Raw genomic sequence first — 72,089 nt, 5'->3', positions numbered from 1 at the left:
AAGACAAACGCTCTTAATAAGCCTTGTGTCATTCACATCGTGCAAGTGCGAGAACGAGAAGTGCAAGGGAGAGGGGAGGGAAAAATAGGGCAGCAATGCTCGGAGTAAGTGCAGCCAGGGCAGCGTGGCTCTGGGTATTGCAAGGCGAACAAAGGACTTGTTCACACTTGTGTCTGTCTTTACTGTTGCCACTATGGGTTCCTTACACTAAGAACTAAAATAGAAACAATTCAACAGACCATTGAAGCAAGCCACACAACTATAAACACATTTGCAACTATGCAACCAGCAACCACCAGCACACCACCAACCACAGAAACACTCGACCGAATTGAACACATAGAGGAGGTTTTCTCCACACCAATGAATGGCACCAAACCCATTGGATCCCCAAGCAACCAATGCCCCCCAGGCATATACAAAGAAATCCTCAATCACAGTACCCCAGCATCCTACATCCGGCTACTGATGAACCTATCCTAAACACAGGTATAGTACCAACATCTTTCAAATCAGTTTACATCAAGGCACTCTTAAAAATCCAAACTGGAAGCGTAGAAGACCCCACCAACTACAGACCTATATCTAATCTACCCTACCAAACAAAGCTACTGGATAACCACGTATACAATATCATACTCAAGCACTTAGAAACAAATGCACTTGCTCGACCATTCGCAAGTCGGCTTCAGACCCATGAGAGGAACCGAATCAGCACTTCTATCCATTTGGGACAACCTAAAAATAAATGCAGACAACAGCACATGATCTGACCTCATACTACTGGACATATCAGCCATGTTTGACACAGTCAGACACCCAACACTAATGGAGGGACTGGGGGAATGAAGTGTAAAAGACTGGTTTGCAATGGCTAACATCTTTCCTCACTAGCAGTACTGAAAGAACTTACTTACCACAATTTACCTCTAACACAAAAAACATCTCCTGTGGTGTACCACAAGGTTCTAGCCTCTACCCACTCCTTTTCAAAATCTACATGTCTACCTTAATGAAAATCATTCGAAACCACAGACTGACCGCCTACAACTACGCAGATGATACCCAACTCATCGTCAAGTCATATACAGCTGGATGACTGTTTTGCTTTTCTGACACATGTAAAGTCCTCAGAATTGCTCAAACTATTACACAGACAAAAAGTTCTTGGACTCAGGACGGCAATAACGTACACTTACACCAATAATTAGGAAATCATTGGCTCTTTACAGGTCCTTTATTCATATTTCATAAACATGCATAAAACTATGAAATAATTGCAACTAGTTATACATAGATACATGGACAAGGACAAACACAACAAGTATACATCACCGTTAGGGCAGTCATAGAAGAAAGCTTCATCTCAGCCACGGCTTCACCACCCAGTCCCAAGGTAGGTAGGCAGAGAGATATTTCGTTAACTAATGGGGTCTGGAGCGGAGAGTCCTCCTTCTCAGCGAGACTTCATCACCGGGGGCTCCAATTCTCTGTCTCCTCATTGGGATATCTCTCTTCTTAAGGGAGACAAATGCCCGCACCTCATAGGTTACTGACTGGCCCGGGCCAGAGGGCAGACAGCAAGTATTGGAGGCAAGAGTGGAAAAATCCAGACAGTGGAAAATCCCAGTTTATCTCTAGCGCTCTCATTCCCAACACCCCTTATCAATGCACCTGCGCATCTCATCTCTGACTCCGCTTTCGGCTCATCCTTGAGCAAACAATGTGAAAACTATCCAACACAGTGAACTCATCTACTTCCAACTAAAATATTGCAACTGTTGTAGACATCATGTCTGCCTTCTAACTGGGCTCGCAGCAACATAGACTTTCATTGCGGTTTGGGAATGAATGTCCAAAATGGGCACGCACCGGCGCCATGTTGTTTAGCTCATTTTCGCACACGCACTACAATGACATCCAACAACCTCAAGGTAAACAGGACCAAAACAGAAATAATGATCGCACCCCAAGAGGAAAATGGAATAGACACACAACTGAACTGGCCACCTAGCATGGGAATTCAACTGGAAGCAGCAGCCATGATAAAAAACCTGTGAATACTCAAGGACAACGGAGTGTCACTAGAACCACACGTCAGTGCTATGGCAAACAAATGCTTCTACCTCCTGCGACTACTTAGAGGGAACCCCTTCCCTACCTCTCCCTCCCACACAGAACCCTCACAATCATCTTCCTAGTGTTATCAAGAATAGACTATGTGAACTGCCTCTACCTTGGAAATCTAGAACGGCTCACTAAAAAAGGCCTGAGAAGCCTACACTGGCACCCAGGAGAGAAAATGCATTAACTTCAAAGTACTATGCATCACCCTCAAATCACGGCACGGACAAGGAGCCAAATTCCTTCATGCCAAGATCAACTGCTACCAACCAGAAAGAAACCTAATTCCTCCATGCCAAGGTGAACCGCTACCAACCAGGAAGAAACTTAAGGTCAAGCTATGACCTCCAAATCAAAACAAAACAATACAAAAAATGGGAATTCGGAGGAACGGCATTCTCACGTCTAATTGCCAATCTATGGAACTCAATTTCGAAGGAGATAAGAACGACAGAAGAAAACCTCCCTTTCAGAAAACATCTGAAAACCTAGCTATTCATCACAGTATTAGCATAAAACGGGTGCTGGCAACAATATCACTGGGGTTCTGAGGTAATCCAATGATAGTACGGATTCTGGAACCAACAATAAAACAAACACACTGTACCAACCATTAACTTTCCCTGTTCCACTATCCTCAACAGCATACCCCACATGTAGCCCCCACACATACCTAATACGATCTAACGGGTCAGTCTCACCTCACACAAACAAACAACCCACACATCCACCATAAAAAATGAACTGCTACAAACAAACATCCAAGTCACTAGATGTTGCCCTTCCGGACACAATAACCCCAGTGCACACAATCCAAACACACCTAGAAAGCCGACTCGCACAGAAGCCAGTTTCTCCTGGTTCTACAAGCACCAACAGAAAAGCACATCCTCTTTTCTATTCCGCTCCTTCCCCACTAACCTACCAAACCCACTTTCTTACAGAACCACATGAGTGGCTGGAGACCATGCTAATGGTAATAGTTTGCGGTATAAGTCAACTTAACATAACATGGAGTAGGCAAACCAGTGACTAGCATGAGAAAAGAAGAAGCTCATTGATGCAGCTGAATTTCTACTCATACATTTTATAAGTAGATACAAGATTGCAGTCACTAGTTTACAACAGGGGGTGTCTCAATGAATGCAAGTTAGTGATTACTAAAATATTCTACGAAGTGCATTTCACAAGTGCAGAAACAGTCTGGCAGTCTACAGCTCGAAGGCGAGAGTGTGCAGGTTGACTAAGATGATTATCATCAGATGGAGGTAAGAACTGTTCAGTGTAAAACAATTGATATTTGACTACTGCAGTTATGCCGGGGAAGATTGCAAGCAAGACAAACGCTTGTATTCTTAGGAAAAAGAAGCCTTATGTTGCATTCTGAGGGACCTCTGCAAGCACCACTGTCCCTACTGGAAAAGCAAAGGGCAGCGGTCCCCAACCTGGGGAGTCTTTCCTCCTGAGAGCGCAGCCTGCAAATTACAGGATGATTGATTGCAAGGCCACAGGTTCAGGCGTAAAGGCAGTAATGCATCAGGCACGAGTTGCAGGAGAGGAAGAGAACAGGAAAACACGGAACAAATATCCTATTGAGAACTCTGTGAGCAAGACCTTAGACCTCGCCCTTGTATTTCTGGTACCTGATTTCGAACAGAAAATGGCTGATACCCCTATCTGTATTCTTAACAGGTGTTGAAAGTCCATAGATCAGAGTTGCCCACCCGACGCAGATGCAGCAGGCAAAAAAGTCCACAGAAGGAAATGCAGGGACCTGACCCGGGCTGAACGAGGATGAAACTGAGGGAGTCTAATTCTAGGAATAAAGGGAAAACAATCCAAGGAACTGTAGACCAAAGTCGTTCAGCAAAAATCCATAAACAATCCAAAGGCAGAAACAGGGGCGAATTTCAGCTAGAACACTGTACCAAAGTATACAGCAGAGAAGAGTATCCAAGAGGCAATCCAGAAGCAGAAGCGAAGTCCAAATCCAGGCAAAACACAGTACCAAAGTACACAGCAGATAAGGGTATCCAAGATCAATCCAGAAGCAAAAACAGTTAAAAATATTTACCAAAACACAGCAAGCCTCCTGGGAGAGCCAAGCCAATCATATGATATGATATGATATGGCATTTATAACGCACCTGTACACAAGTGTTTCAAAGCATGATGAGGCAAGAGAGGGGGAACAGAGGAAAACAGAGACAACGATCTTACTAGGTCAGGTGACATTGAGATTGCGCAAATGCAGGGGAGGGGGAAAGGGGAAGTGTGGGTAGGAGGAGGGGGCAGTACAATACATAGGATCAACAGTAAAAAATAAATAGAATAAATAAAAACAGTAGGTTAAAAGTGTGGCCAGCTAGTGTCAAGTGCAGGGGTAAGTGCAGACATCAGGTTTCAAGCACTGTTGGGGACTGTAGGGATACATAAATAGTCAAATAATGCAGGGGTTGCCCAGGAGGCAGTACAGGTGTGCAGCTGGCAGGGGAGGGGACCTGGGCCCGAGATCAGAGGGTAGCCAGGTGACCAGTGTAGTTTGAGTCAGGAGTTCAGCAGGGCAGAGGAGGAGAGAAAGCAGAAGCAAAGAGGAAGGTCTTGAGGTGCTTCTGGAACCAGAGATGGTTCTCCTCAAGTTTCATGGTGGTAGACAGCCTGTTCCAGAGGGAGGCCCCAGCCAAAGAAAGAGATCTACTACCAACTTGTTGCTTGGAGAAGCGACTGACCCAGAGGAAGTTGGAGGCGGATGAGCGAAGAGCTCGAGAAGGAAGATATTTAGGAAGAGAGAGTTGGAGGTATTGAGGCCCCAGGACCCAGAAGGCCTTGTGGACAACGCAGAGGGTTTTTAACTTAATCCTCGCAGCCACTGGGAGCCAGTGCAGAGATTTCAGTCCTGTAGAGATACGATCCCTGGGCTTGAGGCCAAGGACAAGTCTCCCAGTCCTGTTCTGGATGAGTTGCAGAGGGCGGAGAATAGAAGCAGGCAGATTCAGAAAGAGGCTGTTGCAGTAGTCCAGCCTAGAGCGAACCAGAGCTCTGGAGATAATGAGCTTCTGAGGGAAGTAGAGGAAATGAAGAATACCTTTGAGCAGTTGCAGCTGGCAGTGTGACTTCTTAGAGACGTCAGAGATGTGAGGAGAGAAGGAGAGAGTGGAGTCGAAGATGACCCCGAGGTTTTTAGCCTCAGAGGTGGGAGAAGGAAAAGGGCCAAGAGAGGCCAGCCAGAGAGCGACAGAAAAGGAGGGAGCAAGTGTGTTGATGAGGAGAATTTCAGTCTTACTGGCATTAAGGCAGAGATCATCGGTGGTACACCACTCCTGAATAGCGGACAGAAAGTCAGAGATGAGAGAAGGAGAAGAGGTGGCAGAAGGGAGCCTGAAAATGAGCTGAGTGTCGTCCACATAGCACTGACAGTTGCGGCAGAGAGCGGCAATGCAGTGGGCAAGAAGTGCCAGGTATTGGTTGAACAGCCAGGGAGAGAGGTTAGACCCCTGGGGAACACAACACGTAGAGACAGAAATACAGGAGAGGACAGACCCAAGATGGACCTGGGAGGGTGGATCAGTGAGGAAAGAGGTCAGCCAAGCCGGGGCCTGAAGAAGCCAAAGTCAAGAAACACAGCAAACAATCCAAAGGAACAAACACCACTCAGAGCAAGAAATAGCACAGTTGAGGAGAGCGGGTTAATCATTGTGAGCTCCTTTTATGCAAATCCTTTTGGTTTGCATGATGCGGGTTGAGTACATCCTTGCCACGTGTCATGTCGCAGCTGCTGCTGGGGGCTGTAGTGCGCCTGATGCAGGGAACAATGCAGGAGCCGCTTGTTGGCTCTGCATGGATTGTAGCTGCACACCGGCGCCGCAGAGGGAGAAGGCACGACAAGCTGCCGGCACCGAATCCGAGCTGGACAGTGCGCAAAGCACCATGTGAGGTGCCATCACTGCGTCGGGTGCAATACCAGTGAAGCCCGCCGCTGGTAGGGCAAACTTTGACACCTTACTGCAAATGTGGGAGTTCTGAAAGGGCCAGTCGCGAGGCTGTGAAATGTAATTCTGATCTAAACCCCTCAAAAGAAGTAGGGGTTGTGCTGCAGGCTGACGGTGCTGTTAAAAACAGAGGCAAAATAATGGCCTTCTTTCAAACAGGATAGATCGAAAGAAGTTGAATCATCACCTAGTGAACAGCAGGTAGAAATTGTGATTAGTGAGAAACCTCTAATTGGAAATGATGAGCGTAATAATGCCAATATTTCAGAGATTGATAACAGTGCGTTATTGGAACTATGTTACTCGTTGAAGAATAGAATGGCTCTGTTCCCACTGCAGGTAATGCAATTCCAGCCCATCTAACAGGAATGAGGAACAGTTTTTCCCTGCCCAGGCTCCTGTACTGAGGCTTTCTGCGACTCCCAGGCTATATGCGGAAAGTGATGAGGAAGAAAGTATGTGTGCGATTCACATGACACTAGCACAACCTCACGAATGGTCCCTCTGCAGTTTGCAATTAAAATCTTACTTAAGTTATGTAGCAGAATGGAAAAGGGTGTAAAAAGCTATGGAGAATCTGTTTGAATGGAGAAATCTCTTGTTAATTGTAATAGATAGGATGTGTGCCATGGGAACAACTCAAACAGAGATGGTCGTAATGGCTCAATGGTGACTATATTTTCGAATATCACTCAAGTGCCTGGAAATAATCTGGTGGATGGAAGACAGAGAGAGCCTAAGTTGGGTAAAACACAGGAGATTTATTTGACATGAAAACAATGCAGACAGCAAAGGGGACTGAAGTCTCAGGATTCAAAGGTAAATTCAAGGGAGAATATGTGTGACCTGGAAGATTCGCCAAAACCGGCTACAGTTGCTAATGTTAAAAAAGCCAACAAAAAATCCAGGAACAAAGAAAATCATCAGGAAAAAAAGCTCACTAAAACTACTGGAACATTAACTAGCTGGTTCCTGAAGGACAAAGGCAGACGATGCTCGGCTGGACAAAGATGTTGATGCAGCCGATGAGCAACTTGAAGTTGATTTGGAAACCAGTAGTTTGTTATATGAAAATAAATGCTGTACACCTGACCAAATGAAAGTTTGCCTTGTTAACGATACTGAGGGAGTCAACCGAAGGTTAACAAATGTGAAACAGGGAGAAAAGGTCTGCCCTAGTCTTGATCCCAAGGTCTTCACAATAATGGCTATTTTCTTGGAACATTGCAAAAAAAGGATAAAAAATTCTGATTTACTACATCTACTGCAGCATATTCCAGCATTCCGAGTATTGAATACGGATGACTTTAAGTTCGTTGAGCCGTAAGAAAATGGCATGGAGCTCAGAACATTGCTATAAGGCCGATACCACATTGATGATACGTTCATATCTGGAAAACTTCTTCAAATTGGGATATGATCTGGATGTCAAATACAATCTAGACAAAATGTCCATGAATACTGATAAAATGAAATCTCAGGGGAACTCAAAACTAACTGTATGTGACCGGGGGAGGATTAGCATGCAGTGAAGAGCAGTGGCGTAATGATGTTGAAGGGTGTGAATGGCTTAATAGATTTTTACAGGTGAAAGCAACAAAGCAACCATGAATTTGTAAGGTTGTCTCATGGAACTCTCGAGGATATAAACATTTATTGAGTAAAGAAGGCTCTTGAGGGATTCTGCGCGACAGTGATATACTTCTTTTACAAGAAACCTGGCTTACTTCGGACCTTTGAATTAAAGGTCATCAGAATTTTCAGTTACCTGCTAGCAAAGGAACGGTTGGCCGCCCCTCGGGTGGACTGCTAGTAGGAGTTAAAAATGGCCTTGTGGCTTCAGAATAGCATGCACCTGTTAGTGAAAAAAATGTATTGGCTGTTGAAATAAAGATTCAAAATGCAGAAATGTATACAAGGTTTTTGGTCATCAACATTTATGACCCACCCTGTGGTTTGCTTACAGAGGGGATTTTTGACAGCATTGTCAGAATTTTGTCAGAGTGGTACTGTGGGAAACAGGGGGACATTGTGTTATTAGGAGGAAATCTAAACGCAGGATGTAGGGACAAAGCTGACCGCCAAGGTTGGGGTTGTGTGAAAAGTAAGCGTAAGTTAACCCATAAGGTATCGAATAGACAGAGCACTTTGCAGAATTTTATGAATGATCGGGAGTTGACTATGCTAAATGGCTGGACAATTGAAGACATCCCAGGAAACAGTACATGGAGAATCCCGAAGTGTAGGTCTACTCATGACCATCTCTATGAGAGTGATGAACTTATGCCTCTTGTAAACAAATTGTCTATTATTGATCATAAGTATACCGATCACTTGATCTTTTCCTTGGCCCTGAATTTTGGACATCATGATCAGGACTACTTTCCAACTGGTGAGGCTGATGTAAATCAGTGGGGTAACCATATTAAGTGTTCTAAAAAGAATATCAATAAGATGAGCATATATATTACACAAATAGAATCCACCCATTTAGTTTGGCTTCGAGCAATGTCACCAAATGCATTTGAAGGTTGGCTTAGATCTTTGACTGTAAACTTTATAGTCTGTAAAGACTCATATGCAGTGACTGATGCCAATAGAAAAAGAAAAAGAAATGTGATAAAGAAGTTAGGGGTGCTAATCATTGAATGTGCAAAGAGATAAGAGAGATTAAACATAAAGATGTTCCATCACTTGAAACATTTGAGTATTAGACAAATAAGGCTATACATATCGCAATTGTATCAAGTGGTGGAAAAGATCATGCAATAATGACCATTGGCAGAAAATGTGGACTGCATTAAAGAGCGGCAAGTCTAGATCTCTGTGGCAGATGCTGGGGACAGCAAAGACACTAATCCAATTAGTGAGACTGGCTGGTCTAAATATATTATTGAGACTGAGTGCCAAGGGTAGTAACCATGAGGTTGATATGTTTGAGACTGAAGGCTGGTCGGTTCTATGTGATTTCATCAAGAAGATTTGTCTGAATCCAAATCCATCTATTTTTCTTTTTCTTTTAAGCCATTTGGTTGCAAATATATGCGAGGGGAGACCCCCCACAGCCCAACCTAGCATTCCCTACCATAATTATTACCCTTAACCACCCCCCATATATACTTTCGGCCATATTCGGACAAAGAAATGTGATGATTTGGCTTCGACCAAATCTCCTGTGATGAAAACTTCCTATCCCGTTGCAGAAATGGGTGGAGAGGGACAATGTCCTGGATACTTTTCAGACAGGATGTAGAGCTGGTTCCTCTGCCACCCATAATATTAGACTTGTGGACATACTGATATCTACGGCATTGTATAGAGGAAATCCAGCCATATATAATAGATTTCAACTCTCGTGCAGCCTTTCACTCAGTAAACAGAAGCATACTAAGGAAGAAACTGGAAAGATGAAAGTGCCCTGATGATTTGATCTGTAGGATAAGGCTCTTGCATGAGGGTACTCAGGTGCGGGCAAGGTTGAGAAGTGCTGGGGCGAACACGATCTTGGTCCCTACTAGCAAGGGCATAAAACAGGGCTGTGTACTCTCCCCACTTCAGTTTCAGATCTATTTGGCAGATTTCCCTATTAGATTGCACTGTGCACAAAATTGCCTGCCTAAATTTGGTGATAGCCATGTAATCTATTTGTTTTATGTTGATAATTTGCCTCTATTTGATCACACATTTGCAGGAAATTGTGAACACTGTAAAGGAGTTGTGTTTGTATGCTAAAGAGAATGAATTAGTGCTAAATATGGAAACAACTAAGATTATGCTGCTGTCTAGTAAATCGTTGAATTGGCCAGATCTGATGGTGCCTGCTGGACGGGTTGAGTAGGTGAAGCACTATCCATATTTGGAATTGAGCTCCTTGCGACTACCAGTTATGCTGACCCATTACGACCCAGGCGTTAACCATGGCGCTATTAGCGCCATGGTTGACGCCGGTATTTTACCGATTGCGCCATGGTGGATGGCGGAATTACCACCCCATTCCAAGGTTGGTGGGGCGGTAATTCCCCATTCACCATTGGCCTTTCCCCATTCCCATTTGGGAATGGGGAAGGCAGTAATTACAGTACCGCAAATTGCGTTACCGTAATGACCTCGAAAGTCCCTTTGTGGGTTCCTTCCTTAACGGCTGGTAAAACCAGCCGTTAGGGTGGGGACCCGCAAAGGGACCTCGTAATTTAGGCGGTAAGGGGTTAACGGCGCCGCCACCTTTTACGGCGCCGTTGACCCCTTACCGCCTGGGTCGTAATGAGGCCCATAATGTTTGCTAAAAGCAGGCAGGAAAGCGGAACAAGTCAGTATGCTCATAGATAGATTTGCCAGGCAAACAGCAGGATATAGTCCCAAAGAGATCATTATACTATGCAAACAGTGCTTCTTTGCTGCAATTTTGTATGGGGTGGAGGCGCTGATTATGAAGGATCATGTTGGCTCAATGGATTTCAGGGTGTTTTTGATGGAACATCTTTTTTTTTTAATTTGCTTTTATTTGCTTTTATTGGTTTTATCATATACAGCAAAAGAAAAGAAACAAGAAAGAACAATAAAGAAACATCAAGATACATATAAAATAATGCACCGGTTGACACAATTAGTTACAGAAGAACAAAAAAAAAAAAAAAGCTCAATGTCAGCTAACAGTGTCATACAGTTATCTCAGTACTCAATGAAGGTGCATTTCCTGATACTCAAAAAGAAAAAGAAAAAACAACTCCCCTTTCTCCCCTCCCCCACTTACTTAACTTGGCACCAGTTCGTTTTTCGCAATTAGAGCGCCAAAACGTTGATAAGGCAATGTTTCTGGCTCCAGTGTCTGACCTCACAGTGCTCGCTTGTATCAAGAGGTTTTCCCTCTTTTTTTTTTTTCCAGTCACTGCTACCTGAGCATTGGATTTCCATTAGGTCTCCTCAGGTTCGTCTGATAGGGACTCATTATCTGGCGTTAGGTGTCGACTTTTAATGTCCATCCATAGGGTTTCACATTGGGCTGCCCTTCCGTGCAGAGCGGCCGTTATGGTTTCCATCAGATAGATGTTGGTGGCTAGGGCAATCCATTCGCTCTTCCGAGGGACTGTACCGGATTTCCATTTGATCGCCAGGAGAGCCCTGGCGGCCAGGAGTAGGTAGGGGGTCAGGCCTTTCACTCTGTTCCACTCGTCCGCGTCTCGCTTTAAGGCAAAGAGCACCAGATAGGGGTCAGCGTCTCTCTGAATACCATCAATTTCCTTAATCCACCCCAGTTCTTCGTTCCAGAATACCTTGATGCGCGGGCAACCCCACCACATATGCCAGTAATTGGCCGTTTGACCACATTTCCTCCAGCATGTCGGGCTCATTGACTGAGACATTTTGGATAGTCTGAGGGGGTCGTATTGCCACCTATGCAGGAGTTTGATGGCATGCAATTTGTACTGACATGATAGTGATGTTCTAGAGGCGGCCCTGCACATTAGGTTCCATTGCTCGGGGTCTATTTCTTCCCCAAAGTCCTTTTCCCACCTAGACCTCAGAGGCTCCGTGGAGCCGTCTCCCGCTGCTATTAGTTCCTGGTACATTATTGATATGAGATCTTTCCTCTCCACTCTAGAGTCCAATATTTTCTCGAATGGGGTCAATTCTCTGCTCAGTTTGTCCTTCCATTCTGCCTTCGTCAGGACCCATTTCAGTTGGATGTACTGAAATGTGGATAGTGTGCCTATGCCCAATGCTTCCGTCAGTTCCGGAAGAGTGATATACGAGTCCTTCCTCTGGAGCTGGCCCACTCTCTCTAAGCCAGCCTCGTACCAGGATTGGTATCTGCCAACCTCTGGTATGCGATCGTTCATGCCAGGAGACCATAGATGGCTGAGCGGGGATGGCCAGGTGGTGATCCCACGCATCTCCCGATTCGCACGCCATACACTCCAGATCGTGCTCAGTATAGGGTGGCCCTTGATTTTCCGTAGTACCCTTTTGTGCGAGGTCCATAGCCATTCTGATACTGTGGCCGGTGCAAAGTAATGGTTGTCCATTTGGACCCATTGAAGGTCATTGTGTTCTCTGAGGTGGGGAATCATGACTCGTAATTGGGAGGCAATGTAATATGATCTCAAGTCCGGGAGCCCAACCCCTCCTCTGTCCTTGGGGAGTATCAACGTGGTGTATGCAATTCTAGGTTTCTTACCATGCCATATAAATCTCATCAAGATCTTTCTAGCTTCACTGAAGAACGCTTTGGGTATTTCGATTGGCAGCATTTGGAATGGGTACAGGAAGCGTGGGAGGCATGTCATCTTAACCGCGTTGATGCGGCCAAGCCAAGAGATTGTAAGTTTACCCCATTTCATAAGGTCCGCAGTAAACCGCTGGAGGAGTGGAGGGAAATTAGCTTCGAATAAGTCATTCAGGTTCCTAGTAATCTGTATGCCCAAGTATTGTAGTGTGAGGTGTTCCAGTTTAAGGCCTAGTGGAAGAAACTTAGGATCATTTTCTGTCCTAGTTCCCTGAAGGGGGAATAGAATGGAGTTTGCCTTGTTTACTCTAAAGCCAGACAATTGGCCATACTCGTCCATTAGTCTAAGGACTTGGGGAATTGACTCTGCGGGATTGGTCATGTGTAAGAGAATGTCATCCGCATATAGCGCTATTTTATATTCCACCGGGCCTAGTCGGATCCCTTCTATCGCAGGGTTGGTTCTTATCCTTTGTGCTAGGGGTTCTAATGAAAAGGCGAAGAGGATCCTGGAGTTTGGACATCCCTGTCTAGTCCCTCGTTGTAATTCAAACCAACGGGAATATTCACCATTTACGGCTATCGATGCTTTAGGAGATGTATATATTGCCTGTATGCCCCTCCTAGTTTTGGGGCCTATTCCAACCTTCTGCAGAATGGCTCCCAGAAATTCCCACTCGACTCTATCAAAGGCCTTTTCGGCATCAATTGATAGCAGGACGGGGTCCCCAGGGAGGTCGCGGGCCACATGAATGAGGTGCAATGTTTTGCGCATGGAGTCAGCTCCCTGTCTCCCGCGTATGAACCCAACTTGATCTGAATGGACCAGGCGGGGCACTAGCGTTTCTAATCTAGCCGCCAATACCCTGGAGTAAATGTTGGCGTTAAGGTTGAGGAGGGAAATAGGGCAATAAGATCTGCAGCTTTTGGGGTCCCTACCCTCTTTGGGAATCATCGTTATCAAGGCTTTTTTAAAGGAGTCCGGGGCATGCCCTGTTTCTGATATTTCATTAAATAGAACCGAGAGGAAGGGGGCTAGTTGTTTGGCAAACGTCTTAAAGAAACCGGCGGTATAGCCGTCTTCACCCGGGGATTTACCTAGTGTTAGCCTTTTGATCGCTTCGTGCACTTCCTGTTTATTAATCGGGGAATCCAGAAACTCAGTTTCTGCGTTCGTTATCGTGGGCATAGGGATTGAAGATAGGTAGGCTGATGGGTCAGGTTGGCTGGGAATTATCTCAGAGGTATAGAGTTTCTCATAAAATTTGGCAAAGGATTCTGGGATATTGGGGGGGAATGGGGAGAGGGGACAGGATCCTCGATGATTTCCTTCACTCTACGATCAGCTCTTTGTTCCCTAAGTCTAGCAGCCAATAAGGTGTCGGCCTTATCGCCTTTCTCATAAATTTTCTGTTTTAAAAATTGCAATTTATGCACCACTTGATCGTGTTCCAAGAGCCGCAATTCTTCCCTTTTCAGCTGCACAGTTTTCACTTTATCGGGGTCAACTCTATGTTCTTTTTTCATCTCCACTTCTAATAGACCTATATCAGCCCTCAACTTTTGCTCTATAATTTCCCGTTCCCTTTTCTTTGCGGCCCCCTCCCGTATTAGGGTCCCTCGCCATGTGGCCTTCCCTGCCTCCCAGATAACTTGTCTGGAAACCTCCCCATCGTCATTAATTTTAAAGTACTCTTCGATTTCGGTCTCCATAGTCGTCTTGAAAACCGGGTCTTTCCAGAGGGTTTCATTGCACCGCCATTTCCCTCCCATGGTAGGTTGATCCGCCCAAGAAACGTCAGCCTGAACCATGTCGTGGTCCGACCAAGTTATTGGAATAATATCTGAGTGTTGTGTGGTTCGTGTGAGGTCGTTCGACATGTATATATAGTCATTGCCCGTAAATGTGTGGTGGGGATTTGAATAGAAGGTGTATCCAGCTACACTGGGGTGCATTATTCTCCATATGTCACTCTTGTTGTACAGATCCGTTATCTCGACAGGGTCGGTACGTCCCTCTTTAATCTGATTCCTTGTGTCTGGATTCCCCGGTTTCCAGTCAATACCTGGGTCAGCCCATTGGTTGAAGTCACCCCCCAGGATTACGTGCCCCGTTGCCTCCATCATTATTTTTGGGATTACTCTCTGGAGGAATGCAGTCTGACCAATGTTTGGAGCATATACAGTGGCAATAGTCACTTTTACTCTGGCTATTTTCCCCGTGATCAGGAGGGCCCGACCTGCCACATCAGACCATGTCTTTTCTACCTCAAATTGGATGCCCCTCTTGAGCAGGATGCCAACCCCACCTTTTTTCAGCGGGCCTGAGCCCCAGAGTTCCAGACCCCCCCACTTCCCGATGATGCTTCTTTCTTCCCCTTTGGCGAACTTGGTCTCTTGCACAAGCATTATGTCAATGTTGGATCTGGGGAATTCCCTTGCTACTAATGACCTCTTAGTTGGAGAGTTCAGCCCTTTTACATTAATGGACGCCACTCTGAGTGAGTCTTTCTTTTTTGGGTTATCAAGAGACGCCATCTTCGAATGTCTCTGAGGTGTCTTTCAAGACTGTCGGCCAGACAATTGCTCGCTTCTCAAGGCCCATATCAACGTTGGTGTTGCAAATGAATTCAAATGGTGCTTTCATTATTCCCACATCTCTTTCCCTCAGAAGTTGCTGAGGCTCAAGGAAGCCCAGGAACTGAGGGTGCTGCATCAGCAGCTTTTGGCGGCGTCTGAAACAGACTTGGTGACAGTGTTCCGTCCATTGTCGGACCATCAATGGGGACCGTTACCTCACGGTCCCAGTCAAATTTTCCATCGCAACATAAGGGTGAGCCCCCGTCCCACTCCCCCCCTCACTTCATGTAATACAACAGTGGTAACAACAATAATCATACAAAGATATAACAATATAACTTTACGTGCATTCCCGGGGTCGTCTCACTCGGGTTCCTACCCCCTCTTACTTCAGAGGGGTGTTCTACTTCCTTCGTCCCCCGAGCACTTGACGTCCAAGCACTCGGTCTCCATAAGACCAGCATCCTGTGCTTCAACCATGGGTACTAATGCTTCTGGTCATGGCATTCAGGAGGAACTTCCTCATTTTTCGTTATCGGGTGTGTTATTTTCTGGATCCTTTTACTCTTTTGCGCCTAGGTCCCTGTTGTTCCCATTGCATTCCGTCTCGTCCGTTATCCCCATTTTCGTTGTCTTTCGGGCCTGTACTCAGAAGGTCGGCGATGCATTCTTTTATGTCATCCTCTGATCTAATGACTATTTTCCTACTTCCAAGTTCAAAGGTTAGTGAGAACGGGTAGCCCCATCTGTTTCGTGTGCCCTTTTCCTTGAGTCATTTTATCAGGGGGCTGCAAAGGCGTCTAAGCGCTAATGTAAGCGCAGATAGGTCCTGGAAGATCGTGATTTGAGCCCCTCTCATCGTGAGTGGGCCTCCGGATCTGGCCTTCTCAAGAATCCTAGTCGTGTCCTGGTATCTATAAAATTTGGCCAGGACCGAACAGGGACCACCGGGGGGACCATCAGCTCGGTGTATTCTTCCAGTTTTGGGCTCATCGATTTCTTCATCGGCCGATAGAATTTTTATAATATCGTGGATCGTGTCCTTGAGGTCCTTTTCGGTTTCCCCTTCACGTTCCGGGATTCCAAAAAAGCAAAGGTTATTCCTTCTTTCCCTATTTTCTAAATCGTCCATTTTAAGGCTCATCTCCTCTTCCTTTTTCTCAATGTTCCGTATCCTCATGTCCATTTGTATCTCAAGTGTATCGATCGATGTCTGATTGTTTTCGACACCCTCCAATCTCTCTTCGAAGCTGTCCATTCTCTGGGTGATCCTATTGATTTTGCCACCAAGGTTGGAGCCCATGCTTTTGATTTCACTTAGTAGTGCCGCAATGTCCCCCTAGTGGCCACGGCTCCCGCCTCCGAGGCCTCCAGCGACATGGTGGAGATGTGTCGAGGAGTCGGAGAGGATGGGGTGTATGCGAACCTGGAAAGTCTATGTCGCACGTTCATAAGATGGGCCCACAGTCAGAGGAGGCACACGCCCCTGGATCAGGGGCCTTACCCTCTGCGGGGTTGTGTGGGGTCATAAGAACAGGACAAATTCGAGTGCTTCGCTTGTGATGTCGGGGTGGTCTTCAGTGAGGATTCCGAAGAGCCGAGGGGCATCAAGGCGTGAGCGCCGAGGATGTGCCGGCCTACCCCGGGTTGGGTTCTGCATATCACAAGGCCGCGTAAGGGCGCTCCGAGCGCATATTCGATGCAGGGCCTAATAGTGTCTGGATTCGGGGGTCTAAGGCACGATGGTAGTGTAGTGCGTAGATTTTCGGGCTTACCGATCGGGGATTGGGTCCGGGGTGAGAGGAGGCACACGCCCCTGAGTCGGGGGCCATACCCTCTCCAGTGTGGCACAGGCGAGTAAGTTCCAGGGGCGCTCATACACTGATACAAGGCTGTCATTCTAGGTGGCAAGGCAGGGTGCTAACAACAATCTCGGATCCTCACACTGTAGCCTGATGTTAGGGTTAGGGCCACAGTCTATGGCTAGCAAAAACGGGTGTTTCCACTCAGGATTCTGACGGCACGGTGTTCCTGAAGAACGAGTGCGTAAAAGTGGCTGGACTCTCCTTAATTATTACGTTCCGTACCCGAGGGGCACATCCATCCACATTCAGCGGGGGCTGAGAGATTCGCCTTCCAAGCGCTGCCCTCAAGACTAGCGGGCGCAGGATGCCTTCCACCGGATTGCCGCAACGCGAGGGTGCGGATTCACTGTCGCTGCTGGGCCGCCTTCGGGCCTGGATGTTCACACGGTGATATCTCCACTTCTACCGGTCCGATTTCCTGACAGTGAAAGAGAGAGCAATCATTACTTACTCAAACAAGTGTTTAATAAAAAAAAAAGTTGACATATGGGACTAGAACACAAACAATGACCAAATTAAAAACTTATTTGGAGGTCAGAATGCCAATTCATACAGTAACGGTGATGCAGAGGTATCTTCTACAAAGTCTGTCACCTGCAGTTTGAAGTTTTATTTTAAGGCTACAAATTAACCAGCTACCAGTATTAACTTTGTGTGTTAGAGTTACCGCGAGATCAAAGATCCTGTCTCATATGTGAGTTGAAACATATTCTGGAAACATCTAGGCACGTTATGACTGAGTGCCGGACTCTGTGGAGCATTTACATGTGTAATCTAGAAAGGTTTGTCTATCGTTATAATGAGATGAAAAATAGTTCATTCTGAAACTATTATTTAACTTCAGAAAATACCTCTCTCCACATTGCACTTTAACGCGTTTGGCTGCAGCTTGCTAAACTTGTAAAGATTAAACTGATTTAATAGTAATATGTATTATGTATGTGTTTTTATGATGAAAACCGTGTCGGTATGAATGTATTGTAAGGAACCAACAGATATCAAGAGATAGTAATCATTTTTGGTACAAACTTGGTGCTTTATTGATAAGAAATTAATAAGGAGGTCTGGGTAAATACTATCTGTCCCTAAATCTAAGGGGGGTTTCCCTGCCTCAACAAAACATAGGAATGTCTGCATCAGGAAGTTAGAAAAAAGATCGTCCTCTGTCCTGTGTCCAAAAATCCTAAACTGACCTGCACACTCTAAACTCAATATAATGTGTCCAAGGGGATTTTGGTAAGCTATGTAGCTTTCTTTCAAAGTTCTCAACATAACATTTTAAGGTGCAGAATAGAAAAGTTCTAATAGAGAATGGGGTCCCTTCCCCTATGTTTTCTCTAGACCTTCACTATCTATCCGGCACTTCTGGATAAAGGTCAATGATGTTGCACAAAAATGGGCAGTGGCGGTTCGGTTCCTCCACTACATTTTGCTCTTCTGCAACTGTTTCACTCCCCAGTTTTAAAAGAGGACAACTTCTTTCATGAGGTCCTCCATTTTTTATACTCCATAGTTTTAAGGAAAATACTTCATTTCCCTTGACTTCTTCTATCTTTAACATTCAGCACATTATAGTCTTTCTGCTTCACACCAGGGGAATTTCTACACTTGTTACATTTTACATCCACGGTTCAACTTTACTCAAGGGCCCTGTGTGTTTCCTTTGAGTTTTCCATTATGCACACATTTCTATACAATGTTCAATTTCTCACACTCATTCCTCCTTCTACCCTTGTTATACTTTCTTGCCAGGATATTTGTAACTTTCTTATTGATCCTTAAAAGGGGCATGAATCCTCCCTTTTGTATTCACCATTCCAGGTTCACTTCTTCTCTCACTCCTGGTTTACTCTCCTGCCATGATATTACTTCCCTTCTCGTCTCACTCCTGGTTTACTCTCCGGCCAGATATCCTTTCAGTTCTTTTCTCACTGCTTTCTTGGGTGTGAGTCTGAGCCTCACTGGTTGTCTGGTGCACTAACCTGCCAGGTGGTTTACTTTCTCTGTTTACTCTTTCATTCATCCATGTGACACTCTTTCTAATGTTGTGTCTCTAATCCTTTCTTGACAAAGTTCAAATCTGTGTTAATTCCTCTTTTCAAGTGTTGGGCCTCCGACCCCCTTTCAATATTATTTGTATGTATATCAGATCTCCTTCTAAAGCATTTGGTCTCTGACCCACCTTTAACACTGTTTGCATATGTATTAAATGTATCAAATCCTCTTCTCAAGCATTGGTCAGTGCCCCTTTTCCAGCAATGTATTCATTAATGTCAGTTTCTTTACTGTCTTTAATTGGGCTCTCCGGCATTATCACTGCGACATGCCATTCACCTTCAAATGCCCCAGTAACCCACTCATTCTCCCTGGGCTTCCCAAGTGGCTATGGCGGTGCTCGTGTCTCTCCCTAAACATCTCTCTTGATCCGCTGACTGGGCGGCGTGCATCTCGTCAGCCAGTCTGCTTTAACTTTTCCTTCTTTTTCTCTGGGCGGCTCTAGCGGGTCAAGGTCATCAATCGGTATGCTTCCTTCTGCTCTTCGCACACCGCTCGCATCAGCTTCTGTGCTGTTTCTTACGATCATCTCATCCCTTGTGCCCCAACCAGTGTCAGAACAAGTTACATACAGCTTCTGACTCTTTTGGCTTGCTCAGCTATCTTGCTCCCATGTCCCAACAAACTCTGGGAGGCTCGAGTCTCTCACTGGGTTCAGGTGCATCTCTTTTGAATCTCCCGGCACCTGTTAATCTTCTCCAATTACTAGAATACAGCGTTGGCTTCCCGCTTTTAGTGATCTTCCTTACTCCAGCCCTCTTCCTCGTCTCAGCACTGCCAAGCAGAGGGAAATGCAAATAAGGCTGGTGATTGGTTATAATTGGGGATTCATTATTTGCTTTAAAATACACTGTACAAGCATGTTGAAAAGGCAAATGGGTGTCAGATCAGAATAACCCTTCACCTGTATTTCTCACTAATGTTTTTTTTCTGCCCTCTGGAGTGTAGCCTTTCCCAGGCCATGCAAGGGAAGCTTCCCTCCAGAGAATCAGTGCTATTATTAGATTCCTCACAGTGTAGAGGATATTTGTGTCTAGTTTCTTTTTAAAATCGTTACTAATGTATTGATTTTAATATTATTTTAGGTGAAAAGTTCGTATTAGAAATAAGCACAATACAGTAACTAGTTTAGAGTAAAACATTTTTTAGCTGAGGGTTCATAACATTAGAGGCCTCTTACGAGGATAAAAGCCATGAGTTATCTGGCCTCAGCACGTCCATAAAAAATGAGTGTGTCAGGGGTAAGGACCGCAATCCACCTCGTTTATTGAATATTCCCTCCAACCGTCATAGTCGTGTCTATGCAGTGAAGAGGTTTAATTGTGTGTGTTGCAGTGTGGCCTTGCTGACTCATCGAATGTGCCCTGTTTCCAGCTGTCATGCGATTTCTATTTTCTGGCACAGGTCTCTCAAGCTTGGAACAAAATGCAATAGTACTTGCACAGGTGTTGAGACCAGATCAAGCAGCAGTGAAGAAGTTTCAGTGTAATGTATCTGGGGCTGAAAATAAAAAGAACAGATGGCATCCTGTCAGAAACAGGTTGACTTAGGATAGATTATTGAAGAGGAGCAGGCTATTCATTCCTCAATCTTCCATTTCCGTCTCCCACTCAGGAAATGACAATGACGAAGGTCTAGATGACCTAGGGGAAGGCTAAAACATCACTTATACAAATGAGATTGCCACGAATATTGAGCAGAACGGAATTACTGAAGCAATGCCAGACACTGATCGTAGTGCAGCCTCCAGGTGGCAAGTGATGCTGCAGGATATCGGTTTGACTAAAGACTCTAAAACAGCCTTGCAAATCTGCTGCAAGGCATTAGCCTGTCGGACCCAAACCGCAACCAGAACATATACATAGTACATAAGTGAGCTCAACGCATTCCGATGTGCATTTGAATGAGGTGTCATCCTGCAACACATAGCATTTTGTAACCTGTATCATGTGCAAGCAAGCGGAACCAGAGGAAGGTTCAGACCACCCTCAACTCTCTGTGATTATATGAGGCAGCACCATGCACATGTTTACAGAGGAGTCTTACAACATCAGTAACATCACTTCTCTCACCCACTCTACTGACCAGCATATAGAAACTAGTCTGTACCATCAGCAAGAGCATATTTCTACTGTACAGTCACAAAGCAGACTCTATCACTGCCGTGGTATTGCATGCCATAGCATGAAGAATAGAATCCTCCCACTCTGTGAGCTGATGGTCAATTAAGCATTTCAGCATGTTCAAAAGTATTACAAAACACATGATAACAATGTGGATGATTACTATCCTGTCAACACTGTGAGTGGAGCTCTTGCAAAACCTCTTTTTCAAAAATAGCAGTTTTGGAACTACAGATTGCTAATGGAAAATTCTGAGTTGCTATTAAATGCATAGCACTGCTGTGCTGGAGTTGGATACCAAATCACTAACGTGTAAACACTGCATACTGAGTTGCATTTGTTTCATTATTCTAGTCAGCAAGAATCCTGGAGGAATTCAGGCGCATCTTGGGTATATGTGGGTCCCCAACAGGCCACTTTGTTCATGAACAATTTTGTTTGGAAATAACAGAGAGGACCAATGCATAGTGACAGGGTCCCTGACAGTCAGGCAGCTGACAAACACTGCAGTATTGCTGCTCCCCTGAGATTTGATAAGATTCAGCATTTTCCTTGCTTTCGTCATCCCTGACATCCTATCAGTACAAGAGGTGAGCCTAATAGCATGCCCCGATTGAATTTAGAACTACAATTAGAAAGTCCTCCTAAACTGCACCTAAAAGTTCACCTAAAAGCATACCTGTGGCGTTGCTACATTCAATTTCTCCCTATTAGCTTACCTATATCCCGGGCCTGCTAGAAGAAAGTCTACCCAACAGCGTAACTGTGTCGTAGAAGAAACTAAATAGGCCACCTAACAGCATATCCTAAGGTCTAGCCACACTTCAAAATGGCCTAATATCTGCATCCTAGTTCCAATTAGGACACTAAAACCTAGAATAAGTGAATAAATATCACCCTGCTTAGTTGAACCCTGAAACCAAGACCACCCAGTGATATAGCCGAACCAATAAAGTCCAATAAAGTGTAAGTTGCAATTGAAACTACACCTGATAGCCAGAGTGCACCCAATCCACGAGGGTCAGCCGGAAACGTTCACCGGGGACCACCTTCACTCTCCGTCCAGCCTTGCCTCCCGTCTCCCCCTTCCCAAATCATCCCACCCTCCTTCACATCCCCTACCCTTCCCCTTTCCAAACACCAAGCCAGAGGGGCGCGTTGGCGAGCCAACCACCCTAAAACCACTGCCCCCCCAAACCCCACCACCGATCAGCCTACGTTGAGCATGCCTGCTCCCCTCAATATCATACCGGACAGACCCCACCCTGCAATCATGCACCCCCCGCTTTCTCCACTAACCCCCACCATCATCCCACGACCACACCCCTTCCCCTCCCTAAAAACTGCACGCCTTGCCCTAGCAAGAACCGAAGCCTCATCCCTCTCCCCCTCTGATCCCCCTAACCTCTCTCACACACCAATCGTAATAAAGAAACTAAAGAGGAAACATACCTGGTCCCCCTCAATCTCTCAGCACTCATCGCCTCCCCTGTCTTAACCCACCTCCTCATTCCCCCAATCACCACCATCACCCCTCGCTTCACCCTTCCTGAAATCCCTCTCCCTCGATTTCTCACCGACTACAACTGAAACTCCTAACCTCCCACACCCCACCTTCAAATCCCCCTGGCCAAACCCAATCACCCTAACACACGCATCCATCAACTGCTACCCGAAACCCGCCAACATTTCTGCTCGCCCACTTTTCCCATCGATCATCAACCACCCCACCCCTCTACCTCAAGCAGTTTCCACTCTCTCCCCTGACCCCCTTCCGCTGCAGCTCTGACTCCAACCTCACCTACCAAATTGAATTGCATCCTATTTAATGCCCGATCCGTAGCAAAAAACAGACACAGCATCTTTGACCTCCTCGCCTCTGACACACCAGACCTGGTTTTCATCACCGAAACTTGGTTCTCTGACGACTTCGCCCTGATCGCCAATGAAGCCTCCCCCCCGACTACTCCCTCATCCCACTGAACCGTCCCTCTAGAGGTGGGGGAATAGCCTTCGTCTTCAAGTCTCACTTCCACGCCTCAATCATCGACAATCCATTCCATTCCTTCCTGCAAATCACTGCTTGTTAAACTATACCTCTCCCCGTCATTCTCACACAGCTTCCTAATAATCTACAGATCCCCTGGCTATGATAGACAATTCTCAAACAACCTCTGTGACTCTATTGCCACCCTTCAACTAAACCAACCCACCTCACCCTTCTTGGAGATTTCAACATATGGCTCGACATCCCCACCAACCCTATGACACTCTCTCTGGTTGACGGGCTAGACACGATTATCCTCCAACCCCACATAAACCGCCCGACTCATTATAAAGAACACACTCTTGATGCCATATTTAGCTCCCACAACCGGATACATCTAAACCCCACCACCCCTATCATCTGGTACGATCACTTCATTGTCTCTTTCGCCATTCACTCACCCGACCCGCTTCCCATACTTGTATCTGAACCTCCGAATATACACAAATGCTGGAAAAAACTAATAATCGTTCCTGACATAGCCGGCGCACTCCTCCAGTCTCCTCCACCTACCTGCCAACTCAATAAACAACCTACCTGCCAACTCAATAAACAACTAACCCCCGATGCCTTTGACTCATGGCTCAACACCTCACTAATGCAGCTCACACCCTCTTGCAAACCGTCAGCCCGCCGAGGCCTGTTCCCTAGATGGTTCACACCTGATTCGAAGACCACTAAACAATTATATAAACACCTAGAATGCAAATGGCAGAAAGACAAAACCCAAGAGAGCAGAGCCATCTTGGCCCGACACCTTCATCAGTACAAGGCCGAAATCCATAAAGCAAAAAAAGCCCACTACAACTCCCGAATCCTAAACTGCAAAAACCCCAGCAAAGAACTTCACAAAATCATCTCCGAATTCACCAAACCGGCATGCACCACCACCGTCCCGATCCCCTCACAATCACTGTGCAACTCGCTCTCTCTCCACTTTTACGCCACAGCTCTCAAAAGAACAAATGCTCTAACCACCAAACTGGCTCTCTTACATCCACCGGCAACACTCCACCCCTACCGGCCAACCCACCGCCTGCGACCACTACGCAACCAACATTCGACTCCTTTAGTCCAATATCACCTGACCAATTTCTCAATCTTCTCTCTGCCCGCAAACCATCCGGCTCTCTGCTAGACCCTTACCCGGCCACAACCCTCAAAGAAATTTTCGCCTCTACCTGCGCTGGAGAACACGCAAGATCCATCAGAAAGGATTCCCTTTCCTCGGGTATTTGTCCTGACACATTCAAAACGGTTCATGTCAAACCTCTAATAAAAAAAACCTTCCTTCGACCCTCTCGAGCCCAAAAACTACTGCCCCATCTCAAACACCAGGTTCCTTGCCAAACTCTTTGACCGAACTGCCTACATCCAACTAAATGCCTTTGTTGAAGCCAACAATCTCCTAGACCCCACACAATCAGGTTTCAGAGCCCGTCATTGAACTGAAACCACCCTAACCTCAATCTGGGATTACCTTAAAATCACGGCAGACTCTGCGGGATGTGCCGCATTAATCCTTCTTGACCTATCCACCGCCTTCGACACAATCAATCACTCAATCCTCCTCAACCGCCTCCACTCCCTAGGAATTCATGGAACCGCTCTCAAATGGATAGCTTCATTCCTCAAAGATAGGTACCAAATGACGGTACTCTCCACCTATACCTCCCAAGCCTGGCCATTCGACACGGGAGTCCCACAAGGAGCATGCCTAACTGACCTCTTGTTCAACCTCTACTTGATCACCCTCCCACCAATAATTAATTCACACAACATCCTGTGTTACAACTACGCTGATGACACTCAACTAATTCTAAAACTCCTGAACTCAAAACCCAATGGCCGACCTGACCTCGCCTCATGCCTCCTTGACATAGAGCTCTGGATGACCCAAAGCCATCTCTTGTTAAACCCCTCCTAAACTGAAATCATGGTATGTGGCAACTCCGAACTTCTTCCACACCCACTACCCTGGCCATCCGTCATTGGTAACTCACTGACTCCCTCTAACTCAGTAAAAAACCTTGGATGCACCCTTGACTCTGGCCTAACACTATCGCACCAAGCCAACAACATCTCAAAGTCCTGCCACTACCACCTTAAAACTCTTAGGCACATCTTTCCATATCTCTCCTTTCCCAACAGACTCTCTGCGGTCCAATCAATTGTTATATCAAGACTGGACTATGCAAACCCCCTATACCTTGGAATCCACGCTTACTAACTGAATAACCTTCAAAGGGCACAAAACGCTGCAACCAAACTGCTACTTGCGCTCGGCCCGAGAGACCACATCTCCCCAGCCCTTCAGACTCTCCACTGGCTTCCAGTAGCCCGAAGGGTGACTTTCAAAACCTTATGCATCTCTCATCGAGCATTCCATAAAACCGGACCTCAATATCTTCAAGACAAGCTAAAACCCTATCACCCTCCACGTACTCTCAGATCAAGATCAGCCAGCCGCCTAGTCATACCTAAAACAAACTCAGTCAGGTTCTGCAGATAATTATTCTCAGCTTTAGCCGCACGCTGTGGAACACCCTCACACCCCACATCCGCCTAACTGAAGCTCTAATGTCTTTCCGCAAACTACTGAAAACTGGATCTTCCCCTAAAACTAACCCAAACGCAAACTAACCCAAACAGAACAACAGCATCCCAATGAAACCAATCGTTCTATCTACTAGATCCTGAATAGCAATAAAACAAATAACAATACAACATTAAGATCCATGCGAGAAATCGACAACTAATAACCACTAATGTAAACTAAGAGGACAAACAGAATAGAATGAATAAAGTAGATCAAAGCAGTGAAATGGATAAAAATAATAAATCGTAGGAAAACAGTAATGAGGTTTAAATGAATGAAATGGATGTAATGAGTGCAATAGACAAAATGAACAAAATGGGCTAAATGAAGAAAGAGAAGAGGATGGAAAGATGAATACAAGAGAATGATGAATACACAGACAGATGACTCCGTCTGTACGAGCGCATGGCATAAATGGAAAATACAGAATAGACGATTCAAGTACATGTGACGGGTGTACTACATGAAATAGATAGAGAGCACGGAACGGATCCAGTGCGCATGACAAATGACATGGCCTGAATCGACAATGCATGATGAATGAATGAAGCGAATGGAGCGGATGAAATTGTTAGAATGGAGCGGATGAAACCGTTAGAATAGATGAAGCACGTGGAACCGACGAGTGCGCTGAGTGGATGAATGTGTTGGTAAGATGAGTTTGTAGTGCGGAAGAGTGTGTAGAGCGGAAGAGCGTGCAGAGCGGAAGAGTGTGCAGAGCGGAAGAGTGTGTGGAGCAGAAGAGTGTGTAGAGCGGAAAAGTGTGTAGAGCGGAAGAGTGCGTAGAGCGATGAGGAGTGTGTAGAATGCAGGAGTGCATAGAGCAGTTGAATGTGCAGAGCAGATAGAGGGTGTAGAACAGATGAGGGTGTAGAGCGGATGAGTGTGTAGAGCGATGAGGAGTGTGTAGAATGCAGGAGTGCATAGAGCAGATGAATGTGCAGAGCGGATGAGTGTATAGAACGGACAAGGGTGTAGAGCGGATGAGTGTGTAGAACGGACAAGGGTGTAGAGCAGACGAGTGTGTAGAACGGACAATGGTGTAGAGCGGACGATTGTGTGGAATGGATGAGGGTGTAGAGCGGATGAGTGTGTAGAACGGACGAGGGTGTAGAGTGGATGAGTGTGTAGAACAGACAAGGGTGTAGAGTGGATGAGTGTGTAGAACGGACAAAGGTGCAGAGCGGATGAGTGTGTAGAATGGACAAGGGTGTAGAGCGGATGAGTGTGTAGAACGGATGAGGATGTAGAGCGGATGAGTGTGTAAGTGCGGAGGAGTGTGTAGAACACAGCAGTGGATGAATGTGCAGAGCGGATGTGTGCATGGAGCGAATGAGTGTATAGTGCGGATGAGTGTATAGAGCGGATGAGTGCGTATGAGCGAACGACTTTGTAGAACTGATGAGTGCATATAGCAGATGAGTACGTGGAAATAACAAGTACATGAGCGGATGAGGGCATAGAGTGGATGAGTGCGGAGAGTGAATGAGTGCGGGGAGCGTGATGGGTGCGCAGAGAGTTATGGGTGCGCAGAGAGTGATGGGTGCGCAGAGAGTGATGGGTGCGCAGAAAGTGATGGGTGCGCAGAGCATGATGGGTGCGCAGAGCGTGATGGGTGTGCAGAACGGAAGAGTACGCAGAGCGGAAGGGTGCGTAAGAGCAGGTGAGTGCGTAGAGTGGGTGAGTGCGTAGAGCGGGTGAGTGCGTAGAGTGGGTGAGTGCATAGAATGGGTGAGTGTGTAGAGCGGGTAAGTGCATAGAGCGGGTGAGTGCGTAGAGCGGGTGAATTCGTAGAGCATGCAAGGGCATAAAGCGGATGAGTGCCTATAGCAGATGAATGCATGGAGCGTGCAAGGGCATAAAGTGGACAAGTGTCTAGAGCGGACGAATGCCTAGAGCAGACGAGTGCGTAAGGCAGATGACTGCGTAGAGCTGATGACTGCGTAGAGCGGAAGAGTGTGTAGAGCGGGAGAGTGTGTAGAGGAAGAGTGTGTAGAGCGATGAGGAGTGTGTAGAATGCAGGAGTGCATAGAGCAGATGAATGTGCAGAGCAGATGAGGGTGTAGAACAGACGAGGGTGTAGAGTGGATGAGTGTGTAGAGCGATGAGGAGTGTGTAGAATGCAGGAGTGCATAGAGCAGATGAATGTGCAGAGCGGATGAGTGTGAAGAACGGACGAGGGTGTAGAGTGAATGAGTGTGTAGAACGGATGAGGGTGTAGAGCGGACGAGTGTGTAGAACGGATGAGGGTGTAGAGCGGATGAGTGTGTAGAATGGATGAGGGTGTAGAGCGGATGAGTGTGTAGAACAGATGAGGGTGTAGAGCGGATGAGTGTGTAGAACGGATGAGGGTGTAGAGTGGATGAGTGTGTAGAACGGACAAGGGTGCAGAGCGGATGAGTGTGTAGAATGGATGAGGGTGTAGAGCGGATGAGTGTGTAGAACAGATGAGGGTGTAGAGCGGATGAGTGTGTAGAACGGACAAGGGTGTAGAGCGAATGAGTGTGTAGAACAGACGAGGATGTAGAGCGGATGAGTGCGTAAGTGCGGAGGAGTGTATAGAACGCAGCAGCGGATGAATGTGCAGAGCGGATGTGTGTATAGAGCAAATGAGTGTATAGAGCGGACGAGTGTATAGAGCGGATGAGTGCGTATGAGCGAACGACTTTGTAGAGCTGATGAGAGCATATAGCAGATGAGTACGTGGAAATAACAAGTAATTGGAGCGGATGAGTACATAGAGTGGATGAGTGCGGGAGTGGATGAGTGCGGGGAGCGTGATGGGTGCACAGAGAGTTATGGCTGCGCAGAGAGTGATGGGTGCGCAGAAAGTGATGGGTGCGCAGAGCGTGATGGGTGCGCAGAGCATGATGGGTGCGCAGAGCGTGATGGGTGTGCAGAACGGAAGAGTACGAAGAGTGGAAGGGTGCATAAGAGCAGGTGAGTGCGTAGAGCGGGTGAGTGCGTAGAGCGGGTGAGTGTGTAGAGTGGGTGAGTGCGTAGAATGGGTGAGTGCGTAGAGCGGGTGAATGCGTAGAAAATGCAAGGGCATAAAGCAGATGAGTGCCTAGAGCGGATGAATGCGTGGAGCGTGTGAGGGCATAAAGCGGACAAGTGCCTAGAGCGGACTAATGCCTAGAGCAGACGAGTGCGTAAGGCGGATGACTGTGTAGAGCTGATGACTGCGTAGAGCGGATGAGTTGTGTAGAGCGGATGAGTTGCGTAGAGCAGATGAGTTGTGTTGAGCGGATGAGAGCGTAGAGCGGATGAGTGCGTGGAGCGGATGATTGTGTGGAGTGGATAAGTTGTGTAGAGGGGATGAGTTGCGTAGAGCGGATGAGTTGCGTAGAGCGGATGAGTTGCGTAGAGTGGATGAGTTGCGTAGATCGGATGAGTGCTGAAGTGCATGTGGAGCGGATGAGTACCTAGAGCAGAAGAGAGCATAGAGCCTCTGAATGCGTAGAGCGGACGGAACTGGTGAAGTATAAAGATAGAATGAGTGATGTGTGTGGATGGAACAAGATGACGTATGTGGATGGAACGGGTGACGTATGTGGATGGAACAGGTGATGTATGTGGATGAACGGGTGACATATGTGGATTGAATGGGTGACGTATGTGAAGGAACGGCTGACGTATGTGGATGGAACAGGCGACACATCTGTAGGGAATGGGTGATGTAGGTGGATGGATCGGGTGATCTATGTGGATGGAACGGCTGACGTATATGGAGAGAACGGCTGACGTATGTTGATGGAATGGGTGAAATATGTGGATGGAACGGATGAAGTATTTGGATGGTACAGGTGAAATACTTGGGTAGAGGGCATAAAACAACTTAGAATACATGGAACGGATCGGAGCACATGGAACAGATTCAAATGCATGGAACGGATTGGAGTGCCTGGAGCGGGTTGGAGTGCGTGGAGTGGGTTGGAGTGCGTGGAGCGGGTTGGAGTGCAAGGAGCAAATTGGAGTGCGTGGAGCGGAGTGGAGTGCGTGGAGCAGACTGGAGCGGAGCGCATGGAGCGGACTGGAGTGCAAGGAGAGGAGCAGACTTGATCGCATAGAATTGCGCGACTTACATGGAATAGTTTGGAGCGCATGGAACATTTGAAAGAGCATGTAACCCATCATATCACATCACCACGCTTACTCTCTTCTTTACACCACCATTCAACTAGAACACAGAGATACTATGACACCATTCGGTATAACTGTTCTCATACCAACATCTGCCTCATACTCCCCATCGCTCTAACTAAACACTGCTGGTTTCACACCCCCAGCCAGGCGTTCTCCTCAGGCCTAACACAGCCACAAACGGTCTGGATAAATCCTGCCAGAATGAACACATACTCTTGATCTCTAACCACCACACCTACCGCTAAGAAGCAGCTATTACACGAATGCCACACCAGCTGCACACATATCGGGTGCTCACAAGCACCTTTGACTCTCTCTGCTCTCTCTACTGACTTGAACTTCAGTTCCCAAGGACGTTCAACCTACTAGTGCCTTCAGACCATACCAATGGTACATAAGGCGCTATATAAATGCAAAGTAACATAACATAACATAACATATTCTCCATCCAGTGATACATGTTATCATCCATTGACAGCCAGTAGATGGCACGAGTGGTGTGGCCCACACGATCGGTTCTCATTTCAGCTGGCAATACAGTGCAGATTTGCATGCAGTGCACAACTTGCAGGTGAGCAACTGCTGGTCACGACATTAGCTAGAGAAAGCAGTGCCAATCACGGGAATTGCACATTGCACAAGTTAGAACGACCATATAAGAAATTAAATCTGGAAATGAGCTATTATGAAAATTGCAGGTGGGCAATGGATGATGCATTTTTCGAATCAAATTAGTGGCAGCTGGTGACACATGTCTATTCTGTGCTAAAGCTGCTTAAAAAGGCCATCGGTTAGCTTGTAGGGTTTGTCACTCAGTGGGATGATTCCTGTGGTGTACTTTCTGTATATGACCCTGCCCTACATGGTGAGGATCCGTCACTTTTCCGGTGAGGCAGATGCAATAAAACTGATGTAAAATTGTTAAATTTCCATGGGGTAGCATGCATAGTTACAATGAGTGGGGAGATAGCATATGTATTGATATCTTCCTTTAATCTACACTTCAAAGTAAAACAGGTCACATATCAACAATGTGTGTGAGCCCTTAGAGGGTACCTACATAGAGTAATGCACACAGAATGTAAACAGATGCACTGCCGAGTCACTTCGAATAGCAATTGATTGAAAAGTAGAAACTGCAAGGGCATTCACCAACCTCTGAGCTCCACAACCCACCACTTTTAACAAGACCATTATCGCCCTGAACTACCTGCTTCTTGCCTAGATCAGTCTCCAGTCCAGAAGGTGCTGCTGTTGCATGTGCTGACGGTAGGCAGAAGAGAGCCCTGTGACACATTCCTAACCGAGTCAGGGTTTCTGGATCTGTATGGTCCTACAACACATATTGGGGGGTGTACAGCTGAACAGATGCAGTACAAGCTGCCCAACATGAACCCACAGCAACATGTGACTCTCCCTCCTCTACCGCCACTCCGAAGAACTGTTGGGCACAAAAGGTGAAGATTCTAGAGCATCATGTCCCCAATGCACCACATCTGCTGCCACCGCTTGTCTCACAGCAGAGGAGCCGAAGAGCAATTGGAACATCTTCAAATGCTCCCCGTTTCCTACTGAATACAAGTAAAGGAAGAATCTCACAATAACCCACTTAAAAAAAAGCAACAAGGACATTCAATGTGCGTGGGTTATACATTTAGGAATTGAAGGTAAAACTGCAAAAAGTAAGGACGTTAAGAGATGAACCAATGATAAATGAAGGAATGGAAATACAAAGAGCCATATAGAGTCAAAACACACAACAAATATTGAACAATAAAAACAAGCCTCATTTTCAAACCTTCAACTCTCCATCTCTTTCCCTTACACTCGCTCACCCTGATAAAGCCCACAAAGGAGGAACCATTGTGGGGGTAGGTCTTAAATGGAGCCTCAAGTTCAAGGCCTCTGAATGATTGCTCAAACTTCTTTGAGATGTTTAAGGGATCTGGTTGGCCACCTCGACCCATCCCAAAACTGAAGCTCTGTTTCAGATTCATTCAGAGGCTTTGGTGACCTGGAAAATCCACAGGTCACCTAAAACTCCCGCACGGATGTTTGATTGGGTGCAGGTATCTCTGCTTGGAGTTTGAGGAAGGCTATTTGAAGTTCCGCATTGCCGGTGACTCAGCCCGGCTGCTGATAGCTGTGTTTGCCTGTGGAGAGGTGTTGCCCAGCATGAGGCCCTTCCTGGGGCTCTTTTCTACTAGCACCTAATGATCTACACATGCCGTTTCCTCGTTATCAGGTGCAAGTTTATGCAGGCAACATGTGCTTGCTGATTATTAACATGTTAATCATGAACCACAAACGAAACTAGCTCTTGGTGCAAAACGTCCAGTGCTTGGAACCAAATTGTTATAAAACTTCCTTGAGATCAGTTTTCGAGTCATAGCAGTTGTTTATGGTGCTACCAGATATATTCTATAACAAAATGCAGACTTGTCATGCAGCAGTTATTCAACAGGAAGGTTTACAAAACCTTCTTGAAACTGCCTTCTGCTCACACAGCAGCATTTTGTGTTACACTAAACTATACAATGGGAATAGCATTTGTAGTTTTCTGCGATGTACATAGTTACACAAACCGGCTATGGATGCAGGAATCCTGTTACGCTCCTGAGATGACAGTGGGCCTTTGTGCTGCATAGGGATGAGCAGCACCAGATGCAAGGACTCAAAATAGATGCATTTTCAGTGCTGCCATTAGCGGCATGACAGCCTTGGAGCTTACTGCTGTCACAGGTGGGCACACAAACACACCAACACACCAACTCTTGAAGACAGTTCAAGGGTTTGGTAAAGTACTCAGAAATGGGCTGCCTAAGGGCCGTCCCTCTCTCCCTTGTATTCCCTAATTGTTTCCCTCTCTATTCTAGGCGTCCCTAAACGCCAAGAGGATCGCTAGAGATGAGTAACTCCTACTGCCTATCAACTGCCTGACTGGTCATCATGGCCTGAGGGCAAACACTCTTTCTTTCTATGTCTCCCTCTGTTTACAATCTACGTGTATATTAACTTAGGTCACTCAACTAGAAAGTTATCAACAAGAAATGCCTTCCAATCACCCAGGTCTCACTTAGGTGCCCGATTCATGGAAATGTGTGCAGAAATCCTGCAAGGGCCATGTGCCGAGAAGGACACGGCATGAGCCTGCGCGCAGAATAACAAATGCACGCCCGCATATTCATGGACTTGTTCGTGCAAAGTAACCGAATTTGCAAGTCACTGGCGGAACGCGCATGGCATGCCCAACACAAAAAGTATAAACAGCCAGATCTACTACCATTGTGCGCTACCCCGGGCACAATTACTTGCACCCTTCAAACAGTACATGGGGTCCCCTGCATGCAGACCTGTCTCTCTGGGACCCTGCACACTGTCTCCCCTAACTGTACCCAGCACGCTGACAACGTCTGTATTAAAAATCGTAAATCAGTCTAAACTCAGAAAACCTGAGTGTGAACCCCCGTAAACCGTTCCTGCACCCTGCTACACTGCTTACGCGCACCCCTAAGTTACATCCGGACCCTGGTGAGTACACGCACCCCAAATCCGACATGCAACCCCACCTCTGCACTGAAAATGCTACGCGCACGTGTACTTACGCCTGCCTTCTGGTGGTTGATCGTATGAAGGACTTGCATGTCCATTTTCCAGCGGAGATATTTGCGTGAAAAAATCCATGAATACCTCTCATGCCGCACAATTGTGGGCGTTGCGAGGGACTGTCTGCAGGCCATCCCTTGGAATGGCCACTTTTTCACATGTTCTTCCCCATTTTTGATGTTCCGCCCCTTCCCAGCCCTCTGCGCAAGCCACGCCCACACTCTGCATGTAGTCTCACGCAAGGCCCTCGAGGGCTCGCACAGATGTGCCGAGCCAGTGCAAACTCCACGCAAGTCCAAGAAAAGCGATTTGTTTGATTGCATAAATCAACAAAGGCGGATTTGTGCGCAGTGGTGCATGCAAGTACCCTATTTTACGAGCAAATAATTCCACAAATCAGGTCCTTAGTGCATGATATCGAGTACTGTTCATCACCACAGCTTCAGCCAACAGCTTTCCTGTAGCTTCTTAAACCCCATGCTATCCCTTAACCTCCAACTGTTACTGTACAGTTAGCGGCATCAACCTGAACCCTCAAAGAAAACAGACTGTGCTCCAGAATGACCACCGCACACACTCACCAAAGAGTTGTCGCCTGCAGCGGTTGCAGCATTAAGTGTGTGCTTTGTTCTGTAGTCCATGTCACATTGATGACTGTGCTTTTCACATTCAAGGACATTAGAGTGTATCGTTTCACTGGATAATATATGCATTGAGACACAGCTCCTCTGTTCTACCTCCCACCGTCTCACTCACGTGCCCATGACCGTTCCACCCTTCTGTATATTCCCAAAGGTACGTGGGGTGAGGGAAATTGCACTTAGATTAATCTGACTGTTCTACCAAAGCCTGACTCTTCTCTGAGGTCAGTGACCATTCCCTGCAGCATTCCCTCTAGAAACGTGTCTGTCTTGCCTGGTTGTCATGGTTCAAGTTCTGCCAATGCCAATTCCTACTGTTACGTAAGATATCCACTGTTTGATGCTATTCTGCAGAATGTGCTCTGCGGGATCTTACTGCAATTCAGTATGTGAAGGGGTTGCGTTATACGTTACTAGCCCACCGTTGTGCAGAACTGATATGATACTTTCTGAAGCCAGTCTAGCAATTACTGTTCTTATGTACTGTGCTAGTATCCGCATGATTTCCATGTCCTTCTTAATGAGCATCTATGGGCGAACCTCCTGCTTGCCTACTGGGATGGACATGATCATTACTTGCTGCATGATCTGCTCTTGCCATGCAATAACTCACACTCACAATAACTTGTCAATACATAAACCTATATCAAATCTGTTGAATCCCTTCTTCTCAAGAGAAAGTGGAACATGGTTACGTAGTTAGAATAGTTATACATTTGGCATAGCTATATTGCTCTAGAACTTACATAATTAGAGATGCACAGTAGTATTATTGCAAATGCACAACTTTTACTTGAATAATAAATACATGGTTAAATGGTTAGGAGATGCACATGGCTAAGGTAAGCCTATGGTTTAGAAAAGAAGATCGGTAAGGGAAATATATTACTAGAATAGGTACACAGGTCGACTACTTATATGTATAGAATATGTACATTAGCACACTTACCCAGTAAATAATATAAAATATTTCAAATATGAATATACTTATATTCAATGAAAGAACTTTGCTAAAGGGACGTTAGTTACAAGTAAAACCGAAACCCCCCTGAAATTCGTCAGTTATGGTAAGCTAAACAACCATAACTTGTGCCATCACCATGCACTGCTAAGACTAACACCCAGGACATCAAAGATGACATCACAAATGGCATTGATAACATCACTGATGACATCACATATCTGGGCTGTTTTTGTTCAATGACAGTCAAAATATGAAAATTGAAAAGGTGTTGTTCATCTAGACGTTAACTTTCTTGTATGTACTTAAAGTGCTTTCCCTACGGTTTGGTCTCAGCTCATGGTGCATATATATAGGGCAATAAGCAGGCCTCAAACACTCAATACTTTTGTATACATGATGGTGAACTTTAATGTTATTAACATTTTCTGTTGTTGTTTCTTTCTTCCGTACTTTATTTTCCCCCTATGTGCTTCTAATTTGTATGCATTCTGGGTCTTCATATGTATTGTTTACACTTAAACAAGTATGTAGTAAGTCTTCAGTAATTAGGTATGTATTCCTTATTTAACATTACTCAAAACTCTGATAAGGTAGCATTTATTTTACTAGCCATAATTACCAGTTTAAAAATATTTCACTTCTATGGTGCATGCTGCAGCCATTGCTTATGTATATGTATGATTAGGTTCCTGTATTAACAACAATACTCCAATATAATATTTTGTTTAGATGCATACCTTCTTTTTTATACATTACGTACACCACGATAGGTCTTCTTATCACCCCTCACATCTTGTTACCAACATTGTAAACACAACCCTTTGTAAGACCTTTTCATGACAATTACATGTGCACCCTAATTTGCTACAACTTCCTAATATTATACTTACCCCCAACATAGCAGCATTTCCATCCGATGTAGAAAGTTTGATCTTAAAATGTTGCCCTTTGCCACCTCCTACCAACATTTTTAACACATCTACAAACATTTTGCAACTTTACCAGTTTTTGTGTTTGCTGACGCTCTTTAACGTCTGAAGAAATTGCAGACTTTCCGGACAGTGTCACGTGAGCATGCGCTCAAGCGCAGTAGGATGATGTGTTTGAAAACAGGTCCACACTTTGCAAACGGGTCTGTGCTTCACAAACAGTTTGAAACTGCATTTTTAGCTAATCTATGAAGTTTCAAGCTGAAAATTTAGCCTTGCACAGCTCCTAGACCTATCTTTACTCCTTATCCATTTGCAATCTAGTAGAGAGCACATACTAAAAGGATATTAGCGGAATTGCTATTTATCTTCAAAAATGGCATCAGCTTTTGCCATCCCTTCTCCCCAGGAGCCACCACCATCACCAGCTGATGGGCTACACAAGAGGAAAAGCGCAAACATGCAGAAAACAATCAAGACGACCAGGAAGATAAAGCAGAGGAAATGGCTACCTCTAGTACTCATGGGTGTGGCAGTTCTTTGTCACTATTGGGGGTGTACCAAAGGCGAAGGCTGCCAAGGTTAATCAGTCGCAGACAATCTGGGCAGTCCTCCTACGGGACCACTTCCATGTTCCGCCACACTAAATCTAACCACCGGAATGCTCTCAGAAAGGCTGTTCCTTTCTCAGGAAATAGTACGCTGTCTTCACCTCAACAACCAATACTTCCACCACACAGGCTACATCTGTGGGGCAGAAAATCCCACCAACTACCTTGCAAGCCATAAAAAAAGCTGCTTTTCCATATCTTTTCAAGACAATACTACTGTGTATATACTGCAACACACCACTCTGCAGGGGGCAGCAGTTTCGAAGTGCTTCTGAGGCTGTAATCAAGGAGTATGAGAAACACTGCCCCCTACCTTAAAATTAATGCACGCCCAACATCTGCTCCTGTCCACCTGCCCCTCTATATCTATGGTTGGCGCCCCTACTCTTATTTCCCTCCCCCACCTTACTTCCTAATCTGTCCTGCCAAAAAAAAAAAGAAAAGGAAAATCCAAAATCACAAAACACAAAAAAGGTTCCTTTAGGAACCACCTTTCATAGTTTTAAAATAGAAGCAAAAAAAAAAAGCTTATAGATTTCAGTAAAGTAGTTAGACTCAATAAGATTCTCCAACAGTTCCTTAAGCATTTTATACTATGCTAATGGAAATAATGGGCAGAAACAATTACTTTTCTCTAAAATACAATAAAGACCATAATCCATGGTCCTTTATGACTATTCGCAGTCCCAGCATTCCCCTTTCTAGGCCATGTATTATTAAAAAACGTGGATTGCACATGCTCACCATCACACAAAACAGCCCTTCTGACCTTTTTACTGTTATGTTTGTAGCACTTCCTCATTACCTGCTTTGAAACAGTCACACATATATCCAGCAATAAGTTAAAAAAACTCTACATATAACCCTATCAGCATATTAAACTTGCTGTTCTACAAATATTTTGCATATGCATTTCCCTTGCTTATCCCAAACAATTGTACACACTGCTGCTATAAATGCACATATGCATTGTGCAGTAAAGGAATTGCATGAATTGCAAGAGGAGTAGGGGCCCAGAAGTAAAGTGCCAAGGTGGGAGGCCTAGCTACAGAGGAGCAGGAAAGCTGTTCGACAGATAGGCACCCGCCGAAGACAAAGACATGCCTTCCACTCTTTGTTTCAAAAAGTGTGTGACAATCACCGTATGGAAGTTGCACTAGCGGAGGGCTCTAGCAGGGCAGTAGCAGTATTTAGGCAAACAAATTTGGACATATTGTAGTCCCTCCAAGTAGGAGGAGCCAATGTACACATTGTAGGCCTATAGCGATATGATCTGTGGGCTTAAGGCCAAGGTTAGGTCTTGCAGCCATATTCTAAATTAGCCGAAGGCGGCCTAGACAACAAAGGGAGAGGTTTAGGAAGAGGCTGTTGCAGTAGTCCAGCCTACACAGCACCAGGGCTCTACATATGTTCAGCTTCCGGGGGAAGGTGAGGAACGGTACAATGCCTCTAAGGAGAGCAAGCTGAAAGTATGAGCTTTTTTACAAGATCCAAAATGTAAGTAGTAAAGGAGAGAAAGGACTTAAAGATGACCCCAAGGTTTTTGACCTCACAGGAGGGTGAGAGTAGGCCTATGGCCCATGCCCCCAAGAACCTGGAACTGGCCACAACCACCACAATATAATTAAACCATATAAAAAGTATATACAACAGACCTTCAAATAACAAAACTCGCCCTGAACCCCCTGCAATTGAAATAATAGCTGCAGACACTAAAATTGACTGTGGACTCGGTGGCATCTGCAAACCCTTTTTTTCACCTATAAAAATAGCTCCATATTATCTCCATTCCACTCCCCTACACTTTCCCCACCCTCTTTCGGCGTTCAAATAACCCCAAATGTGTTTTCCAAACTGTTCGTTTGCAGCGCTGTCTGCAGACTACTGCAGTGTCTGCAGACTATCACGGCACCTGCATGCCCTTGTTTCACCTATAAAATAAACCCCATAGTATCTTTATTCCACCCTTTCCAGCCCCTCTTTTGACCACCAAATAACCCCAAATGTGGAATCCAGACTTTGTCCCCTCTGTGTTATCTGCAGACAAAAACCGCTGCCTGGGGATCCAACATGGCAACCGTTCCGAAAAATATGATGCACCTCACACTTTTCACCATTCAATCAGCGGACGCGTCCGATGTCTACGGACATCATGCTGCCCCCTGATTGGTCCAGGTGGGTGTTGTGAGAAACCAAAGGGTGTCTCACCTATTAGTCCCTGTGGATCTCTCTCTCAGGTGGCCAGGGAACGGCCATCACCTTTGGATCCAGACCCTGGGGGTGGACCAGTGCGGGAGGATCAACTGGGTGAGGGCTCTTCAGGGAGTGGGGGTGAGGCGACTAATGGTGAAACACAGTATTCCCCTGTTCCCATACCCATGACCCCTCCTATTTCATATAATTCTCTGATGTCCCAATGCCCCCCTTCCTACGCAAACACTGGGTCGAGGAAGAGGACAACTGAGAGTAACAAGGCTAACCCTTACATATCTCATTGGACATGTTCCGCTAATCAGGTCAGGCAAAGACAGGCACTTGGCTTTAATCATATACATCTGGTACCCATTAGCTCGCCCCACACGGATAAAACACGAAACATAGAGGCACACTCTGAGCAAGGTGGAACACGAGAAGCAGCAGAACGTCCGGGGCGAAGGAGAACGTACTGGAGCAGAGTGATGGACAGAGGGACAAGAACCAAGGGTAAAGGAACCCAGAAGTTCCCTGCAGGAGGTTGTCGCCTCCAAAGAACCATGAGAGATATGTGAAGAAGGCTGAATCCCAGACAAGAAGACTGCATTGTTTTTCAAAGGTGCCTGCAACCCTCCCGGGTGAAAGACAGAATTGGGGAGGTGAGGCCAGTTTGTGGTATTTACCTTGGCTCATGAATTAAAACGGCAAAAGACAAGAAAGGAATGCACACAGAAAGTGAGTTGGCGAGAGAGATGAAAGACCAGTGTTCATTAAGGAAAGATTGAAGTGGCAACAATATATCTTACAATTGAAGGCTGCACACGTGTGGTTGAGACGCGAAGAAAGGCAGACCTGTGTTGAACTTTAAATACTGATAACTGCGAAGCCAGTGATACAGAGTAGCAGAGTGGTCCGGCAAAAGGAAGTAGCCCACTGGAAAGGATCTGCGAAAGATTAAATGCTTTTGTTATAAAGCAGCGAAGTGAATAAACTTTAAAAAGAGTGATGGTCAAAAAGGGCAAAAAGGGAAGTGGAAAGTGAATATTGAACTCTTGTGCTTATGATAATGAACTACATAGTCCAAGAAACACTGATGCAAATAACACAAGAGTGGAAACTGAAGGGAAGGTCAAAGTGGTGCTGCAGAGGTGTACAGTAAAAGCCTTGCACATTCGAAAGTCTTCGACATCAGGAAAAGGTCCGAGCCCAACTAAGGGAGTTTGCTAAGTTAGGGGAAGGGAACCCCAAACTAATGCGAATAAAGCTTTGGGAAATGAACTCCGACAAGTACTGTGATTGAGAAGTACCAGCCTGATCGAGGTAAACCTGCATGAACTTTTTATTAAACTGTGAACACTTTTTGTTTAACTGTGAAAGAATTTTTGGAATGCTGGAAAAGTGACTTTAACGTGGAAGGCCAGTCAAGCCTCGATCCATGTTTTGATCTGCTTTATTTTGAGTACCTAAACCAGAGTGTGTCATCCTGTCTATGGGGATCGACTTACCCCATTCTGTACAACGTGAGGAGGAGAGCAGACTTAGCCACTTTGATTCTTGATATTCTACTGCTGATTTTTCTTTGCATACATATTCCCCTTTGCACACTTTTTGAATAAGAGATAGGGCACACATTAGGTTTTGTTAGTATAGGTAATTTTCATTTGACACAGACTATGACCATGTTTTCTTTATTATTTGATAGTAGAGACTACTCCCAACTCAGCTATGGCGTAAAACAGTAGTTTTTTCCAAACCCTGAGAATTGAATAAAGGTTTTACAAATTGTACCTTTTGTGTCAGTGTCATACTTGTGATACGATGCCTCCCTTACAGGTGTGCAGACCAAATAGGATAGTTAAATGTGTATATCTGGGTCCGCAAAACGGACCCAGAGATACACATTTCTTTTGCCTACTTTTGTGCCATTTAAAAAAATGATTCTGGACGGATTTACACCAAATTTACAAAAGCATACTCTCGGGACCAAGATGCTGCTGCTGCAGCAACATTGATGAAATTCCGTCCAGCGGTTTGGGCTACAGACGTGAGCAAAATATTTTTTCCACTGCGTCTATGAGGAAAACCACTCATTTTGGGATCGCCCTATTACTTTGCCCTTCCTGGACCAAACCGCACTAGACTTTGCAGAATCATTCCTACGGGGCCATATAGTTTTGTTTACAAAGTTTGGTGAGGATTCGTTCAGGGGAGGAGAAGTTATAAGCCGCCCAGAAAAGTATTTTTTCTATAAATTGAGCAATTTAACCATAACTACAGCGCCGCTACTGCATGCCCTGTAATAATTAGGATAGTTACATGGCCAGGTTAGGTACTTGACTAGTGTAAGTATAAGGTTTATACATAATATTTCGCTACATGACTTGGTTCTTTTCAAGTTTAGGTAGGGTAGATGGCTAGGGAAGGGACAGATTAGGCCACGAAAATTGTTAGGGTAGGTTAAAATCGGTACAAGGGTTAGAACATGTACATTGGAGAGGTAAGTTCATAATTATGAAAGATGCATTGGTATAAAAGATATATACGTTACAACATGTATATTCTTAGAACAAGTGCATGGCTAGGCTGGATGTACAGTTTACAACAGAACATTAATCAAGTTCAACTTTCTTCAAATTCCCAGAATCTAGATACTTTTACAGAAGGGATCCTTGAAATAAAAATGAAGATGTGGAGACATGGCAAATACATTATGGATGATATATTTAACAGGGACAGGTAGGCATGACAGAAAGATGAAACATGCAAGGACATAAGTAAATGTCAGTATAAACTAAATAGTTCTCATCCCCACATTTGTGTCTAAAAGGAAGAAGCACTTGGGTAGCCCCGGAAAACTGCCCTAGCAAATCTCACCAATAATGTCCTTGCCTCCATCCAATACCCACAGACCACATGCACATGCCTCCTCATAATGATCAGTGCTCACTCTGCAGTCACTCACGTCACAGAGATCACCAACCTCATCTTGTACAACTTTGGCCCCCTCTTCATCACAGCGGCATAGTTTACCCATCCTCCCCACAAGTCTTTTTGACGTCCTATCTCCAGACTACTACATCCAACATGCCGAAAGGCCAGAATAGGCAGGAGACAGAGTGACAATCATCCACAGGAGTGACTGGCCATGCTCAATAATCCCCTCTACCAGAACAAACTAATTTGATTTACTCGCCTGCCGATCCCCTTTATCTCACAAGGAATCCATTACCTTGAACCTCATCTACAGACCACCTTACAGGAGTGACTCTTTCATTGCGTCATCTCCAACATTGTCTCCTCTGCTAAACTGGCACACAGCAATAATGTGTTGCTATGAGATTTTAGCGTCATTGAGTTTCATGCCAACAACCACACTCAAAGCGCGCTTTTCGCACTGACCGGATCAATAGGCCTTTAGCAAATTGTGCTCTCTCCCATGAACAACAGAGACAACACTCTTGACTTAGTCTTTACATCATCCTTCCTCATCACCTTTGCAGACCCTATTGCACTCAACTGGTCTGACCATGCTTCTATGTCATCGCACACTCAACTATGGCCCACAAAGGTCAGGTTACACACCTACTCACTCAGAGCGGCTCATTCAAAACCTTCCCGGTCAATAAGCTAGAAGCAAACTTCACAGACTTCCCCACCACAGGGAATGCCTCAGCCCTCCTTCAATTAGTCAAAATCTCTACTATGAAACTTGTGGACATCATGGCCCTATAAAAACTGCCATACTAACATCAAACCATCTGCCCCTGAGTTTGCCTCCAACAAACGCTCAATCAGAACCCTAGAGACATGGTGGCGCAAAAGCATACCCCTGGAGATCTCAGCATCAACCGTAGGATTTTGATTTCCGAGGCCAGATATGCTCACTACTCCACCACCATTTTGGCAGCCTGTGACAGGATCAAAGCCCTCTGTGAAGTAGTAAAGCTTTGTACCAAACCGTCACCCGACCCCGAAATGCCAGCAACTCAGGAAAAGTGACAAAATCAAAATGCTTTAATTGAAAAAATAGACAAGATCCAAAAGATCATTGACTCAACCTCCCACAGCATTATCCCATCCTGCACTCCAGCACGCATACTGCCCCTCTGACTGAATTCTCTCCTCTCACTCACCCAGGCATCCTATAAACAAAAACCTCACTCAAGCCTGCTTCCTACTCTAATGATATTATCCGTCCTCCATCATTAAACAATTGATAGGCCCAGCACTGGACACACTCCATCATTAATGCCTACCTCACAGAAGTGTCTTTCACAAACACACTCAAGAGTGGTCTCATACGACCTCTTTTGAAAAAAAACAACTGTAGACCCAGACAACATGGCCAACTGCTGGCCCATTACAAAACTCCCATTTATCAGGAAATATCTTGGTTCCACCCCCAAATGTAGCATCAAGACATTCACCATCAGGTACTAAATGATGCAATCCAAATCATGGAGATGGACGACTCACGCAACCACATCTTCTTCCTCCTCCCGACAGGATAGGATTATCTACACTGGCCTGAATTGGTTTACCTCCTACCTCTCAGGCCGGTAACAGGGTGTCCAGATTAACACTTTACGTTCTAATCAACTCCCTGTCCTCTGCAGATTCCCCCTAGCCTCCAGCCGCTCACTGATCCTTTTTGACCTTTACATGGAGTTTCTAGGCCCATTCCTCAAGGTTCCCAATATTATGCAGATGATACTCAGTCGTACATTAGGGTAAAAAGCCCATCGGACATCGGTCATCTCCACAATTATCTAGCTATCATCCATTCCTGGATGTATACTGCCTACCTCAAACTGAACCTATCCAAGATCGAATTAGTCGATACAGGTTCCCCCACTAAACAACAACTTGTCCAGCAATGGCTCAATGATTTGCACATAGAAGGATTTCATATGCAAATCTCAGATTCAGAGAAATCCCTAGGCATCACCATTGAGCAGCCCGCCCTTCCAGAAACACATAGCCAAGAAGGCCCAAACATCCTGGCTCCAAACATCTACACATCGCAAAAAAAAATCTACAGCAGGACTTCTGGAACGTAGTGCAGGACTGTGTGGTCTCGCAATCGCATATCGATGGGGAGAGGAAGAGCCTCCTGACTGGGCTCCCATAAAATCAGTCTACCACAATGCAGCACATTTTATTAGGTGTGTGTGGAAATTTGACTGAATCATCTCGTCCTAAGGAAACTACATTGGTTTCCTCTGCAGGATAGGATACTTTTCAAGACTGTATGTATCATCTAAAAAGCAGTCACAAGTAGCACACCAGCTTATCTGGTGTCTAAGCTCCATATGTCTGGTGCACACGCTCCTTGCACAGCAAATCAAGCAACCATCTTGAATCACAATTCTTCTGCAAAGAGAGGACCTGGACACAATCTTTCTCTTGTCACACACTCAGCCTCTGGAACTCGATACTGGTACCGGCTCAGAATTCACCCAGATTTTGCAATATCCCAAATTATCTCAAAATGTGGCGTTTTCAACATCTGACCAAGGACTAATCCCAGTGGATGTACAGACTGCAACTCACAGTACTGCGCTGCTGTTAAAAGATGCCAGCACAAACCCTAACTCCCCCAACCCTGAACGATGCTCTGCTGCTCTCAAGCTAGGTCCATGCTTCAAACAATAAACAAATTAAATAAGAATGGCATATTAAAGTATGTGCAGAGTATCACCCATTTCACATATGCAATTCTGATCAAATCATATCCATAGTCTCATCAATAGAGCATGATAAGACACTAGAAACAAGAGCACTCAGAGAGAGGGGGATAGGACATAACCTTACATCAACAGTCATAATCACAGCCATAACCTGATCCAGGGTCCCCACCAGAGCCCTGTTGACAATCACACCCACAATCACCATTTTGTCCACAATCAGTATTGAATCCAAATTGTGCAATTTGAAAACTACTGCAAAATGAGTATCTCAGGAAATGCACTAAATGATATACTTGACTTTTTCACATAATATGTTATCAGTATGTGAGATAAACTTGAATAGATGTCATTCTAAGTCAATCGATTCCGTTCCTTAGATGGTCGAATTATACCATGCACTGGGAAGTACCGCTAAGTACTGTTGACTGTTGCGTGGTGCTTTTCAGTTTGGATTCTTTTGCGCTGCACTGAGCGGCGTTGTCGGCAGTATGCCTGGAGGATTCTTATCATTGCGACACCTGAGTAATTCTAGCCCTTTAAGATAATAATAATAATAATAATAATAATAATAATAATAATAATAATAATAATTCTTTAATGTGGTATAGATTGAAATTAAATTCAAACTTTACACATATTGCAATTTATAGTTTACAAAACATTATACTCAAATCATAAATATACAGAAATATACAAAAAACATGATTCAATACCAAATATAAAAACAACTAAAAAGGAACAGTTAAACAGCTTTCCTTATACTATTTACACAGGATCATACATGAGTATATTACACATGCCAACTTGTGTCTAAGTTGGAATTGAATGAGTATATTTAAAACATAGCCAATTTCTGTCTCAAATAAAGTGCTCTATGAGTTCCTTGATCTCCTCACTATTAAAGTAGTTCCAGTACACGGGCCAGGCCAAGTTCGACATGTTGCCAGATATTATAAAGTGCAATGAATAAGTGCATATTGCAGGTGTTAGTGCAACAGAGCCAGAATGACATTTCACATATGGTTGCAGGATCATGCACAAATTCACCCAAATAACGTAAAATTGTGTCCTTCAGTATCTAGCATTCAGTGAGAAGATGTCTGGCTGTCTCTAGGTATTCTGAGGATTTACAAAGACGGCAAATACGCTCGTCAGCTGGGATGTTCTCCCATGCTCCACTAGTATGCAGAGTAGGCAATTGCTCCAATCGAAACAGGATGATGAAGCGTCTAAGTCTTCTAGAGGGGCAGAGGTATAGGTAGGCTTGCGGTTTCATGAAATTATACAGTCTATATTTCACAAAATGATAGGTCTTAAGGCTACTTATATGTGCAATATTTTCAAGCCAATCCCAGAGGTTGTTAATATTTTATAGGATACCAATCAAATGATCTATTTCTCACTCTTGATGTTGGCCGATGGGCAACACAATCAAAGTACAGCCTACCTTGTCTTCGGAGCTGCAGGAAGTGATGAAAGTTCACCTGCCGCACTCTCCTCGCGCTTGTAATTAAAGCTCTTGGAGACCACAGCAGGGAAACCCTCGAAAGGGAAAAAAACCCTGGGCTGCTTGAGAGCGCTGGTCAATAGAAATTGGGGTGCGTGGCTAGAGAGCGTAGTTTGATCCCCAATGTCTAGCAGGTGTATTCTAATTCACGTGGAGATAACTATAATATAAGGAGAGAATTACTAAGATGTTCTTGACGGAAAGGTATGTCAAAGGATATAGGAAATGAGGATACCTTTCCGGACTGTATTTCTGTTAGAACGGGAGAATAGACGGATGGGAAGTCCTGCTGTTTGAAACACGCTTGACTCCTTTGGGTAAAAGAGTAGGGAAAAAGAGAGGTTAGAAAGAAGGGAGTAGGAAGTCTTACTCAGAATACCTATTGAGGAGTTTAGTTTACCTAAGATGACGAGGACAAGATTCGTGACTTGTGGAGAAGGGGTTATGGGAAATGTAGTCTGATACCACAAATCCTTGTTAGCAGAAAGGAACACAACCTGAAAGGGTCGAGAATTACTAACAGCAAAAAGTAGCCTGATGGGAGTCAAGTATCTGACGAGGTACGCGATCTACTTGGAAAGAATCTTCCTTAACAACGGGGAACGCTGGTTGAAAGGGTTCCTGCGATAAGCTCGGGGCCGTGGGAGTACTCTCTGCGCTCGGTGGGCGCGGAGGAAAAGAATACCTGGAAATATAAAGGAGTTGAAAGGTAAGAAGCAGAGGAGTTGCGGAAAGGTAGGGAAGCAGGAGGAAAGTTCGGAACTATTCGATTACTCACGTAACGTAGCTACAGTAAGCAGTAGCAACGCACCCTCCTCCTGGCTTCTGCTTCAGATGTACCGTCTCCAGGAAAGAGGGAGGAGCCTCTTGTCCGCCATTCTGCAGGACTAGACTGTTACTCTCAGTTCGATGCGCCATTTTGGAAGAACTATACGTCAACTTGGGTTTAAAGCGATATGTTGACGAGATGTGACGCCAACGGTGCCAAACCGACCAAGTCCGCCGTCGATGCATAACAGAGGTCCATTTTCTTTCCTAATGCGTTTAAGATTTCCTTGGCGACAGTTGCCCCTCTATGTGTCCATCCAATATCTATGAAAAATGTAGTCATATCTTTATGTAGGGGCGAAGTGGTATATTTTTTGGTCACCTCCTGATCAATCACAGTTAATAAGGGGTTAGTAGAGCCACCTATCATCTTGAGATAGAACTCTGCTCTTTTCCTCAATACCATTGCTTTCAGAGAGGGGAGACCCAATTCAAGTCTAATCAGGCCCATCGGTACCCCATGGGGGTTACCCCAATATCCGTCGCCAGAACTTGCCCTCCAGCACTTGCAGCCACGCAAGGTCTAATGCATGGAGTGACTCAAGGCCATAGATGATCATGGGGGCAAACACTTGAATGTAAAGGTGTCGTGTCCCCCAGAGGGTAAAACCACCCTCCTTATTTGTGAAAGAGGAAATGAATGAGGTGACTTGCATAGCCCTAGTAATTCGACCCTGTCTACAGAGTGAATAATTGCCAAGGGGCTCAATTTCGACTCCTAAATAACGATATGATGGAGCATAGGATATAAGATTTGTATGCACTGTCAAATTCACTCGCGATACTCTTCTTCTAGTGAATCTAAGCACCTTGTCCAAATTAATGGTCAAGCCATTTATCCTGGCATAGTCCCATAGTGTAGAAGCGGAACGCCTCAGACCACCTATGGTATTGTCAAAGACAACCAGATCGTCCGCGTATGCTAATACAGCGCACGAAACATCACCTATTTTACGAGGGCAATTATCAACCTCGGCTAACACTGCAGGAATGTTGTACACATAGAGATTATAAATGAGGGGTGCTGTGACGCAGCCCTCCTTTACCCCCCTATCTTGGATCACATTTCGGGTCATATTTCCTTCCTGATTTAATCTAAGGCGCGCCGTAGTGTTTTGATGGAGTAATCTAAGATAGTATAATAGACCTGACAGACATCCCAATTTCTCTAGCTTGGTCCATAGCCTTGCTCGAGGGATGGAGTCAAATGCAGCCTTAAAATCGATGTAAAGGGCGTACAACGGGGGCTGCCCCCTATTAAGCGCCCGTGTACGGAGTGTGTCCATGACCAAAAGGTTACGTGAGGTGGAAAAGTCCCGCCTGAAACCGCATTGAAATCTGCTGAGTATTTTCTACCCATTTCTGCATCTTACTAAGCAATAGTGAGGCAAAAAGTTTACCTGAAATATCAAGCATGGATAGAAGCCTATAATTATTAGGGTCAGTATGGCTTCCTTTTTTAAATACAGGAATGAGAATGGCTGTTCGCCAGGACCGTGGAATTATCCCCTGTGCTAGAACCTTATTGAAGAGTAGGGAGAACAGATCAGCCCAAAATAGAGGATGGCTCTTGATCACTACGTTAGCTAGCCCGTTAGGGCAAGGGGCTCTGGAGGACTTGAGGGCAACTATTTTATTCAGTTTTGCTTCTGCTGATACATCGAAAGGCAGATGGGTAGGGGCCTTCTCAGAAAATCTGCTCATGGTTTCCACTCCTCCTGAGTTTCGGCTGAGTAAACATTTTTCCCATGTCTCCTCACTTATTGGATTAATTAAGGGGCCTTTGACCTTCTCTCTGTTTTCATTTAGGAGTGACCATATGCCGCGGGAATTTCTACAGCAAATAGTTTGTACCAGCCGCTGATATCTGATGTTTTTCTCTGTGATCTTAATGTTCTTAATATCAGCTCTATATCGGTTTTTGATTTTTCTAGATTTCTCGCGGTACAGGGCTCCAGGTAAGTTCATAGATTTCAGACCTCGGATCTCCATTCTTAACCCTCTCTTGGCATTTCTAATTTCCCTGTTAAATGGAAGTATAACACCCCCAGTTTTTAGCATATGTCCCTTGTTGGCCGTGGCATGCTGACCTGAGAATCCGGATATCCAATTTTCAATTTCATTTACCGTCATAAGTTTGAAGTCACAGAAGCCTTGAACTAAAATAGGTTCAAGAGCTTCAGTAGCCAATCTTATGTTCTTTTCAGACCACACTATTCTAGATCTTGCACAGTTGGCTTGGATGCTACCCATGTTCAGAGGTGGGGTGGTTGAAATAGGAATGCGGAGTGTGCACTGCAGCTACGCATGGTTGCTCCATTCGTTAGGCTTAACGGACATGTCAACTACTCTAGTCTGCATCTCGGGGCACATGAATATGTGATCTAATGTGCCAGATGATGATCCATTAGACCAAGTGTGTTTCCCCGGCCGGTCTCCAAAGGTACGGCCATTAATCATAGCTATATCCCAAGCTCCAAACAATTTCAGCCAGCCTAATCCTTCAACCTCCCTCTTTCCATGGGTCATCAAACACCTTGCACTGAGAACAGGATTGGACGATATGAGTATCTCGTCTATCATGTGGCAATGAAAATCCCCCATGACCACCACAGCGACATTGCCCGTTCTTAGCAGCCAAGAGGACAGTAAGTCCTGTATTGCCTCTTGTAATGAGTCACGAACCAGCTCTCCTGGGGGGTTATAAAGATTGATCAGAAGAAACGTTCCTGAGCCATTTTCGGCATGATATTCAGCTTCTACTGCCAAAAGCTGCTCCTCAGCTTTACACTGAATCTTTCGGGACATAATCATATTCACTACCCCAGTAAGTAAACCACCATATGGACGACCCTTACTGCCCTGTTTAGCAACCGATTGATGTATAACAAAACCATCTAGTAATAATGGGTCGAGAGACCATGTCTCTTGTAGGCAGATGCAGCTATGTTGAGACAGTAAATCTACAGAGCCCTCCGACCTCAAGAGATGGGAAAAGCCTCTGCAGTTCCAAGAAAGTAAAGACAAACATCAATGGTTCTGTAGCAGTTGCGGAATGGATTCTAGGAGAGACTCCAGAACTTGCTGTATTTCGACCAGAGCAGGATTTAACCCTGCCCCAGATTTAAGCACAATAGCCGCAGGAGCTGTTGTCATAGTGTCCTTTGGCTCGGCCAAAGGGACCTTCTCCAGCGGGTCCACATCAATATCAATGTCCACTGCTATCAGATCTTCTTTGTATTTTCTGATCAGTTACGCCGTAGTCGGAAAAATGCAATGTATGGCAGAGACATTGGGGTTAGGGCCCGCCAGGGGTTCAATGAATAGAAAATCCTCAGATTTTAAGACCCGAAGTTGAGGTATATGATATAGTCTTGCTAGTAAGTCCGAGCGTGCTAACCAGGGATTTTTGTCACTGGGGTATAAGTTCTTGATAAAGCAGATACGATTCGTATTTATGTCCTTCACTGTCCTCCTCTGGTCCTATGATAAGGCCTCGGCAGGTTCATCTAACACCTGTACCTCAGGGAGGTGCTCCGGCTGTGTATGCATACTGGATTCCAGATCAGGCTTAGAAAACATCACAGAGACTTCATTTAAGTCCACTCCAGTGGGCTTCTCTTCAGGTATCAGCCAGTCTGTTAAATGGCCTTTTGCCATTGCCGCCCGTTGGGCTGCTCTCATCAGTCTTTTCCTGGCTTTTTTTGAACGGGTCTCTGGTGCCGGTTTTGGTCCTGCTATAGGTCGTTGGGCAGTTGACTTATTTTTCAGTGCCTTTTTTGCCAATCTGTGTTGTTTCCGTGTGGGAGGGGACCAAGGGCTATGCTCCCGCTCTTGATCATCTGCCTCCACGGGGGTTACCTCAATTATGCTATTGCTGTTAGGTACATGTTGCACCTCGCCCTCCTCCATCACTGCTTCCTGCTCGTCAATCTCATCAGCTATATGTAAAGCATCAGATAGATTTGTTTCTGCCTCTTCTCGAGGGAGATCCTTTGGCCAGGATACGTGCCGACATCTTTAGAAGTATCTTAAGGGAAAATTGCAGAGCAGCCACCGATGATTGCAGCTCAATTATCTGTAATGAGCTTGGGTGTGGTTCGATATTATCTTCCATCTCATTGTCCGGTTCATCCTCCATCGATGCCATTACCAGATTTGGAGGAGCAAATAACTGTCCGCTGCTTCCCACAGCATTATGCTCCCCCGAGACACTATTCATGCTGTTTTCTTTTAAAGGTGTTATACCACTAGATGTCCTCTGGGGAGTTTGAGCCTGCATCCCTCTCTGTTTAGTCAGACAGAGGTCTAAGAGGGAATTATTGTCTATGTCGGCGAAATTGGAGGTATTTAAGGAGATGCCGCCGCTATGTATTGGTGCGGCCGTTTCCTCGATTACAGCGGAATTTAAGAACAAAGGTGATCTTGTGAACGGAATTAAACTGGACTGAATGTTTGTGCTTTCGTTATTTCACTCGAAGTTGAGTTGCTAAATCCTTTTTTTGTTTTTGTGTTCTCCAAGGACTTTTTCTGCTTGGTGGCCCCGCCTCTGGATCTCTGTCACTCCCATCTACTTCCTATCAGCTCTAATTATATCCATGAAGCAGTGCACCCACGCGAGCACCGGGAAGTACCGCTAAGAACTGTTGACTGTTGCGTGGTGCGCGGTAGGTTCTTTGTGCAAGTCTGTGGTTGTAATCATCAAGGTGTAGTATTAGAGAGGATTTTAAGCCCCTGAAGCGTTCCCATCCTCTTTATTTTGCCAGTGAGGCTATTCGCCTGGTGTTAACTGGCATACCCTCCCATGAAAATGATGCCACCCACTCTTAAAACTGGCATGCCCTCAAAGCTTGCTCCACTGTCCCTGAGTGTGAGCCCTGCCTGCTCTTCGCGAACCTCGAATCATGAATATTCTACACCGGTTGGTGGAAAGAGTAATGGTCTTGGTCTTGTTAATGCGGAAATCCGCTTGTTTTGCAAAAGCTTGCTGTCAGCCCACCGAGCCAGAAACTCGCGGGAGGTGAATTCTGCATGTAATGTTACACCAAGTGTCAGCAATATGCAAATGACCCCCTCTTCCACCTTTGTCCCTATGACATTTTTGTCACCAGTGTCTATCATACAGGATTGTGTGGTTCCTGTGCGGTCTTCACAACCACACCTAAATAACATGTCCCTAACTGACACTGCCATTTTAGACACTTTGGAATCGGCTGCCAAAGTCACAGATTTCATTCCAGATGTTGCTCTCCCAATCAGTGTCATTGCCGATTCAGAAATGGTTACCAATGTACCAGCCTTTGTTTCTGGTTCTGCTTTAATCTCTGGTGATGTTGCAATCATTGATCTCGATCCTGATGATTCCTTATTTTCACACAAGTGTTTGTCTGATAACCTTTCCCGTTCACCAGTAATGTTCTCTGAGGTCTCATGCATTTCTGTCAAGTCTATCAGTATGCCAATGCATTCTCAGCCTGACATTGCTTGTAGTTACTCACACAGTACTAATACATCCTTGCATTCAAGCAATACTGCTCCTCAGGCTGACGTTACATTAATGGCAATGAACTCTGCCATTCAAGTTCTGTGTAACTTATATAATGTCCTTGGTAGGTTATTGACTCAAGAGGAAATGTTAAAAAAGATTCTGACCTTGCAAATGGAAGGGGAAGTCAAGAATACACAATTGCTAATGCTGTGTTCATCCTGTCCCCTCCAAAATAATTGTTTCATCTATTGCTTGTCAAACAAATGAGAGATGCTTTAACCAGTCCTTCCTGTGTCCCTCCCAAGCAAATTCCAATAGTGCATCGGTGGGTGTCCTCCCTTGCTTTAAAGAGATCATCTATGATAACCCGATTGATTCTCCTTCATTGTCGGACCCTTTGCTCCTTGCTCCCTCCCCACAGGAGCCCTTGTTGGATGTCTTTCCCATCCAGCCTAAAGAATTATATTCAATCTTTACCCAATCCAAAGTCGTGCCCAAAGCCTTGCATGGTCTGCTGCCCCCTGGTAATCTTCGAGACGGCTTGCATTTGGGCTTGCACAATGCTCCTAAACTACCAAAAAATCAACCTGCTCCTATGATTGCGGGGAAGGCGGTGGCAAAACAATTTTTCAAAGCGATTTCATTGGCCAGTAAAACCAAAATCACAGTATCCAAAGCCATCAAGAAGAAATATACGCTATTGAATCAGTCCAAATTAAAAAGCAGTCTCACTTGGTTTAGTCCGGCGCAGGCTTTATCATATGCGCCTTTAGATGATTTAGTGAGAGAGATCTCACACCAGGTGTCTGTGGAATCTGCTCCTTTGATCAGTGCTCAGACCAACAAAAAAAAGACAAAAAAGGCCCTGTGTTTAATGTGAGTCTAAAAGAGGACTCGATGAGTGAAGTGGCGAGACACAGAGCTGAAATACGAAGCCATGTATATATGGCTGGCCACGCTCCTCCTCATATAGAAATATGTTTTAAACCTACCCTTCCAATGTCGGATCAAATTTCAGCTAACAAGTCCATCGGTGTAAGCTTGCCTGAACACAGGGAATTTGTTATTTGTCCCGCCCCTTGCTCTGGTTTCTTATTGACTCCCTTGCCTCCCTCGGAGCCTCAATCTATCACAAGTGGCGTTTCCAAGTCTACTACCTCCTCTTTGATCCCCATTGAGCTTTCCGAAGCTATTGTAACTCTTATTGAAAATGCTCTGCACCCCAAGAAATCTGCTGAATCTCATAAAGAAATGGCGGTGGTCAATCAAAAAAAACTGAGGCAAAAGGGGTTAGCTGGAATGCAAGAAAGAGGCCTGCTTTATGTTCTCTTATTTTAAAGTGTAGGCCCATTCCGAGCACACAATTCGATTTGAATCGTAGATCTGTAATGGCAATATTTTCGGACATCCTTTCACTAGAGGGCATAGTGTCCTCTGACTTAACATTGGTAGAGTTTGTTGACAAGAGAAATCTTAATGCTGTAAGATTGTGGATGCAATCAAGGGTGGTTCAAAATGTGATATGGAAAGCAAAGGGTTCATTACATGATTTAGGCTTTACATTATGTACTGTCGACAATGAAATCACTGCATCACTTTTAGTCGGCAGGCCCAAGTGGAAATTGTAAAAAACAGACCTCAAGAAGCCAGAGGTTCTAAGGGGTCTCAATCATCGGTTAAAACATGTGTTTGTGAGTGTACCTCAAAGGCGAATTAACTAGGATCTCCTCTCTCGCAGCATCTAATATCCCTCTTGAGCTGGAATACAAGAGGCTACAAACATCTCTTGAATAAAGATCTGAACAATTTGAACCAATATGACATTGTTCTTTTTCAAGAGACCTGGTTGACACTTGCCCCCTTTTGGGATGGTCATGAGGTCCATTTAAATCCTGCATCGAAAGCCTCTTCGGGAAGACCTACCTCTCGTCTCTTAATAGCTGTTAAGATCCAAAATGGGATGTCTTCTAGTTTTTGGGCATCTCCGAATAAGTTCATGCTGTTGATCAAAGTGAGACATCTAAGGGCCTTGTATGCAATTCTTAATGTGTATTGGAACACGGCCGGAATCACTGATGAGTGCTTCTTCAGGGATTTGAACAGCTTATTAGACCTGATAAAGCAAGACCAGATTATCACGTATGTCATCTTGGCTGGTGATCTACATTTAAATTGTTTTACAAAAAAGGGTAAGCAACCCAGTCAACGACTTATGCGCTGAAATTGTTTTGTAAAACATAGGAGTATATATGTGTTGAATGGGGCTTTTTCATCTGACATTCCACCTGCCCCTACATGGCATAAAGGCAAGTCCTCCTCGACAATTGATTATGTTTATGTAAATATGGCGTTGTGGTCCAGAAATGCAAACATTTTATATTAGTACTAATGATGCGAGCGATCACAACACACTTTGTGCCAAATGGCTTTTTAATGGGGTGAATCAACCTGTCCAGCATTCGCATGGACAGGGTTGCTTGGTAGTGAATTCAGGTGGGAATCGGCTCTGATGGGCAGAGGACGCCTAGATCCATTTTAATCAGCTATTATCACAATCAAATGTGAATGATGACAACAGAGATCTTGGGATGGGATTGTTATATAGTGATGCAATACAATCCTTTAGCCGTCGTAACACGACCGCTGGCAATTATGTGAGTCATCTTCACACTTTTGATAAATTAGTTTATCTAAGGAAAAAGTTGTACCGTGCTGAACTTAGAAAGCTTGCAAGGCTTCCTCCTTCCCTTCGAGCGATTCTCACTCGAAACATTCGAACAGCTCATAAGAACTGGGTAGAGGGGCACAGGGCTTTGCTTTACCAGAGTGATGGAGCCAATATGTTGAAGATCTTAGCAGAGAAAAATATCACCAAAATGTGGCCCGTATAGAGTAAAGCTCTTGGTGTTCACCAACTAAATTTACAGATAACCCAGGTTGACACCCAACAGTCGGTTTTAAACTTTGAATCTTTGTATTCGCCTCCCTTTGGTTCTAGAGGCTAGGAACCTTCAACACTAACCATCAAGTTTCATCTCAAGTTTGATCAGAGTAAAATTTTGAGGTTAATCAAATCAACGAGTAATTCGTGGGCGGGACGTCCAGATGGTATTTCAAATTATGCCATGAAGTCTTACCCTGAGATCTGGACGTCCATCCTTGTCAACATATTTTCGGCTGTTAATCTGAAACAGGCACTGCTGAAAACATGGACCTAATCAATTACGGTCCCAATTTACAAAAAAGGTGACCGTAAACTACCCATAAATTACTGGACAATTTCATTACTCGATGTCCCTGGGAAAATGTTCCAAGGTTAATTCTGAACGAACTCAACACATGGCCGGACGCAAAACATCTAAAAGACCCTCTACAATCAGACTTTGTAAAGGGATTGGGCACAATACCAAATATTCTCGTACTTCAGATGATGCAAGCGCACCAAGCAGCGGGCGGTCAATCGCTATACTTGCCCTTTATTGATTTCAAGGCTGCATTAGATTCGATAGACAAGTCCTTATTGTTCGCGAAACTGCGAGGACCTCATTGCCCTCAATCTCTGCTAACTTTGATAATATTGCTCCACACTGATACAACTATGCGAGTAGGAACAGATTTCAATGGAAAATTGTCCCCAATAATAACAACCCAAAGAGGATTGAAGCAAGGTTGTGCCTTAGCCTCTTTTCTGTTTAATTGTTTTATTCTTGACATTGGGAACTCGAATAAGAACTGCATAGGTGATCCTCCGCGAATGGGAGGTCTGAGAATTCCGTACCTACTCTATGCGGACAATCTGATATTGTTGTCCCAAACCCCTCAGGGGCTTCAAAATATGTTCGAACAAGTAGGTTCCTATGCATTGGACAACAATTTAATTATTAACTCACAACAAACACAAATTATGGTTTGTGAAAGTAATTGGGTGAGGAAAAATAAAGTCAAATGGCAATTACAACAATGTGAACTCCTAAGTGTGGATCAATATGAGTACTTGGGTGTAACCATTCAGTATAAGAAAACAATGCGACAACTCAATTGTGAAATCCATAATAAACTACGATCTCTTATATCACAATCAAAAATATTGCAAGCGAAATTTGGGAAGTTCTCGATAAAACACACCCTAAGCTTTTATAAAATGAAAGTTACACCAATCTTCCTTTACAGTATGGAAGCTTCTCTCCCTCAAGGTCGTCTGTTCTGGGATCGTATTGAGTCTAAGTATTGGAAAACAATCCTACAACTACCCTGCGGTACACCAACAGCGATATTACGTTACGAACTGGGTGTATCATCATTATATGCGCAGGTGACTTGGAAGCAATGCGCCTTCCTTTATGAAATGTTAGAGGGTTTAAGGAAAACGACAATCCTGGAAATATTAGCATATGACTTAATGACTTCCCAGAAAACAGTTGCAATGAAGTGGCGGAGTCATGTCTTGAATGCAGCAGCCGATGCTGCGGTAACGATAGACCTTCTAATCACCAACCCTGATCGGGCAAAGGTAAAAATGTTCCAACACGATTGGTCTGAGAACCTTGCTAAATGTTCGAACCATAAAGACTTCACCACACACTTGTTTGGCACCAAAAATTATGGTACCATGGCGGACTACCTTGTAAAATGCCCCTCTCAGCATTTTCGGCATACATTCTTGAGGTTCAGACTGAATCAGTGGAACACTAGGGATATTCTGTGTAGAAGAAAGCATGCCACTCCAAAGCAACATTTTTGTCGTTACTGCTTAAATAGTAGTTAAAAAGATACACTACAACATCTTAATAATTGAATGCACCGCCCTGAAAGATGTAAAACGCAAATGTTTTAAAAGCAAAGTCACTGTACAGCGGTATCTAGACAGAGACCGACTATGGTACCTATTATTTTCAAACCCAAGAACTACGGTACAAATTGTGATAGTTCAATTTTTAGATATCGTGTTACCAGCCATAGAACCGCTGAATATCTAAGAAATGGTCTACTAACTTAGAGAAGACTGGATATTTTACTACTTTTATGAATTAATACATTTTGTTGCAATGATATTAATAGGTTGGTCTTAATTAATTTATTCTTGTATTTATTCCCTATGTATGCACCCCACTGTATAGAGATTGATGATCTGGTGCTCTTCCTCTTTTATATGCATTCTGTTGCTCTGTATTGTGATGTGAGTTTGCGTCTTTTTGTTAATTAGTGTATTTTTCTTTTTTTTTCTTTTCTATGTGTTTTATTTTGCATTCCTTTTGTATAAAGAAAAAATCATTTGAAAAGTTGTATATTCAACTAAACAGATTAATAAAAAAATAAAAATAAAATTAAATTCTATTTCATATATTACATTCCGGAACTCGTATGCAAAGAAAACTACAATCTTGCTTTGAATTGCCTAAGGAGATTGTGTTGATTGATGCATGTTGTGTGTCCATAAATATCTTTCTCGTCCATGTCACACAGCCAATTGTATCACAATCAATCAAATTAATTAATGTCGAATTCGAGACATATGGATCCAAGCAGTAGTGATTCATGTCTAATATCAATTAATGTCTTTCAACATGGGTTTCACATGATTGCTTGATCGGGCATCGATTGATAATACTGTAAGTAGTTTAATGTTTTGTTTGGTTTTAGTCCAATTTCATGATGTATGATGATTGAGAACCTGGCATTATTGAGTAATATGGTGTATTTAGATAGCACAGATGTGGAGTGTACGGGTGCTCTACCCTGCTTGAATATTGTGTGACAGTGACACATATAATCAGATCTATAAACGCCATCACATGCAGGCACCATTAAATTGCCAATGAACATAACTGTCAGGGGTGGACTGGGAACCACATGTGGCTCTGTTTTTTTTTTTTTAAAGTGGCCTCTTATTATTCTGTGTGAGGAAGCCTAACCCCTTTAAGAAGGGCTTGTGGGAGTTCACCCCACAAAAACATTGGAAACAATTGGAAACCACACAAAAGAGGCCCGTGTTGCAGAGGCCCTCCGAGAAGACCCCATGGTTTCCTGTAGGTCAGTCACCGCTGATAACGTCACCCTGGCAATCACGCTGAGCAGTGCACCTTCCTTCCGCAGCCATCCCCTCCCCCGTTCAGCAGTGAGGATAGACACAGGAGGAGCAGTAGGTAGACACACTATTCCCTTTGTTTGATGTTTACTGTGATTGATACTGGAGCCACTGTAGCTTTGACAATTGCCTGGGACAGGTTTGCAACATTCCGGCGAAACCATTACTACAGGAAGAAGGAGAGGGGAATGAGTCAACTCTGGAAGTGGTTTTGGATTGGGTGCGCCCACCTCAGTGGATTGGTCGTACAGTCAAGCTCCCAGGCACGGTGAGAACAAATATTCCTTTCAAGAGCGATTTTATCATTATAATTAAAATGTGTTAATCCGCTCACTTCCCATCTCACCTAGAGGCACACGTAACGTATTCTCCTCAGCAAGTCGGGCCCTTTAACTGCGTGAGCCAAAGCACAAGAGCTGCCAAGTTAAACAGCAACACCGTGGCACCACCCTGGCCGGCGCCCCCGTCACTCGTGCGCTCCAGTTGCAAGGCTCCCTTAAGTTCAAGAGAACGCTTTTGTTTCTTCAGTTACTGGCATTTTATTCCAGCTCCGAGCAAATACTTCTTGTTATTAATCTGCCGCGTATTTTTAGACGTGTATGACTTCCATAAAGAAGTAAAGCTACACCATGGCGGTTGCAGAGCGAGTCGTGTAGGTTATTGTGTTATCTAAGTAGGCCCAGCAAGAGCTCCCTGGGACCCACAGGGTAGACCTGCCAAGGTGCAGGGACTTCTGATCCTTGCGTATTCCACGCTTTCGCCTCTGCATGAATCTACGTCATTGATGGCACTGCCGGTATAATTCTGTCACAGATTTGGTAGCTCAGGATATACGTTTTGGAATTTCATGAACCACGCACGTCTAGTCATGGCGATATCTCCTCTTTTGGAGTATCATTAGCCCTCGATGTTTGATGGCAGTCGGATCGGTTGTTTCAAATGACTTTCAAAGCTTTCTCAAGGGTAGCAATCTCCTACGAGCACATTGTCACCCACTTGTATGTCTGAATGGCACACACCACTGCCCTCATTCTTTTGCATTGCGTTTCCGTCTGGTTGCATCTTGATACCCTGCAGTTCTGCTGGAATGCATCTTGGATTTCCGTGTTTGTGCCAATAGCTATTCTTCATTGGCTCGCGGCCAAATCAGTGTTGCGCAGAGATGCTTGTATGATGCTTGTGTGCCCTTATTTCCTCGCCAGTCATCCGGGACGCTCATACAGCCCCCCAGCCAGGAGTGAAATGCATTTATCAACAGTAGTAGTAGAGGCCCCCTTTCCCTTTCATTCAACATTTTGACAGGTAGACACACCCCTTTTGTGTCCTTAGGCCTGCCCATTTTTATATCAATTTTATAAGCCCCCCAAAATGTTTGATATCAATTTGATAAGACCCCAACATGTTTGATATGAACATTATATCATTTTAATAAGACCCCCAATATTTTTTATATGAATTGTGTATACCATTTGATATCGATTTTATATAAAATTGATATTACAAATAAATTCATTTGATATCATTTGTATATAAAGAGGACATAAATTGTTGGAGCAGCCCCTGCCCATGGAGCCTGGTCGAGCATCCACGAGCAAAATTAGCTCTGAAGCCAAGGACTAGGAATCTACATCCTGCAGAGTTACTCAGTGATGATGTCGGGGAGCGACCCCGGCCCCTGATGGGGGCCAACTGGGGAAATGGGGCGCTGTGTGGTTAAGTCCGATACGTTTTGATGGCACCCAAAAAATCATAGTTAAAGTAATGTAGGGAGGTGGTAAATAGCTGTAGATTATTAAGGGCCTGTTAACATTTGATATAACATTGATAAGACACCTGCTGGGGATTATAGAGGTGCAGCAGACCCCCCTTGATGGAACCCTAAAAATCATAGTTGAAGTAATGAAGGGAGGGGGTAAATAGCTGCAGATTATTAAGGTTACAGTTTAAATTGGATGTAAAATTGATAATAACGCTACTCGGGTTATATAAAGAGATGTAGCAGACCCTCCTTGATGGCACCCTAAAAAGCCTACTTAAAGTAATGGAGGGAGGGGGGAAATAGATGCATATTATTAAGGGACCAGTTTACCATTTACATAAAATTGATAAGACCCCCACTGGGGGTTATAGAGGTGTAGCAGACCCCCCTTGAGGGCACCCTAAAATTCATAGTTAAAGTAGTGGAGGGAGGGGGTAAATAGCTTCAGATTACTAAAGGGCCGGTTTACATTTGATATGAAATTACATATAGAGATGTAGCAGACCCCCTATACATTTGAGCTTGCTTTAATCAACCCTCACCATGAAACTTTAGACCGGTAACTCCTTTTCCCCATGCCTATACAAAAGTACAGACTGCCGGCTTTGTCAAAGCGTGTTCCTTAATAAACTGCACTGTTTTAACACAGGGATCTTGAAACATGTTGGCACTGAGTCCAAATCCTCACCAGCAAACTTTAGACCTGCAGCACGTAGCCCTGTGCTTACAAAAAATCCTTGCCTGTTGGCTTTGACAAAACGTGTTTCTTTTTAAATAATGAAAACAGTTTGCGTCATTAAACTCTGCCTTCATTATACATATATAAAAGCTGAGCCATCATATTTTGACTTCACACCTATATAAAAGCCCTGCCTGTTGGTTGTCAATGCTTGTTCCTTAATAAATTGTACTGTCATTTTTACACAGAGAGCTTGAACCAAGGTGACACAGAGTCCACAACAGGCATGTCTCCTTAAGTGCCAAGGACGAGTATGCTCGTCCTTTTTACATAGACTTGCATAATAGCCAGGCAGTTATCAAACTCTGTACAAGTGTACACACTGGCAACAGTTGAACATTTTTGAAAGCAAACACAAATTACAAAGGGCCTCATCACAAGTCCGGAGGTAAATCGGTGCAATTACTGCCAGGTGCAAATAGCGTTACCGCCGGGCCATGCAGCGCAATTAGCGCCAAATCACAAGCTGGCGTGAACGCGCCCCCAACACCGATGGTAATGTTATGACTGCCCAGCGGGAATTGCGTCAGAATAAGGGCTACCGCCAAGGTAGCAGCACTAATAGTGTTAACACCGGCAAACCCGGTACTATCAGTGCTGGCGCTAATAACCCCAGCAGAAATTGTGTCATTGCCGGAATGGGAATCATCACAGGGCCATTTGGAAAAACACAATCCATTGAATATCTCCACAACCTGCAACCATCTGGTCCTGTAAAGCTGCAAACATGTCCCAGGAGAGGCTACGAGGCACGGGGGCTTGTACATCACCTGAGAAAGCCAAAATTTAGTGAGGGGGAACCTGGGGTCCTCACAGATGAGGTAGTAGCCCGCTGTGAAGAGCTATACAGAAGCGGGCAAAGGAAGACCAGTGGCGGACAACAATCTGGAACATGGTCGCCCAGAAGGTGTCAGTCATTGCCAGTGTAGCCCATGATGTGAGGACTGCCACAAGAGGTGGGACGACCTGAGGGTAAGGGTGCAGGGACTGCTGTCCCAACACCGCTGTGAGTCCCTGGCAACAGGAGGAGGCACTGTTGAGCCACTGGCCCTCACCGCCTGTGAGGAGAAAGGCAGCACGGTGCTGGACCTCGAGGGAATAGTGGGATTCAGCAGTGCGTAGGCAGGAGCCAGCAGCGAGGAGGCAGGATGTGAGTGACTCCCCCAACAAATGCATGCACAATGACAACCCAGCATAAGAAGGCCCAGTGGACAGGGACACAAGTCAGCAGACCCCAAAGCTGACCATGCCGAGAAGGAAGAGTGACGCAGTGGCACATCATCCACCCTCCACAGCAGCCATGCGGCATGGCACCAAAGGCAGTGTGGTGCCATGCTGAGTGTCACAGCAGCGGGCAGGGCAGGCAAGTGAACCAAACAGATGCCATACACACCGCATCCCTACTTGCACACCCTGTGCCAGCAGGATTGAGGTGCGTGATCAACCATGACACCGTGCAGCAGTCACCCCAGAAAAAAGCTGTCCCTGTAGGGTTACCCCATGAGGGCATGGCAGACAAGCCACATGGAAGTACACATCCCACATATATACATGTGCCCAGCCTGCCAATCACTGTGCACCACAGTCCAGCCCTGCTGGCAGCGCAGCATTGCCCCATAGAGCCATGACAGTGCCATAGAAACAAGCCACCTAAAGCCCTCGGAGGACAAGGGTACGGTGTTGAGCGACGCATGACACGTAGCACCAACGATGCATAGCACATTTGCTATGTCCATGCTTCCAAGCATATAAAATCCGAGGTACAGACCCTCCCAGGCAAAGCCCTCACAGGACAAGGCTGCAGTGTTGAGTGACGCAGGTGTGCAGGAGACTCTGCCCGATGACACATAGCACGTTTGATACGTCCATGCTTCCCAGCCTATAAATTCCAAGTATCGGACCATCCGTGGCAAAGCCCTCACAGGACAAGGCTGCAGTGTTCAGCGACACAGGTGCGCAGGAGACTCTGCCTGATGACATGTAGCACATTTGCTATGTCCACACTTCTGAGCCTATAAAAACGGAGGTTCGGACCCTTTGCGCCAAAGCCCTCACAGGACAAGGCTGCGGTGTTGAGCGGCGCAGGTGACTCTGCCCGATGACATGTAGCACGTTTGCTACGTCCACGCTTCCGAGCCTATGAAATCTGAAGTTCTGACCCTCTGTGGCAAAGCCCTCGCAGGACAAGGCCGCAGTGTTGAGCGATGCAGGTGCGCAGGAGACTCTGCCCGACGACATGCAGCACGTTTGCTACATCCACGCTTAAGAGCCTATAACAGCCGAGGTTCAGACCCTCCGCAACAAAGCCCTCGCAGGACAAAGCTGCATTGTTGAGTGATGCAGGTGTTTGGTGGCAATGGGCTTGCGGCGCGGACAGTGAGTGCAGACAACCTCAACCCCTTGTCTACGGCTGCCATGTAAGGAGTTGCAGGGAGAACTTGGCTTGCTTCACTCCATGTAGCCCTCTGACCCAAGGCCTCTCGCCCCCCTGACCTGGGTTCCCCCCTTCCCCTGGTCTTGTCCCTCTGCCCTCACCCCCAGCCCACTTGCGCTTCTGCCCCGTTAGCCGTGTGTGTTCCCGTGCTCACCTGCATCCCAAGTCGTGGGCTCTCCCGTGCATCCCTCACTTGCATGGTTCCTCACTACGCTTCATAGCTGTGTGCGCTCCCCCATTAGACTGCTTGCCCTCCCTTGCACCCTGTGATCGCGCGGTCACCTCATTTTCCTTAAATTGGCGTGGTTTGCATGCACCTTGGGTAGCATCCCAGCAATGCCAATTCCTCGATCAAGTGGCTATCTCGCTATCCCTGATCGTGTGAACTCACTCACCTCCTAGGATGTGTGTTCTCCCATGCATTCCTTGATTGTGTGGTTCCCTCACTATCCTTGATCGTGTGTGCCTGCTCCCTCCCTAGGTTGCGTGTGTTCCCGTGCTTCCCTTGAACACGTGGTTCCCTCGCTTCTTGATCGCACATGCTCACTTGCCTCCTTGGCTGCGTGCCCCCCTCGCACCCTTTGATTGCGCAGCTCCCTCGTTTTCCTTGAATTAGCCTGGCTCGCTCGCCCCTGGCTGCATGCACGTCCTCACTTTCCTCGATCACGTGGCTCCCTCACTATCACTGATAGCGTGCGCTCACTTGCCTCCTGGGCTGCGTGTTCTCCAGCACACCCTGTGTTTGCGTGGTTCCCTTATTATCCTTGAAGTCGCTTGGCTTGCTCGCCCCTTGCTGCGTGCATGCCCATGCATTCCTCGATCACGTGGCTCCCTCGCTATCCCTGATCGCATGCGCTCACCCGCCTCCTAGGCTGCATGCTCTCCTGCACAGCCCTTCACCACGTGGTTCCCTCATTATCCTTGATCGCGTGCTCTCGCTAGCTCCCTAGGTTGCGTGCACTCCCGCACATCTTCGATTACAGGATTCTCTCACTTTCTTGATCGTGGATGCTCTCACCCCTTGGGCTGCATGCATTCCAGCGCATCCCTGATTGTGTGCACTTCCTTGCAATCCCACTCCAGTTGCACATCCTTGATTCCCTGCAAGCCCTTACCCTCGACTTCCCCTGCCCTGCCCCTCCTCCCAACCGTTTCCCTTTCTTTTGTGTATTGCTCTGTGTTCGGTTGTGCTGTTCATTCCTCTAGGGTTATTTTTTCGACTGCTCTGCTTTTGATGCCCTGTTATCCTGATTTTGTTTACATCATGCTGCCCTGTGTTCTTCTGTGCTCTTTTCTTCTTCTAGGTTTCCTTTTCTGCCGACTGCTCTCCTGAATACTGTTCACATCGTATTGCCTGCATTCTTGTTGTTCTCACTCTTTCCTCTAGGTCCCCTTGTTTGTTTGTTCCTTAACTTACATTCCCCTTCTTGGTGGTCTCCCCACATTGTACTGCCTGCACCGATGCTGAGCACTTCTTTCTTCTAGGTTCCCTGAGTCGTCTGCTTTGTTAATTTGGTTTTGTCACTGATTGCTGTGTGCACTCCTCCATCCAGGTCCCACGTGAACGTAATTGTCTATTGTCCATTATTTCTTCTGAGTTGTCATTGTCTGTCTGCATGCTCTCCTCCTCTTTGTGTCCCAACCCTAGTGTTTCCTCCCCCCACTCTCCTCACCACCTTCCACCACCAACTCTCTTGCATCCTCTTTGGTGCTCTCTGTCTCACCTATATACTCCAACTGCTTTTTCTATTGACTATCCTATCCTTCTCACTAAGTCTGTGAGGAAGAAGTTCAAAAGGGATATCCTGGTCTCCTACCCAGGCCTCCCTATCATTGATACCTACACCAGCGCTTCCTCCAGACAGACCTTCACCAATATCCTGTTTGTTGTTCCCTCTCCAGGCCTATGGACATTCCATATGGTCTCTGTGTTCTCTCCTTTTTCCTCTTCACCCATAATGGTGGCACTCGGTTGGAAGCCCTCCAGGCCCCCTTCCACTCCTCCAAGACAATCATAAATGTTTATCTAAATAGCACCATCTTGGTCCAAGACACTCAGGCCAACCTCCTCTTTTTTGATAGATGCTTACCGCACCTTAGCAACTTTCTTCTCCTGCTCGTCCTTCTTTCCCTTCTCTGGCTCCTCTTCCTCCTCCATCCTCTGCCACCTCTTCAGCACCCTCTACTGATTCTCTTTCCACCCTGTTGCCTCCCTCTTCGGCCACCCCTCTGGCATCCTCCTCCTTGACTACCTTGCCCGCTCCTACTTCCTCCTCTGCCCATCCACAGGCTCTTTCTACACTCTCTCAGGGCGTACCCCAGACCTGTATCCAACCACAGAAGTCTTTCATAGATGGCAACCTGCTCCACATTGCCACCCTCAACTCTCGCTCAGCTGTCAAACACTCCTCTGACATCTTCCATCTCTTTGAAGAACTCAACCTGCATGTTCTTGGTCTGACCGAGACGTGGTCCATGGCCAGATCTCTCACACGTTTTTATACCCTCCTCCCTACAAGATCCTCTCTGCACCCAGAACCAGTAGTCCTGGTGGGGGTGTAGCATTGATCTTCCCGGAGTGCATCCCTGCCTCTATCATTCCTATGCAGGACTAACCCTCCTTTGAATACCTGGTCTGCAGGCTCTCTCTCTCTCCTAGCCTCTCTCTCACTGTGGCCACTATCTACTAGTTGACTTGCCAGGTAACATCCTTCCTTTCCGAGTGGACGGACATCACCTCCTCCCTCCTTGCCTTTACCTCTCAACCTCTCCTTCTCTGAGACCTCAACATTCACCTGAATGCTTCCTATCCTTCTTCTGGACTCTTTTGTAACCTCTGTGACTCTCTCTCTCTCTCTATTCACCCTGCTGGCCCGCCTCACTCTGCAGGGCGCATCATGGATGTTATGGTCTCTTCAGACCTCCCCTTCCCTTACCCTCTCACCACTCGTCTCTTTCCAGAAATGATCACTTTCTCCTTTCCTCTCATCTCTCTCTCTCTCTCTACCCCTCAGGCCAAGCCTCGTCAGCTCTGCCACCTACTTTGTCGGTCATCCGACCCATGAAGTGTGTGTCAGTTGAGGCTTTCGCCGCCACTTTCTCTCTTCCATCTGAACCTTTGGCTGACTCACTGTAAAGACCGGAGGGGGGGGTCTGCACTTCCGCTCTCTATATGGTAGAGGGGAGGCACAGAGACCCCTGCCAAGATTCTCTATTACGGTAGCAATGGACAAGCAATCAAGGCGTAGCTTCTCGGGAGGTGATGCGAGCTGGTTCTTAAGTACAGTGTAGTCCCCGAGCACCCACGAAGGAATGTCTACACACTGTATCAGTTAAAACACAGTCTTTACATAATTAATATTTAAGGTCATATACATAATCACGATAACTCACGTTGTACTCCGAAAATCAACAATGGTAAATATGTACAATTCTAAAGTGGTACCACTAATGTTATTAGATCTTATTCACTGAGTCTTAAAACCATAAACATCCCACTGCTGCCACCAGCTGTAAAGACCGGAGGGGGGGGGTCTGCACTTCCGCTCTCTTAATGGTAGAGGGGAGGCACAGAGACCCCTACCAAGATTCTCTATTACGGTAGCAATGGACGAGCACTCAATGCCTAGCTTCTCAGGAGGTGATGCGAGCTGGTTCTTAAGTACAGTGTAGTCCACGAGCACCCACGAAGAAATGTCTACACACTGTATGGGTTAAAACACAGTCTTTATATAATTAATATTTAAGGTCATATACACAATCATGATAACTCACTTTGTACTCCGAAAATCAACAATGGTAAATATGTACAATTCTAAAGTGGTACCACTAATGTTATTAGATCTTATTCAAGTGCATACGGTCAGAATGACACACAGATCAAAATAAAGAGGAAAACCAGCAGTAGAGAAAGGAAGGAAAGCAGGATGGTTGAGCAATAGGCAGAATACTGGTAACTAACGTGAAACACAGCTCTGTGTGGAGATCCCCCCACCTGGGCAACCTGTAGAAGAAAGATACAAGCCCAGTCCATATATTGTTCACCCCTAACCTTCCCAATAGTTCTGCAACCCCAAAGTACCTTGGTGTTGAAGCGTTCCGCGATGGGGAAATCGACAACCCTTGAGTGTCCTCCCTTTTAGGGAGGAGTCACGGGTCGTCGAACGTCCGCCGGAGAACAGGTCGAGCTACGACGGTGAAGTGGCCGTGCCGTTCCTAGCTGTGCTCGCTGACGGGGAAGCGTAAACGTCCTGCAAGGAAGAGGCGTGCGGGGTGTAAAGACTGGTAGGGGGTGGTCTGTACTTCTGCTCTCTATATGGTAGAGGGGAGGCACAGAGGACCCCAGCCTAGATTCTCTATTCAGTAGCTATGGTCGAGCAATCAAGGCCTAGCTTCTCAGGAGGTGATGCAGGCTGGTTCTTAAGTACAGTGTAGTCGCCAAGCCCCCACAAAGGAATGTCCACACACTGTATTGGTTAGAACACAGTCTTTATATAATCAATATTCAAGGTTATGTACACTTAACATAATAACTCACTTTGTACTTAGGAAAATCAACAATGGCAAATATATACAATTCTAAAGTGGTACCACCCTTTGTATTAGATCTCATTAAAGTGCATCAACAATACTGTAACAATGTCACACAGATCAATAGAGTGAAACCAGCAATAGAGAGAGGAGAGAAAATAAGATGGTTGAGCAATAGGCAGAATACTGGCCCCTACCACTAGACACAGTCCTGTGTGGAGATCCCCCCACCTGGGCAACCTGTAAAATAAAGATAAAGCACAAGCCCAGTCCATATATTGTTCTGCAAGTCTTATTCCCTCCTATAATGTTTTTACCCCCCCAATGTACCTGGTGGAGTCGAGTTCTTCGAAGAGGCGTCGACAGATCCTTCTTGGGCGACTCCCTTTCAAGCGGAGTCACGGATCGTCGAGAGGCGTCGAGAAGCGTCGAGGAACTCGGTGTTCGGCGGCGGGGAATCAACGGCCCTTCTTGAATGCCTTCCCTTTCAAGCGGGAGACACGGGGCGTCGAACGTCCGTCGAGGAACTCGGCGGTCGGCGTCGGGGAATCGACGGCCCTTCTTGAATGCCTTCCCTTTCAAGCGGGAGACACGGGGCGTCGAACGTCCGACAACAAACAGGGTAGAACGGCGTTGATGAGGCGGCAGCTTCGATCCAAGCGGTGCTCGTCGACGACGGAGCGTTGGCGTCCTGCAAGGCAGAGGCGTGCGGGGCACCTCGATGACAATTGTTCTGGACCGCAAAGATTGTGGAGACGGGGGCCCAGCAAGGGCGTCGAGTTGTTCCAGTCTTTGTGGTCTTCGGGTGACGGGAAACCCACCGGCAGGTTTCTCCTCGGCGCGTTGGTCGTCCTCGACTTTCTCCGGCAGGATAAAGCGGTCGACGGTGCGGACGAGGGAGTCCTTCGATTCAAATGTTCTTAGGCAAGGAGCGGACGGCTCCAGTCGTCGGCGGCACGGCGTCAAGTGGTTCCCACGGCTGGGCAACACAACTTCGACGGGCCTCCAGTGGTTACACAGACCTGCGAACCCTGGTCGACGGCAATGGACTTCGACGGCGGCGATGTCCGGGTGCTTCACTTCGATCTCCTCGGCCGTCCCGTCTCGGGTCGGCAGCCTTTCGAGGTTCTGACTTCCAGGGCGCTTCGGTGAAGATGTAGCAGTGCTCGATGATCCCTCGGAGCATGGGAAGAGGGCGCCTTACCAGGTCCTCTCTCGGGTCAGTCCTCGACGAATTCGGCAGCTTTCAGATCGGTCAAAGCAAGTGCAACAGCAAGTCTTCTTCTTCCAGCTGGGCGTCGAGGATCAGCAGTTCCAGTTACTCTTAGAGTTGAGACTCAGCTTCTGAACGCTTCTGAACAATTACCAGTGGTGAGAGGTCCCCAGATATACTATTCTGTCTCTCATCCACACTGCTGGCACACACTCAGCAGCCAATCATACAGAAGGGCATTCATGCAGTCAGTCAGCCAATCAGGCACACAGTGCATTCAGGCCACACTCCTCCCTTTCAGACACTCACAACAAGGAATGTGGATTGGGACAAGTACCCAGCCATTCAACACTACACACTGCATTCAGGCCAGTTTCGGGCAGGGCTGTCTCAGTCTTTGTCTCTCATGCCAGAAACCAGACAACCACAACAAGGAGTGTATATTGGTCACACACTCCATTCACCCAGGTCCCACCCACAGGAGGTACCCACAACATACAGTCACTGGTAAGGCTCCAGTCAGTCTAGCTGGGCCTTCACAACAACACCATATATGGAACTTCCACCCAACAGCCAGTCAGGGGGAAGGGACAGAGTCAGGGCTTCCCAGGACTTTGGGAAAACAAGGTAACAGGCAATAGAAAGCAAGAGGCCACAGGGGCCATCTTGTTTCCTATCAGGAATCAACTGATCCCAATGGCAGGGCCTGGGTATCCCAAAATGGAGGACACCCAGAGCACCTGTCAAATTCAGCATGGAGCTGCCACCAGCCCATACCCTGCTCTCTGGGCCACCCACAGGTGCACAAAAACATACGCTAGGGGCACAGGGTGGTACCCCTACCCATGGGTGCCATAAGGGTATCCCATGGGTCTGTTCACCAAACCAAAAGAGAGAGCTGCACTGCCAGGAGTCCCACATGGACTCCTGGGCAGAAAACACGACAGAACAGATGATAAAAAGCAGTAAAGGACAAGGATTCAGAGGCCCTGTCCCTCTGATGCATTTCCAGCATCACACAGGGCACCTCGGTGTCGATAGTTCTGGACCGCAAAGAGTTGAAGAACTGTGGCCCAGCAAGGGCGTTGAGTCGTCAGCGTCTCTGTGGTCTTTGGGTGGCGGGAAACCCCCGGTGGATGCTCCTCGGCGCGTCGACGGTCAGGCCTTCTCCAGCAGGATACAGTGGCGACGATGCGGACGAAAGCGTCCTTAGATAAATGAAGTTTCTTAGGCAACAGGAGCACGGCGGCTCCAGTCAGCGACAGCGGTTGGCGACAGTGACGGACAACAGTCCGGGCGCTTCTCCTTGGAGTTCCGCAGCAGTCCCCGTATCGAGTCGGCAGCCTGTCAAAGGTCTGTCTACCAGGGAGCTTAGGCAAAGATCAGCTGTGCACGATGGTCCCTCATAGCTCGGGAAGAGGGCGCCTTTCCAGGTCCTCTCTGGGTCAGTTCTTGAAGCACAGCAGCTTTCAGATTTCGAAGGAGAGCAACAGCAATTCTTCTCGTCCAGCAGGGCTCAAGGTTAAACTTCACAGTTACTCTTCATAGTGGACTTCAGCTTCTGAACACGATTCCTAGCAGTGAGAGGTCCCCAGATATACTGTTGATCTCCCATTCATTTCGCTGGGTCACACTCAAGCATCCAATCACGACTGCAGGCATTCATGCAGGCAGTCAACCAATCAGGTACACAAGGTATATAGGCCATTCACTTCTCTCCAGACACTCACAACAGGTTAAGTGTATTGGGACAAGTACCAAGCCATTCAACACTCCAAGCTGCATTCATACCGGTTTCGGGCAGGACAGTCACAACATAGAATGTATATTCGTCACACACTCCATTCACCCAGGTCCCACCCACAGGCGTACCCACAACATACGGTCGTTGAGAAGGCTCCAGCCAGTCTGGTTGGCACTTCCCCACACTACCATATACGGAACTTCCACCCAACAGCCAGTCAGGGGGAAGGGACAGAGACAGGGCTGCCCGGGACTTCGGAAAGATCAGGGTAACAGGTGATGGAAGGCAAGAGGCAATGGGGGCCATTTTGTCTCCATCAGGAATCTACCGATTCCAATGACAGGGCCTGGGCATCCCAAAATGGAGGATGCTCAGGGCACCAGTCATTTCAGCATGGAACTGCCACCAGCCCGTACCCTGCTCTGTGGGTCACACACAGGTGCCCAAAAACATACACTAGGGGCACAAGGTTTGATCCCTACCCATGGGTACCATAAGGGTATCCCATGGGTCTGTTCACCAAAACAAAAGAGAGAGCTGCACCGCCAGGAGTCCCACATGAACTCCTGCGCGTAAAACACGACAGAACACAGAATAAAAAGCAGTAAAGGACAAGGATACTGAGGCCTTGTCCCTCCGATGCATTTCCAGCATCACACTCACACCCTGACACAGCCCTTTCTATCCTTCACTGCTCTATCTCTGACACTCCTGATGTACTTGCCCCTGTCATGAGGCCTGAAGCCCAAACCCAAGCGCAACTCTTGGTATGACTCAGACCATGTCACCCTTAAATGCAAGTGTATGGTGGCTGAGAGGAAGTGGAGGGCATCAGGTGCACCCTCTGACAAACCTACCTGCCTCCTTCTTCAAAGGCAGTACAGACTCTCTGTGCTTGCTAAGAAGAGAGGGCAAATCCAAGCCTGCGTCTCTGCTGCATCTAATAACTTGTCCAAACTCGTTAAAATCTGCAAGGAGCTGGCCAATTCTGTGGCAGTCTCTTCTTCTCCTGCCCCCTCCCAGGCCCTCTGCATGGCCCGGGCTTCTCATTCATCACTAAAACTGAGGACATCCTGTCCACCCTCTCCTCCTCTCCAACCTCCTCCTCATCTCCTGGCGCTCCTGCGACCGCTTCTCCTTTTCCCTTCTCCTCCTTTGCTTTTTTCACCCCTGACAACGTTTCTAGACTAGTAGGATCTATGAAAGTCTCATCAAAACAGGTTCTTCCCTGCTCTTCCAAACCATCAAGGATCACATTGACACCCTTGCTCCTTCCTTGGAAGATTTCTGCAATCACTCTTTTGCCACTGGAACCTTCCCCTCACCACTGAAGCACTCCCTTCTGCAACCCCTTCTTAAGAAACCTTCTGCTGATCC

The sequence above is a fragment of the Ambystoma mexicanum genome, chromosome 3q (genome assembly GCF_040938575.1).
Source record: "Ambystoma mexicanum isolate Mex_15411 chromosome 3q, UKY_AmexF1_1, whole genome shotgun sequence".
Classification (NCBI taxonomy): domain Eukaryota; kingdom Metazoa; phylum Chordata; class Amphibia; order Caudata; family Ambystomatidae; genus Ambystoma; species Ambystoma mexicanum.
The sequence above is the reverse complement of the archived record's forward strand: the minus strand, read 5'-3'. Positions refer to the sequence as shown.